Genomic DNA, 56,643 nt, shown 5'->3' on the forward strand with positions numbered 1-56,643 from the left:
GCGGTGCCATGGCAAAGTCTCTGCCATTCCAGGGTCCCTGACAGCGCTGGCTGTGCCAGGACCTCCTGGGGCTGTCATTGGACTTCTGTCACTGTCCTCTCAAGCAGCACATCCCTTGAGGGATTTTAACCTCAAAAAACAAAGCTTCTTCTTTCTCACAGACTTTATTTATCTTCTGTCACATGGGTCCATAACGGACAGAAGTTTTCTGCCAGGGTTTTAGAGAGCAAGCCATGTTTTGGAGGGAGGTGCCCCCTTCTTTATTCTAGAAATGGAGCTGCATGGCACTTTGGAGACAACTGCACCGCCGGGTCCTGTGGTGCCTACACCTCCAGAGAGGTGCACAAGTGAGGGATGCACAGGTGAGAGATGCGGAGGTGTTTTGCTCCAGACCCCAACCCAAAGGCACCAGGATGTATCCCTTGCTCAGGGGACACCGGGCATCACAGCACCACCAAGGGCCTGTCCCCAGCCCTGACTGAGGGATCCCCTCTGCCTCAGCCCTTGTCCTCCACCCTGCATCCCATTCAGCCCTGATCTCAGGACCAGTCCCAGCCCTGCCTGGGGTTTGACCCTGTCCAGTCCCCATTCTCAGCCCTGCCCGGGGCTCTGTGCCTGTCCCAGTCCCCCTGAGTCCCCCCCCAGTCCCCCTCAGTCCCCCTGTCCCACTCAGTCCCCTAAGTGCTCCTTAGTCCCCTCAGTGCCCCTCAGTACCCCCCAGACCCCTCAGTCCCTTCTGTCCCCCTCTGTCCCCCCCCAATCCCCTCAGTGCCCCCAGTCCCCTCAGTGCCCCCCAGTCCCCTCTGTCCCCTCAGTGCCCCCCAGTCCCCTCAGTGCCCCTCAGTCCCCTCAGTGCCCCTCAGTCCCCTCAGTCCCCGAGTCCCCTCAGTCCCCTCAGTGCCCCCCAGTCCCCTCTGTCCCCCTCTGTCTCCTCAGTTCCCCCCAGTCCCCTCAGTCCCCTCAGTCCCCGAGTCCCCCGAGTCTCCCCAGTCCCCCTCAGTCCCCAAGTCCCCCAAGTCCCCCCAGTCTCCCTCAGTCCCCTCTGCCCCCTCAGTCCCCTCAGTCCCCAGGCGGTGACACCCCCGCCGCTGGGGGGGCCCCGGTGGCCGCGGCGGTGAGGGGGAGCGCGGGGCCGGCCGCGCGCAGCCAATCGGCGTCCTCAGCGCCTGGTCCGATCTCCGCGGAGCTCTCCGATTGGCCGTCGCCCTCCCCTCTCCTCACGCCTCGGCCAATGGGGGCGGGGGGGCGTGGCCCTGGCGGCGAGCGCGCGAGCGGCGGGCGCGGCATGGCGGGGTCCCATAAGGGAGCGCGGCGGTGATGGAGCGCGAGCGGGCGGTGGGCGTCATGTCGGCGCTGTGGTCGGTGGGCGCGGGGCTGCTGCTCCTGCTGCTCTGGGTGCGGCACCGCGGGCTGGAGGCCGTGCTGGTGAACCACCGCTGGGTCTTCGTCTGCTTCTTCCTCATGCCGCTCTCCATCCTCTTCGACATCTACTACCATCTGCGCGCATGGGCCGTCTGGCGCTTTCACAGCGCCCCGCGGCAGCACGCCCAGCGCGTCCGGCACATCCAGGAGCAGGTGAGGCTTGGCGGCAGCCCGGGGGGGACCGCGGCTTTGCGAGGGGACAGCGTGTCCTTGTCCCGCTCTCTGTCATCCTCCCCACCCCGCCCCGCCATTCCGCACCCGGGGCAAAGTCCAGCCGGAGCGGGGAAAAGCGAGGGAAGAAACGCCGGCCGCCCTCAGGGTTCTTGTCCCGCTGGAACTCCTGTGGAACTCCCTCCTGCGGCCGCTGGCGCGGCGGTGTCCTCAGGGATGTGCTGTGAGCCAGGCTCGGGGACACGCGTGTGTGCAGCGTGGAAACATCAGTCTGAATCCGAAGCGTGTTGGGATTCCGCTCACATCCTGCTGCTCGGCACCGCCACTTCCAGGCGCTGCTTCACGGGCAGATTAAAGTTTTCCTCCGCCCAGAAATGCAGATGTCAGTAGTGGTTCTGTGCTCTCTGGTGTTTCTGTGGTAATTCTGTCACATCCGCTGCTGTTTCCTGCCTTATCTCTCACATCGCAGATACAGATGGATAGTCATGTGCATGGCGTTATTCTCGGAGGGGTTGGGATTGTTGATTTTTACCAGCTGTAGCAGCAACGCAGCTTCGAAGAAAATGCAGTTGTTTGTTCTCTGGGTGTTAACCACTGTGGCTTGGCAGAATTCGTGGCTCATATGTATGGCTTGCACATTTTCCTTCCCAACTTTTTGTAGAATCCTAGGAGGCTTTGGGTTGGAAAGGGCCTTAAAAATCATCTCATTCCAATCCCACCCTGCCATGGGCAGGAGCATCTTCCATTAGATCAGGTTGCTCAAGATTGCTTCCACTAGACCAGGTTTTCTCTCTTTGCCTGGTCATTCAGAGGCTCAGGCCACTTTTAGTGTGTTTTGGATTAGAACTAAGATTATAACAGCAACAATACCTCCCTTAGAAGAGATTTTTTAAAACTCTGTTAGTTTCTTCCTGAAAAAGAAAACCCTAGAGCTGATATTAGAAAAAAACCCTGATATTAGAAATATATCCTCTTCATAACTATACTGGTCATACTTTATTTAGAAGTTCAGAGGTCTGCAAAGAGGCTTCCAGAGCATGGAAATTGGCTGACAGTTGTTGGCTCTTGCAGGTCCGGGAATGGAAGGAAGAAGGCAGCAAGAGGTACATGTGCACGGGCCGGCCTGGCTGGCTGACAGTGTCACTCCGTGTTGGGAAGTACAAGAAGACTCACAAGAACATCATGATCAATTTAATGGATGTTCTGGAAGTAGACCCTGAAAGACAGGTAACAAATCCCACCACAAAGCATTCACTAGAATGGATTTTATGGTTTTTTTCATAATACTCAGAGCTGAAGGGATCAGATTCCACAAAGAGCAAAATTTTGGAGCAGACCTATCACATTTCAAGGGTTTGCAGTGTGGGCTTGGATCGTTCTAGCTGAAAAAACCCAGCATATGGAATTGCTTGGCTTTTATGTGCTGAAGTCTAAAAGACCAGACTGATTTATGGGTTTGGGCACTGAGCAACAAGATGTTGAGGCAGAGGAGGAATCACTAAACAGTTCCCACTATTTTTAGTAGTTCTCTTGGGAAAGTGAGTCTCTGAGTTCTGATAACAGATGGAAGTTTATCCGGTTAGCCATGTTTTGTCATCATTAATGCTGAACTTTTGTGTTTATTGAAAATTTGCGGGTGGGTTTGTTGGGGTTTTTTTTGCTTTTTAGGTTGTTCGTGTGGAGCCTTTGGTGACCATGGGCCAGCTGACTGCATACCTGAATCCCATGGGCTGGACTATTCCTGTGGTACCAGAGCTTGATGATCTCACAGTAGGTAAGGATGGCTGATGAGAGGAGTTTCACTGATTTTGCTGCACTTTCATTAGGGTTTTTAATGCAGTAAAACACTGCATTGTTTTAAAGATTGTAGAAATACTTTTTTGAGCCTTATGTTCTTTGAAGTATTTATGTTATAAGCACTCTTTTTTTGTAATAGTTGTAAAAGAGCTTATAAAGTGGAGGTTTGCTCTCACAAATCACCCACATTTGGAGTGTGTTTCATTTGATTTGTTGTGTGTTCTCTTGATAAGGTGGCCTGATCATGGGAACTGGCATTGAGTCTTCATCCCATATCTATGGACTTTTTCAGCACATCTGTGTGGCCTATGAACTTGTTCTTGCTGATGGAAGCCTTGTGAGATGTACACCAGTAAGACAAAATGTTACTTTGCTATCATTTACTATGTCATTGACAGTTATTGGTGTGGATATATGATTTAGTATGACATACATACTTTTTGCAGACTGAAAACTCAGACCTATTTTATGCAGTGCCTTGGTCTTGTGGTACTCTGGGTTTCCTGGTTGCAGCAGAAATAAAAATGATTCCTGCCAAGAAATATGTCAAAATACATTACAAGCCAGTAAGAGGACTGCAGAAGATTTGTGAGAAGTTCACTGAAGAGTCTAAGAAAAAGGAGAATAGTTTTGTGGAAGGACTTATGTATTCCTTGGATGAAGCAGTCATCATGACAGGAGTCTTGACTGATGAAGCTGAGCAAAGCAAGGTAACTAAAGGGAAGTTATTCACAATAGAAAAAAATACTCCCAAAGTCTAACTGAAGCTGTACTAGAATAAAACCATTATAGAATTGGAACAATCTCTTAACATAGGATTAAAATTTGGATCAGTCCATTAGAATATTTTAATTCCTACTATGACAGAATCTGTTCTCTAAATCTCTTTTATTGGTGAGAGATGACCCACTGACTTCATTCTCTTCCACCTCCTCAGAACAATGATCTTTTCTGCTGGACTGAACAATGCTGCTTTGAACAGCAGTTATTCAGAGTAACTCTCTTCCCAGCAAGTTTTTAATTCTGTTAGTATTAATAAAAACACATTAGGGGCATGCACAGTAAAGTCATGCTAAGTGTTCATGCAACCCTCCACCTGGATGTTTCCCTCTGCCATGTGAGGTTTTGGATTAATGGTGGGTTTAGAGATTGGCATTTTAGGAATTGAGTTCTGTCACATTTGTGGGTTCTTAAATAGCTTGTCAGTGGCAGGCCTTACTTAAACCTTAATGGCAAGAAAGCTAAGAAGGAGCCTTGCAAATGGAGTGAAGGCTCCCTAGATGTCTTGTGGCAGTCTTACCCAGAGGGTATAATACAGATTCCCCCAGAAAAGGAATTTGGGGACATACTCTGTTGTCTAGCAAGGTGTAACTTGCCTAATGAATTCATGTTTTCTTGTAGATAAACAGAATTGGCAACTACTACAAGCCATGGTTCTTTAAGCATGTGGAGACGTATTTGAAAGCTGACAGGACTGGAGTGGAATACATTCCTGCCCGACATTATTACCACAGACATACTCGCAGTATCTTCTGGGAGCTCCAAGTAAGACAGTTCCAAAATTCAGATGTATCTGCAGGAAGGTACTCTGCCATTTCACAGTGTATCATCTTCCCCTTGGCATTAACTTCTTTCTTTAATGGCAGAAAAAAATGGCAAAGTTTATGGCAAATTTACAAGTCCTGTATTTGGGTGCAGCAAATCCAAAGACACTTCTTGGCATATAAGGTGTTGTATCAGAAGCTCCTAATTTTTGGTTTAGTGCTTTTCTGAATTTAGACCTTCAAGTATGTGTTTCAGCATTAATTTTTTGTACCTACTGAGGGATTTCCAAATTCAGATAATGGAAAAAACATGAATGTGAAATTCTGGCTGAAAAACTGCCCCACCTAAATTAATTATGTAGTCAGGTGATTACATAAATGTGTTTATTGTTGTGTGTACTTACACAAAACTTGATTAGACATTCTGAAATATTCCTGTTACTACATTTTCAATCTCTGGAGTGAGGTGCCAGATCCTTTCAGCTCCTGCAGAAGGTAAAAACGGCAATTGGCTGTGTGGGTGGTAATTAAAATGGTACAGCTTTAAAATGCTATTGAGAAATTTGGTTATTCTTGCAAAACTTCTCCTAAAGTTACTCCTTGTGCACTCCTCCCTTGGATGTTGCAAGATGATATAACCTGATGCTCTCTGAACTTTATTTTCTGAAATTATTTGGGGCTATGTTGTGATTCATACAGCTGAAAATCAGTGGTACCCAGAGGAGGCTTGGGGTAAGGCTCTGTAGCCAAGTGCAGTCCAGGCCACTCTAGTTGGCTAATTTGTGTTTTAGTACTTCAGCAAAGTATCACCAATTAAATTAATTGAAAATCTGGCTTAATATTGCCCTGAGGGCTATGAAGTGTTCTTTTGGTCTGCTTGCACATTCTTGAGCAAAACTCTTTTCCTTTCCTCTTTGAAGGATATCATTCCTTTTGGCAATAACCCCGTGTTCCGTTACCTGTTTGGCTGGATGGTCCCCCCAAAAATCTCTCTGTTGAAGCTCACCCAAGGGGAAGCCATCCGGAAGCTGTACGAGCAGCACCACGTTGTGCAGGACATGCTGGTGCCAATAAAGAGCCTTGAAAAATCAATCCAGACCTTCCACGTTGACCTGAATGTAAGAACTCATCTCCCAACAAACCTTGGGTTGTTTGTGATAAGGATTGTGACCGTTGATGTTAAGACATAATACCCTGCTTGTGAAAAAGGTCATTATTGTGTCCTGGGGAGTGTTGTGCTTTGTGAGTCCATGGTGCAAGGCTGCAGCAGAAATAAACACAGATTTCTGAAAAAGGGAAGCATTAAATAAAAGATTGGAGCTTTGGTAGAAGCTGACACTTCTAAAAGATTTTATCACTTACTAAAATTTGAACTTCATCTAAAATGATTGGTGGTCTCACCAAAGACCAACTGTGGAGCTTCATTTCCCTTTCTTGCTTTTATTTCTGAATTTATTTTAGTTAGTGTAGAATTTCAATTTTGATCATTTCAGTTTTGAACTGACCTGGAAAAGAAAACGCTTCCTTCTCATTTTGCTTAGAATATTTATTTAGTTGTTGCTTCGAGATCAGGGGTGGTTTATTTGTGGGTGGTTTTGGGGCCTTTTTCCCTGTTAATTTCAAATGTTTAAAGGGAGGAGATGTAATTCTAGGAGGACATTTTCAATCTATTTGTGTTATGGCCATTAGAAAGTGCAGCTAAAAACAACACCAGGACAGCTGAGGAGGAAGAGCCGAAAGCAAAAGTTTCAGTCCAAGATTGGCAGAAATTCTCTTGACTCTTTATTTTGCTGCATTTATGAAAGAGCTTAAAGGATGATTGTGTTAAAAAATAAGTGATGAAGTATTTTCCTGCCCTGCAGGTGTACCCTATTTGGTTATGTCCTTTCATATTGCCCAACAATCCTGGTATGGTCCATCCCAAAGGAAATGAAACTGAACTCTACGTGGATATAGGAGCTTATGGAGAGCCCAAAAGCAAACAATTTGAAGCCAGGGCCTCAATGAGGCAAATGGAAAAGTTTGTAAGAAGTGTGCACGGGTAAGGACCCCACTCCTCAGAATAGTGATAATCTCATATAATTCACACCCATGTGGTTTAATCACAGTTATTTATCCTACAGAACTTTAATATTTAATATTGCATTAACAACCACAATAATTTAAAACCAATTTAAATTTCTAATTTTGGTGAGTATTAAATATGATTTCACTTCATTGTTTGATTGCAAAGCCTACCAACAAAAGGACACACTAGCTGAAGTTCTTGCAGTGTAGCTGGGAGCTGGGTGACATCAGGTTACCTTTTACCTCCAGGCTACACTGGGAGTAGAGTCTGCTGCTATAAAATGCATCTTTTGGGGTTCCTGAGTGGTGATCCTTGGAATCCAAAGTTTGGAGAGCTTCCCTGGCTGCCCTTGGGACTGTTCTCCCTGCAATCTTTGCAGCATCGTGGAGCGGCTCTGCCCCGTCCTTGCAGCAGGATGTCCTTGCCCAGGGGGCCAGCCTTGGCTGTCCCTGCAGTTAGTCCCTGTGTGCTGGTGGCATTCTTTTCTCCCTCAAAACTTGTGCTCCAGAGCTTCCTTTTCCCTGCCTGGGCTCCGATTACACAGGACCACAGTGGGCGTGAGGCATGTGCCCACCATCTGTCACGGACTCGAGCCAGCCTAATTTGCTGGAGCGGTGTCAGTGGAGGAGCAGCCACAGGCTGGTTTCTCAGGAACAAAAAGCAACTACATGGTATTTTTACACCATCAGTCTAATTTATCCCATTTCTATTTTGACCTACTTCTCAGTCTAACAGTGATCATGTCCCATGTGGCTGAGCAATAATGGCAAGGCTGCTTCGAGATGATTTGGGGACTGCAAATGACTTTGAGCTGCAAGAAGTGATTTGCCAGAGAACAAAGCAACCCAAAGTTAATTTTAAGCATTTTTTTTTTTCATTAACATGAAATTAAGATTTTAATTTAAAGCTCCTTACTGACAAAGTTTGGTCTGTTTTCTACCTGTCACTGGGAAATGAGCAATGGATAAATGCTTAATCTTCCAGTTTCATAATCAGACAAAACAATAGAGCTTCTATGTTAGGTTGTATTTTGCTGCTGTACTCTAGTGTTAGCTGCAGCTTAGAGAGCACACTGTGGAAGTGAGGAAGAGTCCACAGCTGAAGGAGGATTAATTTGTAAATGGACCTTTGTTACACCATGCTTTGTTTACCCTATGAATTTATCTTCTTGGCCTGGTCTCATTTTGCCTTCCTAGTTCTATTATTAATGTCCAGAGAAATGAAAGTCAGAGCATATATTGTTACAGCTGTCTTGAATGGATATTGTAATGCAGGCAAATATGAGATTCTGTGACCGGACCTACATGGATCCTAAGAAAATAGACAGAAAAAAATATGAAATCCACAAAACATAATTGGCTGAATGTCCCAGCATAATCCGTGTGAGCTATGTATTTGCTTGTTTTTAAAAAGCATTGTTGATGGTTTTAAGTATTTGCTATTCATAGCTTGCACTGAATCTCTTCTTTTTCCCTTCTCTCCAGTTTCCAGATGCTGTATGCAGATTGTTACATGACCCGTGAGGAGTTCTGGGATATGTTTGATGGCTCGTTGTACCACAAGCTGAGGGAGGAGATGAATTGCAAGGATGCCTTTCCAGAAGTGTATGACAAAATCTGCAAAGCTGCAAGGCACTGAGCCTGGCTGAGCTCACCAAGCAATCAGGGAAAGAGGAATTTACCTATAGCTAGTCAGTATGTCCTTTAAAGAAAAAAAGCTTTATTGCTCTCCAAATAAGCTCATTCTTATTGATGTTTAAAGGTATGAATTCCTGCTTTACACATTTATGTTTATATTTCTTTGTATGTTTTAAAACCAATTTTCCAAACTCAGAGTGATTGTTTTTAAGAAATCTGAAGTGCTAGCCTTTGTATCTAATGTAGTGACATAGGTGAGTTCACCTATTTCCAAGCAGAAAAAAATAACAGGAATGGATGAAGACACTGGAGTTACACCAGCCGTGTAGCACAGCTTTATTTAACATGACTTCTGAAAACAGGAAGGAGGGCTCAGAAATAGGTGCCAAAGCTGAACACATTGTCTAATTAATCATGTTTTTAAAAACATTTGCCTCCAGTCAGTGTCCTGGAGCAGCTCTGCAGTGGCTCATCCACACTCCATCCTCCTCCAGCTGTGTGATGGTGGTGCTGGGCTGCTCACGTTGTCCTGCAGGGCAGCTGAGCTCCCCAGGCATGGCTTCTGCTGGAAAACTGAGCACTGAGGTGTGAAGAAGATGCTTTTTACTTGTGCCTATCAGATTCATACTGATTTTGATTATGAAGTGCGAATGGATGTAGGTTTTTAGGTGTTTTGTAGTTGGCCAACAGTGCATTGGTTTTTTTGCCCCAAAGTATCAATGTTCTGGCTTTGTAGACCACTGAAAAAAAAATTGCTGCTATTTCATATAGCCAAATTTTACTTTCTTTGTGGGTCAGTTTGTTTGGGTTTATTTTGGGTTTGTTTTTTGGGGTTATTTGGTTGTGGCTTAATTTTAGTGCCTTATAAGTACTCAGTTGGAGGAAGATATGGCTCATCTCAGATTGTTCTGTCCTGGCCTATATGGGAGAAGGAAGTCAAGGCTGCATTCATCTGAGGTTTGTTAGAGCAAGTGGCTGTGGATAAGAACTGTTGATGTGAATCTTGATACAGGCTTTGGTTCTGACTTGAGTGACATTTTTGCTTTTCATTTTAGCTGGGTTAGGTTGATAGGCTTTGTAAAAGGACTGTTTCAGTCACCTAGAGAGGAAATAACAGCAAGTACTGTTAGTTCCCTCTTCTGCTGCTCACAGGTGAAAATGGCACAGTCGTGGACTTGATACACTTGAGTGTAGAAGTGTGGAGATGTTTTGACCCTATAGCTGGAATCAGGGTTCCAAACCAAGCCTGTGTCTTGTCCAAGCAGTACTGAAAATTGTTACTTGAAACTTACTGAGTCTGATGGAAAAGAAAGTAATTTTCTTGAGGCTTGTGTAGGGGGTAACATGGAGAACTTCTCAAACAGTTACCAGTAGGAGGTGTAATTTTATTATGCATGCTAAACCAATGATTTTATTTATTGATAGATGGATGTTCAAGGTCCAGATGAAACCAATGATAAAGCAGTAGCAGGAATAAACTTGGGCTGTAACTCAGTGATGCACACTGTGTGCAAGTAAGGTACCCCTTCAAATCCTGCACAGAGGCAGCAATCCATGGGGAGACACAGCCAGTGCAGAGTGTCCTCAGTGCTGCCCGAGCCCTGGAGCTGTGTCAGTGATCCAGGAGGGCCTGCCACGCCTCCTGGCTGCACCAGGGGTACACAGGAAGGCAAGTGTTGATTCTCAGGGTGTGACCTGCCTTCCTGCCCCCACGAGGGAATTATCCCTGGGGTGAAGCCACGATTAGCCCGGTGCTAGTATAGTCTGCACAGAGCAAGAATGGTTTGGTTAGCTTTGAAAGGGCAATGTTAAAACAGCTAGAGGATATGCAAATACTTCTACTTAGGCTGTGTTTCACTTATGTACTGATGATCTTTAGGTATGCACTGTGTTTGTTTTTTTCACTCCTTAATTTATTGGCAAGCTTTATATGCTGTGATTGGGTACTGCATTGTATCAGTCACACACATGCACACACATCATTGCTGTTGCTCTTGGTTTTTGGTTGTATGGGCTGTTGAAAATAAAGCTCTGGCCGGCGTACTGTTCCAAGGAGTGGCTTTTAATGAGTGCTTGCTTGCTTTTCAACAGCTGTTTATCATTTTCTTGTGCTTCTTGTGTCATTCCACATGGCCAGTGATGACTGAGAAAAGTCTGGGTAAGAGACCCAAGGCATTGTGAGGGAGGTGGTGAGAGGTGATGTCTGCAGGAATGTCTTTGAAGCCTGTGAACCTTCACTTATCTTTTCCCCAGACACACCTGCAATAAAAGAAACACCTCATAGCTGAGCCTTTAGCCCTTCACTCATGCTCCACACAGCTTCATGGTGCCAATTGTCCCGACTTTTTACACACACCACTTCCTTCTTTCCCTGTGACATTTTCTTCAAGGAGGACAAACTCCCATTTTGCATTTAGGTGCTACCCATTGACAGTGGGTAGTTACTTCATTCTTCTCATTTCATGCTAATAAATCTAATCCCTGCCTTGAAAGAGCAGCCAAAAATGAGAGGGAAGACTCGGTGCACTCTTCAGCCTGAGGAGTTTCACACCCACCTGTCTCCTAGATAAATGTCTTCGTGCAGCTCTGTGGGCTCAGTAGGAGGTGTTCTGCCCCTCCCTGCTCACAGCTGGTACACCTTCTCCCAGGGTGTGCGCTGCTCTTTTCCCAGGGAGAAGCCAGACTGCCAAGTGCCCCAGTCCTGCTGAAGCAGCAGTTCAGGTGCCAAAGCCCTTCCACGCTGGCCTTGGCTTAGGCTGCATTTCACAACCCTCCTTTGTTGCCCCAGCTGCATTTCTGTACCCTCCCTCACCCACATCACTGCTCAGGCATTTCCCTTCAGAGCCCTCCTCCTCCGGAACAATAGCCAGGATTTCCTTAAATTGCTGCAGTTTTACCTGTGTCCCATTATCTTCCCCCACCAAATGATAATTGCAGATTAATTAGTATACTTAATCAGCCACAACTAACATGTAATTACACCTAGATTTAATTAATCCTGTCTGGTCTAAACACTTGTACAAGACCTGATAAACTTAATTCTAGGAGAACCAACGCGCTCCCAGTACCTTTTTATGGCCAGCTTTTGTTGCTGCTGAGATTTTCTGCTCATCTTACTTTCTGCAGTGCCTCCAGGTTTTCATTCCCTGCTTGTCTTTGCTATGGGAGCTCTTTTTTAGACCCACTTCTCTGTGGAGTTGTGGTGGACCTGGGGCTACTCAGGTGTGGTAACACCACCCAGAACAGGTATGTGCAATTCCTCTAAGTAGCAGCAGAGTTTGAAAGGAGGTGTTTAACCCTGAGTGAGCTGTGTGTGCCATCACACCTTCCTTGGGAGGATGTGCGGGGTCTGGCATCCTCTTAGGTATGTAATTTCTCTAAAGTCCCACCTGAAAACAGTTAATTTCTGCTCAATTGCAGTGTCATTGCCCCCCTCCTTTAAGTCTCTGTGTTCAGCCAGGCAGAGGGAGGACAGGATATCCCCTCTGTCATGCTTTCTGTGGTCCCTATCTATCCCAGGGAAGGCATGGTACAATTCCAACACTTTGTCTCTCTTGTCCTTTGCTCCTGGGCCTCCCCAGCTCCCATCAGCCACTGCCCTGTGAATTGCAGGCTCCTGGCTGCTCCTGAGGTTCCCCCAGTTTGAGGAACCCTCTGAGGAGCAGGCTGGTTGTGCCAGCAGCAGAGCCACTCACCTCAGCAAGTGATACAACCACAGTGGCACATCTTAACCAAAGGGAGCCCACACTGCAGGGGAGGGAGGAGGACACAGCACCCAGTGAGCCCCACCACTCCTCCAGGAGCAGCTCTGGCCACAGCAGGCCATAAAGAGTTGATTATCCCTGCAGGCTTGAGCTCTCTCACCAGTCCCCTCCTGCCAGCTGCAGTGAAGGGCAGCAGTGTCACAACCTCCCCACTCAAGTGTAATCTGAAAGTTCCCCACCAATTATGAAGATGTCTTGACCTCTTTCAAGCTGCCTGTTCCTCACTCAGCTGGATAAAGGAGAGAAGCCATGTGGATTCCTGCTGATCATCCCTAGCCAAGGTGGACTGTTTCAGACAAAAGCTTTCCCTGTCTGCTTTGAGCCCTTTAGGCTTTGTTCTGGTTCTCTGTGGGGAAGCTGCCAAGATGAATACAGCTCCAGGAATGGGTACTGGGGGAAGGGCTCCTACCTGCACTGGCTCTGCAATGTGCTGCTGATGCTGCTAGAGGAAAAACTGGCTTTTAAGCAGCAGAGAATGACTTTTTGGAGGATACAAGGAGCTCCTGGCACCTAAAAGGACCCAGCTGCCCTCATCCATGAAGTGCCTCCGCTTGCTTGCAGGTGAAACAGAGCAAAACTAATGGGAAGGGTTGTCCAAGCATCCCTTGAAAAGGGCAAAGGCCTGAGGATGCAGGCAGAGGTAATGTGGGCACTGCTGAGCTCCTGCCAGGCTCACCTGCCTGTGGGCAGCGTGTTCTCCCTGCTGGTTGCTCAGCACATCCCGTGCTTCCACCCCAGGCTGCTCCCAGCTTGAGCTGCGTGTGCTGGACCATCCTGTGCAAACAGCCCCTGTGCAAGGAGCACAGGCAGCCTGGGAGGTGAGAAGAGTAAGTCCAGCTGCCTCCACACGTGCAGCTCTCACCTAGCTGCCCATGTCTCCAGGACTGCCTGCAGCCACCTGCTGACAGCTCTGGTCCCCAGGGACCACAGGGATGGTGGCAGCCCTTGCCATGGCAACCATCACCGTGGCACCCAGCATCTCCATTCCCCCAGGAATGTCCCCTCCCCTGTGCAGGCAGGGCTGGAAAGCAGCAGGGAAAAAACAAAGTGTTGTCTGCTCAAGAGGAGCTGTCTGGAAGCACCCCAGGGTTACCCCAGAGGGAGCACTGCACCTTGGGTAGCTGCCAGGGCACAGGGGGTGTGCAGTAATTTTATATTTCCCAGCTACTCCCCAAGGGGCAAATCAAAGGCAGGACCTGGAATCGCTACTCCAGTGGGCATAAAAACGTTGTCCAGCAGTTACAGTAATATCAGTGGAGGGGATCAAATCAGTGAGCCAAGGCTGTGGGCCAGCACCCTGGGGTCACAGGCCCTACAAGCTGTCCACAGGTGGATGGGATGTGCCACCACTCTGTGCCCACCCCAAGCCCAAACTGCAAATCCTCTGCAGGATGGAGAGAGGTTTGACCACTGAATGACTTGGCCTCTCCCCTGCCCTGACTTCTTTTCCCTAGCCCTGTCCTGGTGCTACCTGGGGATGCTGCTGGAAAGGGAAGAACCATTTTCCACCAGCTCAGTGGTTACTCCCACACTGACCCCTTGATCTCTTTGGTGCTGTACCAGGCACTGATTCAAGACAGCTGCTATTGCCTGCTTGGTCTTTCATTTATCTTTCCCCATCCTCAGCATTTTTCCTCCCGGAAATCTCTCGGGGCAAAGAGAGAGGCCCCAGACAGGAGCTGAGCCCCTCCTGTGCAGGGCATGCCCCTCTCAGGCCACTCTTTTGGCCCCAGTGCCATAAATCAGCCCCAGCAAAGCAGCAGGGGAGCAGTTTGGTGAAAGGCTGCAGGGGCAGCAGTACCTTTATTAGGTTCCCCCAGCACAGCTGGAAAAAATAAGGAGCCCAGACAGGCTTTCAGGCACATAACCCCTGAGCTGAGCCCTGCATTTGGTCCTGTCTGCTGATTTAATAACAGATCAGCTTTCCCCACAGACCACATCTCCTGTGTAGCCTTAAACCCTCCTGGTTAAAACACTGCCCCAGAGAATCAATCCAAGATGGTTTTGTCCCTTTGATCAGTACAGCAGGTAATAAGTCACTGACGGAAATGTGTTTCACTTCTCTGGCTCCAACAATAGAAATGGAGACAACCCTCTGTCCTGAACTGCCTGGTGAAAACCTCACAGTTCCTGGGCAAGTAGGAGGAGATGGACAAAAGGCTTTGTAGGGTGGCTGTGGAGGTCCCCAGGGACACACAGCAGCACCTGGCTGTCCAAGGTGTGAGCAAATTCCCTTCCCACAGGGATCCATCCCAATCTCCAGCCTCAGAGACAGCCACAGCATTTACAGTGCCTGTTTAATTGTGGTGACAAGCACAGATTGCCTGACAAAACCAGGTAAGGCTGGTCTGGGAGCTGCTGAGGGACTCCCACAGGTGCCTCTGGGCACACAGGTGGTTGAGTCACCTGGCAGAACTGGCTCAACTGTTTAATGACTTTAATGTTTCTAGATAGCCCAGAGCATCACATGTGCTCCTTAATTCCTCGCTTTTGCCCATATCCAGTCCTCTGTAAACAGGAGTGCACATTACATTATAAAAGAATTGTGAAGATTTCTTCAAATCCCATTTTTAAAATAAGGGTTTCTTCTTCTTTCCCTCTATTTAAAGAGGATTATTTAACTCTTCTTTGAAGTGCTGTCTCCTCCTCCAGTGGAGTGCTTTAGTGTGTGCTCCGGAGATGCTGAACTCCCTCTGAGCTGAGGGAGGAGGCTGGAAAGTGCAGTGTGGAGGTGGTCACTGGGTGTCAGGCAATGTGTGTCTGCCAGACTGGGTTGGAGAGAGCTGGAATGAGCTAAGAAGGTGGCTTTTGATCTCTCAGCCTTCCTTCAGGTACCCTCCAAGTGCTTCTGTCCCTGAACACTCAGTACATGCTGCCCCAAGACTGAGCCTGGAAAGGGAAGCAGATGGACTCATTACTTTCAAGGACCCTTTTTTTCCTGTCTTGGCTCTTTTTACTATTTTTCACTGTTACACGAGGGTGAAATCTGTGCAAGAACTGTTCCTGGTGGACAGAACTCCTGGGCCAAGCGGCGGAGTTTGACCTGGATGATGCCATTCCCAAACTGCAGCTCCTCAGGGACAAACAGAAAACATTTGGCATCGAGTGCTTCGAGCAGGTCATTGCCCTGGGGCAGTGTGGCTCCACCGAGACCTTGTGGTGCCTCCTGCAGACGCCGCTTTGGGCAGGTGAGGCTGGAGAAGCACCAAGGCATGGACGGAGCAGGGGGTTCAGAAAGACGAGGAGTTCCCAGGCGGTGCCTGCGGAGCTGAGGGCTGTGTGCCATAACCACGCTCTGGACACGACCCAGCTGTGCAAAGCCATGACCGGGGGGAGGATGGAGCTGCCAAAGTGCTCTTTGAGGTGAGGAACATCAGTTCTTCCAAGGCCAGGATGTACAAGTGGTCACTGTCCCTCTGAGCCGGTGGGACGGCAGCAAGCTCCACAGCAGCAGCCTCTCCCAAGAACCAGGAGCTTCTGGGTTTTCCAAGCCTTGGAAAGGCGTCCCAGTTAGGAAGGGATGCCCAAACCGTGGGGGTGCCATTGCTGGGATCGCTGTCCCCGTGTGATCGCTGTCCCCGTGGGATCGCTGTTCCCGTGGGATCGCTGTCCCTGTCCTGCCCTGTCCCCGTGGGATCGCTGTCCCCGTGTGATCGCTGTCCCTGTCCTGCCCTGTCCCCGTGGATCGCTGTCCCCGTGGGATCGCTGTTCCCGTGGGATCGCTGTCCCTGTCCTGCGTTGTCCCCGTGGGATCGCTGTCCCCGTGGGATCGCTGTCCCTGTCCTGCCCTGTCCCCGTGGGATCGCTGTCCCCGTGGGATCGCTGTTCCCGTCCCGCCGCCGCCCGCCGCCCCGGGCGCTGCGCACGGTCCTCCCGCCCGGCAGGGGGCGCCCGCCGCGCCCGGCGGAACCAGCGAGAGCGGCGCGCGCCGCCCCTCTGCCGCGTGGGTCCGCCCGCGTGACAGGGAGGGGCTCCCCATTGGCCGCGCCGGCGGGGCCGGGCGCGCGCCCCCGCGGCCGTAAGTTTGCGCGCGGGTGTGCGTGTGCGCGTGCACGTGTGTGTGTGCGCTGCGGTGTGTTTGTGCGCTCAGGCGTGAGTGTGCGCTCAGGTGTTCCCCCGTGGCATCCCCACGTATCCATGCACGTACCTGCACATCCCGGAAGGTGTTCCCGCGTGGGCAGCATCATCCCGCGTGTGTGCCGCTGTGCCCGTGCCGCGTTCGTGCGTGTCCGTGTGCGGGTACCGGGGTGTCCCGGGAAGCGCGCAGGGCTGTGTGAACGCCGTGCAGCATTCCCGTGTGATGGGGTACCTGTATGTGCACACCGGGTGTGCCCGTGCAGCATTCCCGTGTGACGGGATACCTGTATGTGCACACCGGGTGTGCCCGTGCAGCATTCCCGTGTGACGGGATACCTGTATGTGCACACCGGGTGTGCCCGTGCAGCATTCCCGTGTGACGGGATACCTGTATGTGAACACCCGGGTGTGCCCGTGCAGCATTCCCGTGTGATGGGGTACCTGTATGTGCACACCCGGGTGTGCCCGTGCAGCATTCCCGTGTGATGGGGTACCTGTATGTGCACACCCGGGTGTGCCCGTGCATCATTCCTGTGTCCGGGTACCTGTATGTGCACACCGGGTGTGCCCGTGCAGCATTCCCGTGTGATGGGGTACCTGTATGTGCACACCCGGTGCGTGTGGGTCCGTGTGAGCTCTGACACCGTGTGCGTGTCAGGGTGGCGCAGTCCCTGCGCTGTGTCAGCGCTGACCCCCGCTCTGTCCCCTCTCTCTCCGCAGCCCCTCTCCGTGCCCGCCATGGAGGCCTTGCTGAGGAGCTGCCGTCTCCCGGCGCTGGGCGCTCGGCAGTGCGGGATCAGGGCCCGGCACGGCGGCGCCCCGGGCAGGGCCAGGCGCCTGCGGCTCTCGCAGCTCTTCCAGCCGCTGGCCCTGCCCGTGGGCAGCCAGGTGGGCTCCGAGGGCCGGCCCGGGGAGCCCACCTGCCGCAGCCAGCGGCTGATGCTGCAGGCGGGGCTCATCCATCCTACCAGCCCCGGCTGCTACTGCTACCTGCCGCCCACCGTCCGCGCCATGGAGAAGCTGATCCAGGTGATGGACGAGGAGATGCAGGCCGTGGGTGGGCAGAAGCTGAACCTGCCCAGCCTGTGCTCGGCGGAGCTGTGGCGCGCCAGCGGCCGCTGGGACCAGATGGGGCCGGAGCTCTTCCGGCTGGTGGATCGGCACGACCACGACTACTGCCTGGGCCCCACGCACGAGGAGGTGGTGACAGCGCTGGTGGCCTCGCAGACCGGCCTGTCCTACAAGCAGCTCCCGCTGCGCCTCTACCAGGTCACCAGGAAGTTCCGGGACGAGCCCAAGCCCCGCTTTGGCTTGCTGCGCAGCCGGGAGTTCTACATGAAGGACATGTACACCTTCGACAGCTCCGAGGAGGCGGCTCGGCGCACCTACGAGCAGGTGTGTGCTGCCTACTGCAGCCTCTTTGCCCGCCTGGGCCTGCCCTTCGTCAAGGTGCAGGCGGCCACGGGCAGCATCGGTGGCAGCACGTCCCACGAGTTCCAGCTGCCGGCAGACATCGGCGAGGACAGGCTGCTGCTGTGCCCTCAGGGGCATTTCGCAGCCAACGTGGAGACGCTAAACGGGGAGCAAACCTCGTGCCCCACGTGCGGGGAGAAACTCACCGAGACCAAAGGCATCGAGGTGGGGCACACGTTTTACCTGGGCACCAAGTACTCCTCCGTCGCCAACGCCGTCTTCTCCTCCGCCGAGAACAAACCCCAGCTGGCAGAAATGGGCTGCTACGGCCTGGGCGTCACTCGCATCCTGGCGGCCTCCATCGAGGTGCTCTCCACCGAGGACAGCATCCGCTGGCCCAGCCTCATCGCGCCCTACCAGCTCTGCTTCATCCCCCCCAAGAGGGGCAGCAAGGAGGAGGAGGAGGGAGCGGCGCTGCTGGAGCGGGTGTACGATGAGCTGGCCGAAGCGCTGCCCCAGCTCGCCGCCGACTCAGTGCTGGACGACCGGAGCCAGCTGACCATCGGCAAGAGGCTGAAGGATGCCAAAAGGCTGGGCTATCCCTACGTGGTGGTGGCTGGGAAGAGGGTCTGCGAGGACCCCCCGGTCTTTGAGGTTTGGAATCAGAATGCCAGCGAGGTTTTGTTCCTCACCAAAGAAGGCGTCATAGAGCTGCTGAGTAAAGTGCAAGTCCCTTAAGTGCCTCCTCTCTGAATCCGTCATCTCTGCTGCAGTGAGTTCATCTGGGCAGCCCTGGCGATGGCTCTGGGTGAGCAGAGGCAAATCCAGCTCACATCAGAGCCATTTGCAGCATCCTGCAGGTGTGCCAGGTGCTGAGGTTGAGCTGGAATCAGCCCACATTCCCCCACATGGTTGGGGACATTCCTCCCTCTGGGTACAGCTGCCTGGAAGTTGCTTTTTCCAGCACTTGTAGCCTCGTGTGGCTGTGGGAGCACTGGCAGGGCCAACCCCTCACTGCCTGGCAGGGATGGACTGGCCAAGGTCTCTGTCAGAGAACAGCAAAACTGCCCAGGGCGACAGGAGGGTTCCCCTCACTGCCTCAAAGGATTCTAAGAGAGACAAAGAAAGGTGACTTCCCTGTGTTTGCATTTTCCTTCAGGAACACCCACGTCCCATGAAGGTGGAAGCTTGCCATGGCAGGCCCAGGGCTCCTGTGAGGAGCTGCTTGGTGCCATCCCAGCAGCACTGACGGGACAGGGAGCTGCGTGGAGGGGTCACCTCACCCTGTGCCGCAGCTCCTCGGTCTGGGATCTAGAAATCATGAGCTACACTGTAATAAAATCACAGAATCGTTAGGTTGGAAAAGGCCTTTAAAATCATTGAGTCCAGCCATTAACCTGAGCTGCCAAGGCCACCTGTAACCCGTGTCCCCAGGTGCCCGTTAAATCTCTCCAGGGATGGTGACTCCATCACTTCCCTGAGCAGGCTGTTCCAATGCCTGACAACCCTTCTGAGAAAGAACTTTTTTCCTAATATCCCTGCTGGGGCGGGGGGTGGGGGCTGATGAGGGTGCCGGTGGGATGCGGATGCCGGTGGGATGCCGGGGCCGGGATTGAGGCGGCAGAGGGTGGGATGCTGGTGCCAGTGGGATGCCGGGGTGGATGTCGGGACTGAGCGGATGCCGGTGCCAGTGGGATGTCAGGGTGGATGTCAGGACTGGGCAGATGCCGGTGCCGGTACCGGTGGGATGCCGGGGTGGATGTTGGGACTGGGTGGATGCCGGTGCCAATACCGGTGGGATGCCGGGGCGGGTCGGATGTCGGGACTGGTGGGACGCCGGTGCCAGTACCGGTGCCAGTGGGATGTCGGGGTGGATGTTGGGACTGGGCGGATGCCGGTACCGGTGCCGGTGGGATGCCGGGGTGGATGTCGGGACTGGGCGGATGCCGGGGCCGGTGCCGATACCGGTGGGATGCCGGGACGGTGTCGGGACTGGTGGGATGCCGGTACCGGTGGGATGCTGGAGTGGATGTCGGGACTGGGTGGATGCCGGGGCCGGTGCCGGTGGGATGCCGGGGCGGGTCGGATGTCGGGACTGGTGGGATGTCGGGGTGGATGTTTGGACTGGGCGGGTGCCGTGCCGGTACCGGTGGGATGCTGGAGTGGATGTCGGGACTGGGCGGATGCCGGTACCGGTGCCGGGGCTCGTCGGAAGCAGCGGGGCCGGGCCTGAGGCGGCGGGGGCGGTCTCAGGCGGGGCCGGGCGGCGGCAGGAGGAGCAGCGGGAGCATGGCGGAGGCGGAGGCGGAGCGGGACGGCGTGTCCGGAGCCCCGGCGGCGCCGCGGTACCGGGGCGCGCTGAGCCCCGACACGTGGGAGCAGGTGAGGCGGCGGGGCCGGGCGCGGGGCCGGGCGGGCCGAGCCCGGGGCGCTGTGTGCGTGTCCGTCTGTCCGTCCCCAGGAGCTGGAGGCCATCCCCATGTTCATGAAGCGCTGCCCGGCCGAGATCGACGCGGCGCGGCAGCCCGAGCTCGCCTGCCTGCAGTCGCTGCTGTTCGACGAGGAGCGGAGCCCCGCAGGTGCGCCCGGTCCTGCCCTGCCCTGCCCGGTCCTGCCCTGCCTGTCCCTGCCCTGCCCTTCCCTGCCTGTCCCGGCCCTGCCCTGCCTGTCCCTGCCCTGCCTGTCCCTGCCCTGCCCTTCCCAGCCTGTCCCTGCCCTGCCCTGCCCTGCCCTGCCTGTCCCTGCCCTGCCCTGCCTGTCCCTGCCCTGCCTGTCCCTGCCTATCCGTGCCCAGCCTGTCCCTGCCCTGCCCATCCCTGCTCTGCCTGTCCCTGCCCTGCCCAGCCTGTCCCTGCCCTGCCCATCCCTGCCCTGCCTGTCCCTGCCCTGCCCTGCCCTGCCCTTCCCTGCCCTGCCTGTCCCTGCCCTGCCCTGCCTGTCCCTGCCCTGCCTGACCCCGCTGCATCCCCGCAGAGCTGGCCAGGATGTACAAGAACGAAGGGAACGAGTACTTCAAGGAGAAGGACTACGGCAGAGCGGCGGCCGCCTACTCGGAGGGGCTGCGGAGGCGCTGCGGGGACGCCGAGCTGGACGCGGTGCTGCTCACCAACCGGGCGGCCGCACATTTCCACTTGGGTAAGGGGCTCCGCGACCCACAGCTGCTTTGCCTCCCCGTTTGGGGTTTCCTTTTTGTTTGTTTTGGGTTTTGTGATGGCTTAGCTGTGAGCAGGAGGTGCCTTGAACCCTGAAGACCTGGCTCGCTTCAGGACATGGCTGCGTGCAGGGTTTGTTCTCTGCTCCTTCCAGCTGTTACCTGCTGCTCGAGCCTTGGCAAAACCAGGGGGTTTTAGAATCATAGACTAGTTTGGGTTGGAGGGGACCTTTAAAGGCCATCTGGTCCAACCCCTCTGCAAGGACCAGTGACATCTTCAACTAAACAAGTTTGTTCGGCCTGGCCTTGAATGTTTGCAGGGATGGGGCTCCTGCCATCTCTCTGGGCCACTTCTGCCACTCTGCCACTTCTGCCTCACCACTCTCATTGTAAAAAATTTCTTCCTTCTGTCTACTGCAAGTCTACCCTCATTTAGTTTAAAACCATTACTTGATGATCTTGGATGTATTTACCAGCCTTAATTATTCTGTGACTCTCTTACAGCTACCACCATCCTACCAACAGGAAAGGTGTTCTGGGCCTTTTAACGCTGCTGTGTGTTGCAGCAGGGAGGTGACCTGCTCACACCGTGTTATTTACCTCTCACCTGTGTGATTGACCCCTGCCCTTTCTCTTCTTGTTTTTAGTTTGCTCTTTTTTTATCCTCCTCTCACCTCGCTGTGATTGTAGGAACAGTGAGTTACAGGGTCTCTGCATAAACCCTTTTGTCACCTTGGTGTCTGGTTGGATTTTAAATACAAGTGAAGGGTTCTGAGCACTTTTACTTGCTTTGCAGGTAACTACCGCTCTGCTCTAAATGATGCCATCCAAGCCAAAAAGCTGAAGCCCACCCATCTCAAAGCCATCATAAGAGGTGAGAGTTAAAGCTGGTGTTGCTGCATGGAGCAGGAGTCCTTTTCAAACACTTGGCTGATGTTAACTTTACTGATTGTGCTGTTATTGTTACCAGCACTAAAACAGGCTGTTGTTACTTGTTGTCTTGTTTCCTTGCAAGTTTCTGGTGTGTAATAATTGTGTTTTTAAAGCTTAATTTACTGTGAGTGGGCATCATACTCTGTTTCTGGAGAGAATTAATTTCAGAATGGGAAAGCAGTTACTGAAAGAGATTTCTTCACTTGTTGTTGCTGTTTCTCCCCAAAAGAGAGCTCTGCCTTTTGCTTTGTATTTTCAATCAAAATACTCGTTCTTCATCTCCTATATCTATCAGAGGCACTGGACCCATTTCTATTGAGTACAGGATAACTTCTCCTGTTTTCCCCAATACTAGTTTTGAGATCTGTTCTTTTTTTCCCCACTGCATAGAAATCCCCCTTTTATTTTTCCTACCAAGACAAATACTGGAATGTTAATTACAATGATAAAATTTTGTTTGTAACAGACACTTTTAGCATAATTCTGCTGATTTCTGTGTCTAAGTGATGTAAGAACTGATGAAATACTTTAAATTTTCTTCTCAACTGACCTGCTGGAAGTTTCTGGTTGAATATGATCACAAAATAAAAAAAAGTTTAGTGCAGAAGCACCTAATGCTGTCTTTATAATCATCACTTTTATAGTTGTTGTACACTGACCCCAACACTGGAAAGTTACAATATTAAACTGACAATATTGATCCTTCCAGGAGCTCTCTGTCACATGGAGCTAAAGAATTTCATGGAAGCAATAGCATGGTGTGAGGAAGGCTTGCAGATAGACTCAGAAGAGAAAAAGCTTGTGGAAATGAGGGCTAAAGCTGACAAATTAAAGGTGAGGATGAAGGCAGACCTGCAGTGATTGTTTTTTTGGGGTCCTTGGAGGGAGGGTCTCCAAGGTCTCTGTGCAGTGTGGTGTCCCCAGGCATGTGCTGTGTGTTGGGATGTGCAGGGGAAGGAGCTGGAGGGGACCTTCCTGGGGACCCAAACTGATTTCTCCACCAGGGAAATTTCTCAATCAGGGAAGAGCAGTGATGGACACTGACCTGCTCTGTGTGACCTCGGTGCATCCTTTTCTTACCTGTAGCGAGTTCAGGAGAGGGATGCCAGGAAAGCAAAGGTGATGGAGAGCAAGGAGCAATGTCAGAAGGAAATTTTGCTTGCAGCAATAAAGGTGAGTCACTGAGAGGGGCTGGTTGTATGTGGTTTGGGGTTTTTTAAGGGCTCTCTCGTTTCTCTCTAGAAGTTGGTTCTCATACATCGGCTTTTGAGGAGCAAAAAAAAAATTGAGTTAAAACCATGATTCTCCAGGTCTGCATGGCTCTAGCCCCACCTCCCAGCTATCTGTATTTCAGGTACCAACTAATGCAAAATACAGACCCAGTGTTAGGAGATGGGCTGAGCTTTGTGAGTGCTCTGGCTGCTGGGCTGCAGCATCACATCAGCCCAGTGAACCTGGCTTTGTGTGCTGCCCACAGGCATTAATTCTGTGGAAGAATAGAAGATAACTGTTCAATAGGGTAGAGGAGGGAATCAGTCCTGGATCTTCTCCTTCCTCAGTGAAGGTTTATACTACATTAAAGTATTTGGGGCTCTTACATACAGTCAGATCTCTTCTGCTGTTTTCCTTTTTCCAAGGAAAAGAGTGAACTTTCTTCAGTTTCCTGAAAGAGCAGATGTTCTCAGGATCTGGTGTGTGTAGTTGCACCCTGTAGTGATGCCTGGCAGGCCACAGAGAAAAGGATTTTAGGTGCATCCCTTTCCACCTGTTTTTTCAGGCCCTTCTCTCCACCTGTGGGTTCCTCTGGATTCCCACCTCTCCTCATTTGTTTATGAGGAGTCTGGATATCTGGCTGAGCTTCTGAATTCTACTGGGAAGCCCAATGACCTGAGTCTGATACTGTGGGAAAGCTTTGGATGTCATGTTTAGGAGCTGACTCATTAACAAGAACAACATCATTTTGCCTTTTACTGGCTGCTAATTTTTTGTTCTTATTCTCCCCACCATAACTGTTGGGGATTTTTAGTTGGCTTTTTGGTCTTTTCCCTCCATCCCCTCCAGGAAAGAAATATCAAGCTGGTTCTTGAGCCTTCAGATGAAGAGGAGGAAGTGTCAGATGGCCTGGCTGAGCTATCCTTGGATGGGTTCCACTCTGGCAGTGCCACGGGGGCAAAGGTGCACTTAGATGCTGATGGCAACCTGAGCTGGCCTGTCCTCTTCCTGTACCCTGAGCACGAGCAGACAGATTTCACTGTGGCTTTCCATGAGAACTCCAGGTAAATGCACTGCCAGCAGCATTCTTGCATTGAGGAGGTGTTTGAGCAAATAGAACAGTGAAACACTGCCGTGCTGGTGGAGCAGTCCCAGATCTCTAATCACACAGCTGACCCTTCTTTTGAGCAGGAGGCTGCACTAGATGACCTCCTGAGGTCCTCTCCAACCTGAAATATTCTGTGATTTACCTAAATTTATGCTGCAGACAAAACACATTTAGCCAGGGTGACTGATGGGGCTTGCAGTGCGATTACTCAGACCAGTAATTAATTAGTGTGACCCATCCACACATGTGGATTTTAGAGATTCATTTAAGGTGCCTTTCTAGAGCCCTCCAAAAAAAGTTCAGAGCCCAGGAAAAAAAAAGTTACACGTAAAAATTGTGAAAAGCTTCTAAAGGGGACCTCTCATAACCAGCAGTGACCCCAAAGTTCTCAGGGCCTTCAGCAGGTCTGACTGAAGTGCTGCAGACCTGTCAGACTGGCAGTGACTGGCAAGCTCAGAATTTCACTCTCCTTGATGTTAACTTCAATTCCTTATCTTGTAGTGTTAAACAGACTTGTAACTTTTGTTTTTTGTAATTTGTAACTTTTTGTTTTGTTGGAAGACATATTCCTCAGATCCGTCAATAAGTTTAGGACTTAAAATTACAGTGCAGACAGGTTGGTAAATTTGAAGTACCTTCATGGTAGTGTTCAGTGTGCCTTTTTGTGAATAAAGGAAGTGGAAATGGATTTTTAGAGCAAACTAGCCTCCCAACACTCTCCAAGTACCAAAATTAAGAAGGCTTTGACACACAGACATATTCTCACCACTCTGATCTGGTGAAGCATGGGACTGTGTCAAAGGAAAATCCATTTTAGACAAAATGCAGGGTGTTTATTTAATATATTTTTCAGTGTGAAAATAGGAAATTAAAAATAATTTGTTGCATTGCTCATATTTGTGGCTAATAACCTGAGTTACAGGACCTTGGATTCATTGGGAAAATTATTTTTTTGAAGGGGAGGAACTGTTGGTGATCTAAACTTCCTTTCAAATCTGTTGTTTAATTTGCTAGTATCTTTTTGCCATCATTCAAATGCAAGTATACAAGTTACTGAAGCTGAGCTCTTTGTTTAAGCTGACCAAGTGTATTTTGTCTTTTAGGTTTATTGATCATTTAATGGTGATGTTTGCTGAGTTACCTCCTTGGGATTTAGAAAAAAAATACCTTCCCAACAATCTTGAGGTGAGAAGTTTGACTTTTCTTTAATTTCAGGGTTATTGTGTTGTGGTTTTTTTTTTATTTCTGGACTGAGAACATGCACAGCTCTGAGGGTATGAAAGTGTAGGCATCTGTTTAGTGTGCAGAGATGTGAAACAAGAAACCTCGCTTATGAACTCAAACACTGCCCACATGTGCTGACAGAAATCACTGACAAAAATGGGAGTTGTCTTCCACTTATATTGTATTTGACAGAAGGTATTTATAGATACTGCTTAGATTCCATCTTTGTAACAAAAATTAAGATTTAAATCATCGAACTGATAGGTGGCCTGGTTTTTTAATTGGATCGTGGAGTTGCTCAATACAAATAAGTGTTATTTTAAAAATACTTTATTTTCAGAACTAAGTGGAGTTACTTGAGCACATAATCAGATGAGTATGATATAGAGATGATGTATCTCTATTAACACTTTAGCAAAGGAGGGCTGTGAGGTGGTGCAGCAGGTTTTGAGAATTTTTCTGAAGTTGTACGCAGAAGGATAGGAATGTTTATTTTTAATTTTCCACTTCAGTGTCATCTGTGCCAGGCAGCAGCAGCAGCACAACCCTGTGTACAGTGAGCAGACAGGTGCAGAAGGACAGTGGCTGTGTACTTTTCTAGGTTAAATCCTATGTGTATTTACAGTCTAAGGCACCATTGGTCTAAGGACTTTAATCTCATAAATCAACTCTGTTTTGTTCAAATACCTCTAAACCCACTCAGTTTATCTCATAACATTGCTGCATTTCACCTGTTGAAATGCAGCCCTTAGATTTGGATTGATTGCTTGTAAAACATGAGAGCAACCTGTGTATTTTGCCTTCCTACTGGGAGAGCCTAAGCTGGTTTATACAGGGAAAACTTGGAATTCACACAAACCAATTTCTGCCTTGCTGAATTTTGCATCCAACAGTCGGGTCAAGCTACAGAGGTTTGATAAACCCCCAGCTGATAATGGTGTGCTGTTACTGGGCTTTCAGCAGCTTCGTGCTTTCCTTCATGTATCTTAGGCATTTAATAACCCCCTCATTTTTTTTTCCAGCTCTATTTTGAAGATGAAGAAAGAGAAGAAATGTATGAGGTGAACCCAGAACACACATTGCTACAAGTGCTGCAGCACAAAAGGTGAGGCTGTACCTGTCCATGTCCAGGGGAAAAAAAGTATGGGCTTTAAGTCCAGTTTGTTCTTAAATAACTCTTCTCTAACTTAATAGTCCTGCCTCTTGAAGGTATAAAGCTGCATGGATTTTGTGCCCAGTTTTAGTGACTTACATGTGTTTTCCTCCAAAAAATTAACAACTCTTTCCAGGACTGGATGGAGATGGGTAAGGGAGTTGGGCACAGCTGAGCAGCACAGAAGAGTTATTCCAGATCCCATCTACACAATACTAGTTTAAAAAAAAAAAAAAAAAAAAAAAAAAAAGAAGAAGAAAACCATGCAGCAGCCTCTAAAGAGATGTTGAAGGTTAACAATGCTCTCGCTGTTCATGCTGCTGCGTGAGCGGCCCTTGGCGCAGTGTGCAGCTCTGTTCTGCTCTGAAACTGCCTTTAAAGAGTTGTGCTGTTATTGAGAGAGAGGAATTTGCTGTTTGTGAAGCCAGAAAGTTCCTGTGCAGCCTGTGCTGTGGAGTTGCAGCGTTCTCGTAGCCGGCTGGAGCTGCTGCACGGCGCGGGGGGCTCGGTCTGTGCAGTGGGAGCGGGATCTCCGTCACTCCATAAAACTCAGCAGTGCCCATAGGCCCTCAGATTTCAGGCTGTAAGGGCAGCTGCAAAAGAACCCTCCTTCCAGAGGGAGAATAACAGCTGCCTTAATTAAAAGAAGCTGTTGGGAGAGGAGTTGATTCATAAAACACTCCTCCTCGGATGTGCTTAACCCTGGCTCCAAGAGGCTCTGCTAATCAGCACAAAATCTCATCACCAGCCTTTGGGAGGTCAGTCTTTATGGAGCTGGGCAGGAGTCACTTGCTTTGTAGGACACTGGGCCAGCTACAAGGAAGCCAAGGAGTCCTTTTAATCTTTGCAGGTATTTTGTAAAGGCCGGGACCCCAACAGTTTTGGTATTTGCCAAGCGTTCTCCTTTCTCTAAGAAATACTTCTCTGGCAAGAAAGTGCATCGACTGTAATGAGCAAGAAAGAAACAAGGAACCCTGTGCAAGAGGCTGCTGTTTGTTAGCCCAGCTCCAGGCTGCAGACTTCTGCTTGAACAAAAATACTTTGCACTCTTCAGGGGAGGAAAATAATCTTGGCACACAGGGAAACTTCCAGGGGAGCAGCACAGGAGAAGGAAGGGCTAACATGAGGGGATTATTTGTTTAAAAGGGAACCCAGCTGGCTTGCAGAAGGTCTCCTCTATGATAGGCTGCATGTGGTTTTGAAATAAACCTGAAGCAGTGCCAAACGCTGGCTGTGGTTGCAGTAACAGCAGCTGGGAATGTTCTGCCTTACCTGAGAAAATCACAGATTTGCTCGGAGGTGGGCTGTGGCTGCTGGGGTTCAGCAGCAGTGGCCTGGGGAGTACCTGCCTGTTGCTGCAGGGTGGATGCAGTCAGGTTCCTGCCTGGCACTCAGCAAGTGCTGTTCTGTCACTGCTTGGCTGTGCTGCTGGCCAGGCTACAGCAGAGCTCTTTGTTTGGAGCAGTGTTTGACTGACCCTTTTGATATCTCACTGAATGTCCTACAGAACCTGGAATAAACATGGCTATTTTAAGTAGACTGACTTCTGCCTAATGAATGAGACAACATTTTGTCTCACCTTGTGAAATACCAGAGAATGACAGACACTGATTGTAAACCCCAACGTAACACCCTTGTCCATTACATTAACTGGTACAGCCAACACGCAGGGTCTTCTGTATTAGTGTTTGGCTTTTAATTAGAAGTAATTCTCAATCTCTCATTTCTTTCTCTTCTGCAGGAATACACTGCAGCTTTAGACACAGCCAATGCACGGGGCATTAGAAACCTGTTCAGCCATAAAACACTCCTGCTTCCATCACAGAGCCTGGCTGCAGGCAGCTCTAGAGAAAACATTTCCATTTCACTGTTCCTAAATTTCTGCACCGTGCACAAACACAGCAAGAGTTATCTCCAGCCGAGGATGCTGCAGTTTAATGTCCAAAGCTGGGGCTTGCTTTACAGCGAGGCAGCAGGGGGTGGGCACTGTCCAGCTATCCCTGGCAGTGCCCTCAGAGGGCAGAGAGCTGGGCAGTGCCCTCAGAGGGCAGAGAGCTGGGCAGCCAGGTGCTGCAGGCTCAGCCCGTTGCACACGATGCACAGGAGGTTGCAGAGGGAGGACAGAGCGTGGTGGAGGGCGAAGCTCCGGGCCAGCTGCCTGTAGCTGGGGCTGGAGGCACGGAGCTGCCTGCGGGGCTCGCTGGCTGCCAGCCCCACCTCCTGCCCCAGCCCGTGGCTGCTCTCCACCAGCTGCAGCTCGGCCACCGTGTCGGAGGCGACCTGCCCGAACCACTGCGTGTTCAGCACGGAGGCGGCGATGCAGACGAGGAAGATGATGGTCTGCAGGGAGTGAAGCCCGCCGTGAGCGCCTCACTGCTGTGGTGGGTTACGTTTCTCCCCCAGGCCCCCTGGCTCACTGCAGTTTGGGTGCTTGTGGGTTTCTTTTAACCGTGCGTGGATCTCCATGGTCTGCAAGGCAGCCAGAGGAGCAGAGGAAGGGGTTTGGGCTTTGGCCAGCCCGTGTGAGGAAGGGGGAGGCTACCTGGGTCATGTTCTCCTTGCAGAGCCGCTCGCTGGGGTGGGACATGGCAAACAGGGTCAGGTTGAGGAAGGCGCAGGTGGAGCTGATGTGGAAGTAGTAGGGGAAGAGCTCCCGCTGGATGGAGCCGAAGGTGTGGCGAGGGAGGTGCCTGCTCATCACAAACCCTGCCAGGGGGAGAGCTAGTCAGTCCTGGGGCAAAGCCCCCTCCCCTGTGCCACCCCCCTGGGCAGAGAGCACAGCACAGCCCAACCTACCGGCCACGAAGGTCACCCAGACCTGCATCCCCCAGGAGGTGGAGAGGAAAAGCAGGTGCAGCAGTTTGATGGTGTTGGAGGGCCCCGTGTCACTTGCCACGGCGTCCTGGATGGGGACAGGTCCCTTCATGTCAGCCAGGTCACCCCGAATTCGGCGCTGAGCGGTGGCTGCTGCTGTCACCTTGCTGCTCGCAGGGCAAATGCTGTTCAGGTTCACAAAGCTGCTTACTCAGGAAAAGCTCTGGAGCTGGCACAGCCCCGTTCAGCCTCACTACCACACACCCGACCGGGCTGCAAACCCACTGTTCAATCCCCTCTATCTCAGGGCAGGGCTCTGCGTCAGCACCTGGGAACCAGATGGTTGGGGTGGACTTTTGGCAAAGTCCAGCCAACGCCCCACTGACCCCTGGCAGCAGGAACAAGCAGAAAGTCAATAAAAAGGGGAAGAGAAAAGCTGTGACACATTCACCTGCCCACGCTGTGGCCATCAAAGAGGCCTCTTGGCCAGGGGGAAGCCCTCTTGATTAAAAACAGCATCAGCTTCTGCACTTTAACCAAAAGCCTGGAGCCTCAAAGGAGCAGGGGGGCTCCCGGGCTCTGCTGCCCCAGACCCTGCACAAGAGCTTGGGCAGTGGGTGGAAGGAGGTTTGGAAGGAGTTGCCTGATCCACTGCAAGGAGCCCTCTGAAAATTAATTAAAACAAAGCTTCTGGGAGTAGCCCATCAATACTGCTGCCTGCAGAATTCCTCCTCCTCCTCCTCCTCCCCTCGGCTGGTTGCCTCGGGGCATGAATTACAGCAGGGCTGGCCTTGAGAGACACTGCTGTCTAATTCTATCCTGCTCTGGCAAAGCAGATAAATATGCCCTGTATTGTGATATATTAGCTCCATGTATTTATTTAGGCATCCATAAAAGCAGGTCCTTAAACCTTCTCATGATGGCAGCACACCAGAGAAGGTGCCCACATCCAACCTGGAGTGCTGGCCTGTAAATCCCCAGCTGTATTCATGGCCTTTCCCAAAAGCTTCTTGGTGGTTTTGGGATTTTTCCATCCTCCAGCAGCCCTGGATGGCAGAGGCCCAGGGAAGACAGCCGTGGTTCTTAGGTGGGGCCTTGTTCCCTGCATCATCCTGGGCAGGAAGGCAGTGGGGGCTCTGCCAGCAGCCAGCACAGAGCCCTGCTGCTCCCAAGGTCCCAGATCTGCCTCTCCAAATGCTTTGCCTCCATGCAGGAATCAGCAGCCGAGAGCTCCAAGGTGTTTTCTTGCAAAGCTGCAGGCTGGAAGGTTGCTCAGAGCAGGGGGTAACTCCCTTCTTTTTTTAAGGAGATTAAGAAAAATGGTAATTGATTGCTGAATTGGTCCTTTAGTGGTGCATTTGATGGGGAGGGCAAAGAAAGGGCTCTGGGAAAGGCTGGTAGGGACCAGCAGGTCCCTCCTTCTCTGTGGGATGAGGCAGTGGAGCTCCAGGTTTGCTCCAAGCTGCCCAGTCCTGCTGCCCATGCCCCCGAGGGCCAGCAGCTGCTGTAGGGCTGCAGTTTTCTTCCAGAAGCACAAAGCACACGGGGCTCTGCCGTGCCCCCAGGTCACTCCTGCTCCATCACCCTGCATCCCTGGGGACCCAGCCAGGCTGGAGCCAGGGCTGGCCCGGGCCTCCCAGCAGGAAAAAGCACAATACTTGAGGAGGAGAGGTCAGTTAAAGTTTAATGTTCAGGCAAATACATCATCCCCTCCACTTAATCAAGCAGCAGCAATTCCTAAGGTAAGTAGAAAGGATGGCTCCAAAAGATGGCTCTCATCCCAGTGATAAAAAGGCAGGATTGCTCTGAGTTTTGGGAGATAAAAGGGCTCTATAAAAATTGAGTGTTTGGACTATGTTCAGCATAAGATGGCTTTATCTTTTGGAGGTCAGGGCCCAGCCATGCCAGGTCTTGAGATGTTTATGATGGGAGATAGAGCAGAGATTAGGGGTTGATGGCCACAGCCAGCCCAGGGGTGGGAGCCACTGGCTGGTGGCCACAGGGGAGGGGCAGGAGCTCCTTCTGCTTATAAATTGGGTGGGGAATTTGGGTGGCAAAGGGACTGGGTACTGCAGAGGGACACCTGGGGTCCTGGAAAAGATTCTGTGGTCATTTCTGGAACCCCATGGCCTCACCTCACCCCAAGGATGGCATTACCATCCCTTGCTCATGGTTAAGCTCTACAAAACCCATCCTTGGGGTTAAGCACAGGGCTCTGCAGACAGAGGCAAAGGCACAGCTGGCACTTGTAAAAGCTGCTGTGCCCAAAGCTCTGCGTGCCTGAGGGCTTCCAGAAACCTCAATGCCATCAGAAAACCTCTGGCTGTGTGACCCAGGAAAGCCAAGGAGGGGGCTCTCCACAGGCCTGTGGCTGAGGGCAGATGTCCCCTGGGCTGTGCCTGATGAGTACCACTTCCACTGTGACCCCTGCTTCATTCTGGTGCCTTTCCCAGAGCATCGCAGACTTAGGGGAGCAAGGTTTGGCTCTCAAGGTGTTGGTGCATCCAGCAGAGGAGGACAAGGAGGGCAGTCCCAGACATGAGAGCAACACCTCCAGACAGTCCCCAGAAGCCACTTGCATGGAACACCACCCCTTTCCTGCAGCACATTCCTGCCTCAAAGGACCCCACCTCCACCTGAGCCCCAGGTGACCTGGGGGTTCAGGATCCTTCTCCAAGCTCACCACACAGCAAGCCCCTGGAGCAGACACGCACCCAGAGCAGATATGGATGTTTGTCCTTTCAAAACACTTTTATTCCTGCTCCTTCCACAGCCCCATGGGGTGGGATTTCAGCCCAGGAGGAGCAGGGGCTGTTTGCCAGCCCTGCACAGGAAAAGGAGCAGCACTGGGGAGAGGGGGATGTTCCACCAGCCACCCCTACACCAGGGAGGGGTACAGCACCCACCCTACATCACTGCCCCCTTTCTCCCTTTGCTGCCTCAAAAGGAACCAGTGAGATGCCCAACTGAGAACTAGTGAAAAAAATAATCTGGATTGGGAATATTTTGGATCATACAAAGATTCAAGTAGCATTAAGTGAACTAGAAAACCAAGTCCTGTACATCATCTTATAAAATGTCTAAATAAAATTTAAAAAAAGAAAGAAGAAAAGGTATGACACATCAGTGCAAGGGATGAGGTGGTAATGCCCCTCCACCCCAACCCCTGTGACCAAAGCCCTCAGGGAGGCAGGGTCTGGGTGCCACCATGCCACATTCCCTTCCACCACAGAAGCGTCCCCTCATCTGTCTGTCCATCTGTCAGCAGGGGACCGTGGCTCTAGAAGTCCTGCAGCCGTGAGATCAGGTCCTCCTTATTCTTCAGCAGGAACTTCTCACAGGCTTCGAAGGTGGAGCAGATGTCGGAGGACAGCCCCGCCACGTTGGTGGTGACGTAGGTGAGGTACCCCGGCATGGCCTGGTTGTAATAAGCCACCTGCGAGGCACAGGACAAGGTCAGCAGGGGCACAGGGGAGGGAGGAGCCTCCCCCACGGGCTGTGGGATCACAGCCACAGCATCCCACCTTGCTCATCTCCTCTGACTCTGGCCAAATGCAGAACCCGGAGCAGAGCGTCTCCCCGCGCGTGAACTGCTCTCTGGCAGGGTGGGTGGGCAGCGTCACCGACCGAAAGGCCACCACGTAGGGGTCCCTGGGGACGGGAGAGCCCGGTGAGCTGGCACAGGGAGCAGGGATCAGCGATGGCAGGGAGCAGGGGTCGGGCTGGACACTCACCCCTTGCTGCAGGGCTTCCGCCGGGACGCCAGGATAACGAAGTCCTGCGGTTTGTTCTCGTTCCGGAGCTTCTGGCTCACCACGTGGTAGATCATGTCGTCGTCATCGACCTTCTGCACGAGCTCAGCACTCCTGTAAGGGAAGGGGACCGGTCACAGGAACCCTGCTGTGCCCCTGAATCTGGGCCTTAGACATTTACACCCCACCACCAGACCCAAAATATTTGGGGGGACCTTAAATAGATGTTTGCTCCAGCAAAGCGCAGCCATCAGCCCAGATGGAGCCAGGACAGGGCCACACAGTGAGGGGTCTCTGGGAGCAAGCAAGGCGACACACTGGCTCCCAAGGATGCTGAACCACAAGGCTTAAACATGGGGGTGTGATTTTTGGGGAGGCCTGCAGCACTCACACGTAGTGGCTGTCCCACTCGTGCCGGCGCCGCAGGTTGGAGAGCAGGGAGAAGGCTCGGCTGGCCGGGATGCAGACGGACATCTCGATGCGGAAGGACAGGAACTTGTCCTCCTCCAGCGTGTACATCCTCACCTGGGGCAGCACAGGGCACAGCTGGGACCTGTTCCCACTGGGATTGCCCACGTTTGGGGCTGAGGGAGCAGGGACAGGGTTTAGTACCTTTTCCTTTTCTCTGGCGAGTGCCCAGTTCGCTTTGGCCACGAGCATCTTCAGTGCAGAGACGTTGTTGTAGCTCAGATAAACCTGGGGCAGGGGCAGCACGTCAGGGGGAGCAGGAGGAGGAGCAGGAGGCAGCAGCTCCCACGGGGGATGATCCTACCTTGTTGCTTTGGTCCCAGGGCACGGAGAGCGGCACCTCAGTCTGTTTGCAGGAGACGACGTATTTTCTGCAGCCAAGGAACAGCTTCCCTTATGAGGGGACACAAACCACCCCCAGACTGTTCCCCGCCCTTTCCTCCTGCCTCCATCCCCACATCCCACTCGTTTTGCTGCTTACCGGTCCAGACGAATTTTTTTCCTAGCACTGGCTTCTCTGTACCTCCTTTCTCCATCCTGATAAATGGGAAAAGGCAACTCAGTTAACAGGAAAATGAGAATGGAAAAAAAAAAAAACACTCGTTTTTGGGAGCAGGAGCAACATTCAGCAGGGAAGGGCTGGAAGGTGAAGCCCCCTTGCTTGTCAGCTGCCATCCTGGCCACACTGTAGTGATGGTCAGTGATTAACTGTGAGTTATTTCAGCACTGCCACCATGCTCTGATCAAGTGATGGGCACTGGCACATTAGGGAAAACCCTTGTTGTGGCTGCAAACCTGAACAAAGCCCCTGAAACAAAAATGGTGAACCCTAGCACCTGCAAATGTCCTCTCCTGGGAAAATAAAAGAAAAAAAAGCAGCTTATTTTGAAGAAAGTGCTAGTGTGGTGTTTTAAGTGGGTGAGAGGAGGTTTCAGGGGGCCTGACTTTGGCCATGAGATGATCTCCATCAGAGTGGGAGATCCTAGTTTTAAGGCATCAAAAAAAATCAGGGAGCTGGACAAGGATCAGCCCAGGAGAAGCTGAGACACATGAGTGTTTGCCTTGCTACTGTGCTCATGCGACAGACATTCCTAAATATTTGGATCCCAGCAAATTATGGATTAGGATGCTTTGAAAGGTACAAAACAACCTCAACATTCCTTCCCCTAAATTCTAGAAAAGATGAGCTGGAATTTGCAGGCAATACTCTGCTAAGCCTTGCATGGCTAACACGTCTCCATATCTGTGCAGGCGAGTGGTTTATTTTATCAGTTATCCCGAGCAACCCATTTCATTCACTTGCTATTGAGCAATTGCATTTCCATCATCACAAAACTGCCTTTGTTTTGCTGCGAATCCAAGAGCTGGGGGCCGAGTGGGATTGCTGGGGGTCCCGTGCCACCAGGCTGGGCAGAAACCAGTCCTTACCCCTGGCTCGGGTGCCAGCATGGGCAGCGTGCGGGGATGCCCCTCCTGGTCCAGCACCACGAAGGTCATGAAGGCGCTGTTGATGTGCCTGCGGCTGACGGACATCTCCTGGCCATAGGCCTCGGCGCTGACCCCCACCTCCATGCTGCCAGAAAGAAGGGATGAGGGAGCAGAGGGCGGCGGGGAGGGCGGGAAGGGCACCCCCACCCTGGCACCCACCTGTTTTTGAAGGCGTTGTTGACGATGGCTTTGAGCACCAGGCGGTCCCCAACTTGCGACGGTCCCCGAAAGTGGAACATCTCGATGGCCCTCAGCGTGGGGTGGGCGTGGCACAGCCGGCTGTGGGGACACGTGTTACCCCCACATCGTGGCAGCCCCGGGTACCCACCCCGACCCAGCCAGAGACAAGGAGACCCCGAAAAACATCACCCCTAAATCCCAATGGCCAAAGCCAGCCGTAGTAAGGAGCAATGAGCCAATTGCAGTGAGTGTGAACCCCCTGTGCAGTGTCACCCAAGAGTGACACGCTGGACACCATCCCTTTGGAGGGTCCCTGCAGTCCAGCTGTGGCCAGACCCAGCCACACGTGTCCCCTCCAGGCATGTCACTCCCTGACCCCAACTCCCTTGTCGGGTCACCTGGCTGCGATGGTGGCCACGTTCTCCATCCACGCCATGATCTGCCCACCAAAGGTGTTGCCCTGGTGGTTGGCGTGTGGAGGCAGCACCAGCTCCACACTTTCCACCCGCGTCCGTTCCGCCGGCACCGCCCCGCTGCCATCCCGCGTCTCCAGCTCTGCCACAGGGGATAACAGGGTTCAGTGAGTTGGACGGCCAGTAGGACCCCTCACCCAACACCCCACCAGCTCCTGTTCCTCTCCCCACAGCCCTTTGGGCACCAACAGCCCAAACCTCCAGGGAGTCTGGGATGGTGGGGCTGATCCCTACCCCGCCGTGGCCAGGGCATTCCCAAACCTCCATGTGGTGATCACCACCAGCATCCTGCTGAGGAAATGGGATGTCCCCAGCTATGTCAGGGCTATTTGGAAGCCCGGGCAGGGGGGCACGGTACCGGTTTCCTGGGGGCTGCTGGTGAGAAGGTCCTTGAGGGTGTCCTTGTGGACCAGGCGCATGCGGCGGCGCTCGGCGGCGATGCTGTACTCGATCTTCTCCTCCTCTGTCTGCGGGCTCAGCGGCTTCAGCCGCACCTGCAGAGGGATGGGGCAGGGTGCAGACCCGCTGGGGACGAGCAGCAGCAGTGAGCAGCTGCCCCCCATGCCCAGCATGGGGCCAGGAGCCACCCACCATGCATCCCCCAAGCACGGGACAGGGGATCACCCGTGAAAAGCAGCAGTTGTGCGATGGAAAGCTGAGCCCAGCCCAGCCTCACAGAGGCCATTTCCTTACTGCCTCTGTGTAGAGTCCCCCCGGCCACCAGCCACTGCTCACCTTGCTGCCCAAGGGGCCCTGTGCCACGAAGGTGGCGTACGCCTTGCAGATGCTGCAGTGCTTCCCGCTGCACAGGTCCTCGTAGCTCACCTGGATGCCCACCTGGGAGAGGGCACAGCACCCCTGAGAGCTCTGCTCCCCAGGAACCCACATCCCACCACACACCCCTGGCCAGAGCCAGCCAAAAGGGATTAAAGCTGGGAATTGTGGGAGGATCTGGGGATTTGGCCATGTGGCTGTGAGGACAGGGGCAGGGGCACACACCAACCTCCATGCTGGAGTTAAAGGCTCGGTTCACTTTGGCTTTGATGTTGACAACTTGCCCGACACTGAAAAACAGGAAGAGGAGAAAGGAAAGGTTACTGGGGGACAACAGCAACCGAGCTGCTCCCTCTGAGGTGCCACGGCATTCCAGCTCACTGCCCGCTGTGGTGAGGCTTCCTGGGACTGTGGGACATGCCAGATGGCCAGCAGGACACGGGGACAGCCACCCCCGAGACATGAGAGCAGTGAGATGTCACCCCTGAGCAGCTGTGTGCCAGTGGGTCCCCAGGTCTGGGGTGCTGCCAGGACACCCGAGGGGGGCAGAGGTGCCCCAGGCTTGCTTGGCACCCCTGCCCATGTAGGCATGCACGTTCCTGCCAGAGCAAACGGCTCCTCCAGCCTTGCATCCACTGTCCTGCACAACTGGACCAGCCACGGGGCCTCCCCACAAGCAATGGGTACCTTGGGGTGCTGGGAGATGGCAGGAGGCAGTGCCCAGCCAGGGGCATTTTGCACCATCTCTTAAATTAAAGATCTGCTGGCAGCAAACTGCTGCTCTCCTCTGTGCCTTCAGCAGGCTTCAGACTACACACACAGGCAACTCTGCAGCCTGAGCCACTACAGACTGGTACCCATGGAATGTGCAAATTAAAATTTTTAGTTCCACCAGCAGCAGTCTTTACCAAATACATTTTTAAATCATGAATGCTCCTCATTCCCCAAAAGAGGCCAGTGCTAGAAAGCTCAGTGGAAAAATAAACCCTGTAACCAGCACTTCTCAAAACCAGAAGAGAGAGAGTGTGCTTTGACACCAGATTTTTCCCCCGTGCCCTCACACGTGACTTCAGGCTCCAAAGGAGCTCTGTAAATGGCACTCTGCACGTTGGCTCTGGCTGCAGCAGGAGTGGCAGGACCTGGTGCCTCTGGCCGTCCCCCAGCACGGACCCCGGGCTGGTGACGTGCCAAAAACGTTAGCAGGGTTACGTGAGCAGCTCTGTTCACATGCCATGCCTCGTCAGTGGGGTTAAGGCTCCCAACTCACGGCAGCACTGGGCTAGGCTGGCTGCTCTAGGGCCAAACACGTCCGTACCCGACACCGCTCCTCCCGTCCCGCTGCCCAGCAGGGCTTACAGGCGGCTGGCTGGGGCAAAAAGAGAAAGCAAATGTGGGGAGAGGGTTAGAGGCAATGGAAGCAGCCAGATGGATGCTCTGGATGGGCTGGTGGCGAGGGGCATGCAAGGGCAAGGGGCCAGGCAGGCAGACTGGCAGCCCCACGTGTCTATATATAGCCCCAAAAACATTTTATCTTCTCTGTCGTTATCAAACAGTAGAAGCCAGTGCCATAAATGCCACACAAAGCCCCACTCAAGGGTACGTGTGATCCTCCCTGAGGCTGCACTTCCACACTGCAGGGCGGAGGGGTGGGGACAATCTGCTGCCCAGACAGTGAGTTTTAAGCCAGTGAAAATTTGGGGTCTCCCCCACGCCCTCAAGCACCCACAGCTCCTCCCTGCCTCTCCCCGGCAGAGCAAGGGTGGCAGAAGGCACAAACAGCCAGGCAAGGAGATCTGACACAAAACTCCTCCACCTTCCAACAGCTCTGCAGGAAATCCCTGCCAGGCCCCTTGCTCGGAGCCTTAAGCTGGACCACAGCAAGTGGGATCTGAGCCAGGAGCAGCACAAATGCCCTGCCCCCTTGGAGCAGTGCCCAGCTCAACTCCGAGGAGGCACAAATGTTTTCCAGGGCTTGATGTGATGCTGTGGAGTGGGCTTGGGGCTGTTCTTCCCTGCTCCTGAAAGCCACGGGGAAAAGCTGGCTCAGGAGCAGAGTATGAACCCCAGTGATGCCATCTCTGCCAGCAGGAGGTGGCACCATGGCTGCACCACATCCCCACACTGTGGATTTCTCGCGGAGATGGGCACCTCATATGGGAGGGCAAAAGTGTGAGTTCAGCATTTCCTGGGAATGACAGTAAAACCCAAAAGTGAGTCAGACTTTTCTGTGCCAAACAAATCAGCTGATAGCCAGGGACCCCAGTGCCAACCCTGGGTACCCACAGTGGTGCCTGCTCCAGCAGGCAGACTTGCACAGCAGGGAGTGGCTGGACAGTATGGATCCTATACTGCATGGATCCTATACTGTGTGGATCCTATATGGCAAGGCAGGAACTGCTGGGCAGCATGGATCCTATATTGCAAAGATCCTATACGGAATGGCAAACCCTCAGGGAGCCCCCTGGCATGGTATCCAGGTGGGAACAGACAGGCACAGGGGGTCTGGGGGCTCTCAGAGATGAGTAAAGGTGGGTGGCAGTACCTGGGCTTACTGGGGGTACAAAAGGAGGAGACTACTTCAAGAATGTTGGGTGGGAATGCTCTTAGTACTGGGAGCCTGTGGAGGATGAGGGCAGAACCCTGGGAGGGTTTTTGTCCCCTCAGGTCAGGAGAAACATTGTCCCCTGAAACATGACATCCCAATGGCTGCATGAATCAGAGGGGGCAGCTCTGTGGGGCAGCACCCAGGGGATGCCAGGACCAGCCTGGGATGGAATTTTGAATTTTGGCAGGGCAATGCCCAGCCTGATGCATCTCACAAAGCCGGGAGCGCCCGCTGGGTGGGTGAGCCCCACCGCGCCTCTGCCACCCACACGGCCGCTCCAGAGGCACGATCTGCAAGATTCCAGCTTTCCAGAGCACTAAATCAGAGCTGCCTCCTGAACAAAGCCAGGGAGGAGCTGGCGTTGGGGGAAATACCGGGAAGCCAAGGCAGCAGGAGCTCCCCGGGTGACCAGACAGCAGATAGAGCAGTCTGCCCGCAGCCCTGCGGGGAGACCGAGCCTCAGTCCCTGGCTGCCCTGTGAGCCTGGCACTGCCACCACACCTCCTCCTCTCCCAGGCAGAGCGAGCTGCTCCCTGCTCCAGCCCCAGCCCACACTGCAGCCGGCAGATGGGAAAAACCCCCGAGTATTTACCTAATGGTGTGCTCAAAATAGATGTCATCCATGGAAGCTGTGACGCACGGGCAGCCAGCATGTCTCTCGGCTGGAAAGGAAAAACAAACTGCATCAGCAACTTCAGCAACGTGCTGAGGGTGCGAGGGCCACGAGGGCTCCTCTGCCCCAGGCTGGTGACACCAGTGACACCCAGCCAGGGTCCCTTTCCCTGCTGATGCCCATTGCTGCGCTTGCAGCGAACCAGAGTGAGATCTGGGGCTTCTCCACCCACGGCAGCACAGGTTTGCAGATGTTTAAAGGTTTGGAGGGTGTGCTGGTATTTGCCTTCCTTCCATGAGTTTGTAGCTGTGGAGATGCACCAGCAGCTGATTCCATCTCCCCATACACAGCGACTATTTCAAAGCCACTCTGCCGGCACCGCTTTCCCTTGGGACTCCAGGAACCTCAGACTGAAAAACTGCTCTGGGAACCTCATCCAACTGCAGAATTGCACCCATTTCTCTGTCAAAACCTCCCCATGCTTGGTTAAGCTGGCGAGCTCCATTGCTTCCTGCTGAGTGGAGGAGCTCAGCCCACTCTGGATGCTGCTGGTATGCCAGGGATGCCACCAGCCTGCTCTTCCCGTGCCCTGCACACCAGGCAAGGAAAAGGGCAGCATTAAAGAGGAAGCAGGCACGGATTTTGATCTGTCCCCAAGCCAGCATGAATGCTGCAGTGCACGTCTCCTCCCCTTCTTGTCCTGCTCCTGTTTGCTCTTTAATTACTCAGCAAAATGGCATGACGTGGGTCCCCAGCTGGCGTCACTCCGAGGTACGCACGGCGCTGGACTGCCAGGGATGCTGCTGATGAGCTGGCTCCTGTGGATCCTGCCTGGTGCCTTCCCTGGCAGCCCGGCAGGACCAGGGCTCCAGAGGGAGAGGATGGCTTACCCGAGAGGCAGGCGGCCGTGTCCATCCACTTGAGCAGCTGGCCGGTGCTGAGCTCGCCGCGGTGGTTGGTGTGGCAGGGCAGCACCAGCTGGCTCATCTGCACCTCGGTGGGGTTGCGGGCAGCCGAGGGGCTCGCCATGGCCCCCCCAGCCTCCTCCTGCTCCCCTGGCTCCCGGGCACGGGGTGGAGAGGTCGAGCCCTGTGGGACACAAAAAGCACCGTTTCACCCGAATGGGAAGCAAATCTCCTGAGAGAACAGGGACCCCACACAGAGCTGGGAGAACTCCGGCCCTGCACACCCCTGGACACCACCAAACCCATCCAGCCCTTGCCAAAGATAAGGTGCCCGCAGCCAAAAGGGAAAAGATCCCTCTAAAAAATGCTCCATAGGGGTTTACTCCAGGTTTTCAGGCCATTTATCACCTAATCCTACTGCTCCCTCCCAAAAACCACAAAAATTCCTCCCAAAGTTAATCACTCTTCTGAGAAGTAATTTTTCTCCTTGACAGCTTAATTTTTAGGGTGCTGCAGCACAGGGTGGGTTTGCTGTCTGGGGCTGGACAGTGCTCCACACCTTCCACCAACACCCCCCCCTTCACCAAAGGAAGCACTGGAAGATATGTTGTACAAGCAGCAGAGGAGGAGCATCCTCAGTTTGGGGTTGTTTGGGCAGTAAAATATGTTTCCTTGCTGGCTTGTCCATTTGCTGGGCACAGAGCAGCTCCCCTGGCACCCCAGGGGGAAGCAGGGTGGGAGAGAGAGGAGGCTGAGGTGGTGCTGGCAGGGAAAAATAGCTGATGAGAGATGTCAAGTGAGTCGTGTTACACAAAGGGTGAACTCAGTTAGCCTGGTGAGTAACTGAGGAGACACGAGGATCTGTCGGGGCTTTGTCAGAGCCCTTCCTTCCGCTTTCTGCTCCCACTGCAGCTCCTGCTCTCAGCACTTGTTGCAGGAGTCCCACTGCAGCAGCTTCCCTGCCCTTTGCTTTGCCTGCATTCTTTAAAGATGGGGTTATGCTGAAAATGAAGCTTTCCCGACTACCCTGAGCTCACTGCCTCTCAGAATAGCATTTTTCTCCAGCGGGTCTAACCTCTGTTTCCATAGCTACTGGTACACGACATCCCGGGAACGGCACAAACGTCGCCTCAGCAGAGACGGCAGCGGGAGCACCGATGGCAAAGCTCCCCCATCCCACAGTGGCACCGACCCCCGGCCACCAGAGCCCCTCCAGAAGCCTCCAAACCCCCGTGTGAACCTCCCGGGCTGCTTCCCAGCACGCAGAAGCGCCTCCACAAGTAGCACAGAGCTATTTTGGGAAGCCAGCAGGCTCTGGGGTATGAGCCAGCAATGCAAAGAGCTCCAAAGCCGCGAGCAGACAGCCTGGCCCGGGATGCCGCCGGTCATTTTCCCCACGTCCGACAGTTCTGAGCTTTGGGGGAGAAGCTGCTGGCCGTGCTGACCCTGGGTACCCTGCGGTGGCCAGCATGAGGCCGGGGAGGTGATGGGGAGGGAATGTGTTGGGAGAAGATGCAGCCAGGTTTGGTGCAGCTCCTGGCACAGGGTGGCATCAGCACAGCCTGGGTTAGTAGCTGGCGGCACAACGGGAGCCATGGGTTAGTTGCACGGCACGAAGGGTACCTGGAGGCCATTGCAACAGAAGCTCAAGATGTCTTCAGAGACTATAATATTCCCCTTGACCATTTTTAAGAGACACCTGGAAAGGAGCAGAGTGGCTCTGGTTACGGCAGAACCAGCAGAGACGGGGGTGGCTGCTTCCCAGCAGGAACAAGGCAGTGAATGTGGCGTGTTGTCACACCCTGTCCCCACATCCCATGCTGACATCCCTCCCACACCACTGACCCCTCACCAACACCTATCAGGGGGCTGTCAGAGCTGAAAGGGAGAAGGGCAGACCTGGGGCAGGTGCGTGCCATTCCGTGGGGGTCAGGTCCCACGCTCACCAGCCCGGATGAAAGAGTCCCAGCTATTCTGGGGAGCTGGACCAAGGGCACGTTGCAGGGCCATGGCTAACTCCTCAGTCAGTGATGCCGTGCCAGTGTTGCTACATGTGACAGAGGACTGTGCCTTGAAGCTCCCCTGGCCGGAGCTGTGACACCGCTGCAGTCACAAGACAGCCGGGAGCGTATTTTTGGCAGCAGGCAGGGCTGAGGCTGCCGTGGGTGGTACTGGGGGCAGCAAATGGGAAGCACCCGACTCCAGCAGTGCTGCTGTGCCCTGCTCCAGTCCCTCTGCCTGCGAAGCCCTGGCATTCCACAAGGGCATTGTGTGTCCTTGGGTGCCTGCAGGCCCCCAGGCCATGTGCACGGTGACTGTGTCCAAGCTGGACATTGTGGTGACATTGCAAGGAAAGGCAGTGTGGGAGCTGCAGCAAAAAAAAAAACGTGGAAGAGGCTTCATATTTGCTTTTAAACACAACACTGCCAGGCCCTTGGCATACCCCCAGCTTCCCAGCACACATCCCTCTCCCATGCAGCTAAAACCAGGCTGCTGGAGGCAGCAGCTCTTTTCCCAGTATATGGGATTGACTGATTTTGGCAAGAGGTTAAAAAAGTGGAAGCTGTAGATTTGCTTCCTGCACCATCAGGAGCTGGGCTGTCACACGGAGTGCACCCAATGTGGTCAGTACAAAACAAGACACAAACAGGAGCCTCTCACAGCCTCCCACCCCTGCCCCAGCAGCACCAGGTTTTGCTTTCCACAGCCCCACGACCTTTTCCCTAGCCCCATGACCTCTCCAGGTGTGTTATTGAGGTTTGAGAGCTTCCTGATGGCTCAGCTGCCCTCGCAAGAGCCGGTGCAAGAGTTACTGTCCTGTTCAGCAAGATGGGTTTGATGCCCAATTGCAGGCACAAGGCGGTGGTGGCAGCTGGGGGTGGTCCTGTGACACCCCACAGCCCCAGCCAACAGCTCCAGAGGGACATTCCTTGGAAACCCAAACCTGCTGCTGGCTCGGCAATCGTGTCACCTTGTACCCTGGGTTGCATTAGCAGGAGGGGGAAAAATACCCAGAGGTGTCTGCTTTGCATCATCCCTCTGCTATTTCCCTGGCAGCCCCAGCCCACGCTCCCAGCCTGGGGAAGGGGAGCGCCCCGAGACCCAGAACCATCCAGCCAGTGGGCATTTATGGAGTATTTGTTATCGAAACCAAGCCAGCAAGTGTCTGTCCTCATTAAAATCTTCAGCCTCACTCAGCTGTCACATTTTTAAAGCTGTTGACTGAGGCAGCCTTTGGGTCACCATGGCAACGGGATGCAGTACCCAGGCGATGATGCTCTTACTCTGTCACCCCTCGAGTGACCCACTTCTACCCAAAAAAAAAGAAAAAAAGTTTGCATTAGAAAAAAAAATCCCTTCCAGCAGAATATTTTTCTTGCCTCCTGCCACGTTCACTTCCTGTGCTGCCGAAGGCATGAGGAGCCCACAGGACAATCCAGGGAAGACACAGAGAGGAAAACCCACCAACAACCCCGCAAATATTGGGGAGAGGGATCCCACAGTTCTCCAATACCCTGGCAGAGGGGTGTCCAACAGCAGCAAAACACCCACATGATGCTCCAGGGAATGCTTCTGCTGTGAAATTCAGCACAACCTCTTCAGAAATCACCAGGGGACCACCGCTGTGCACAAGACCCCATTGCAAGCCCCGTGGGTGCCACAGCTCCCCAGGATGATGCTGGGCAGAGATGCAGGAGAACAGTTGTTCCCCCAAATCCTTGAGCCCACTGACAGCAGGGTGTTTGCTTCTGCCACCCCCAAGACACTGGATAAAAGGGAGAGACAAGGGTGAAACTGGGGTGGAGGTCCCAAGTGCTGGGCTTTGGGGAGGGTCTGGGCAGAGCAGGGCAGCCTCACACCTTGAGCTAGCCCCTCAGAGCTCTCTCACCACCCCACTGCCACCTCTCAAATACCTAATCCCCATTTTCCCTCACCTGGCTGTCTCCTACACCCACCCCAGCCCCTCGGTGTAACCTGACCCCTCCCTGGAAATATTTCTAGAAAAAAGGGGGGAGATGGTGGGGAAGAAAGCAGCAACAATGAAGTTCTCATGGCAGATTATTGGTGTATAATTGAGCAATATCCATGGTAACAAGCAAATCTGTATGCGTTAAAAAATTACCCTGACCTACTTTGGGAAATTCTGCCATCTCGACGGGGCAGTGAGGGCTGTCCATCCCCCGAGACCCAGCCTGCCAGTCCCACTGCCAGCAGTGACAAAGCCCTGGTGCAAGCAGCATTGGAGATGCCCAGCACAGCTCAGCCCCATCACCCCGTGCCCATCGGGATGGAGCAGGGTCCCCAGCATGAGAGCTGCTGCTCAGGATGTGACCCCGCTGGGACAAGAGGAACTGAATTGCCAGGTCACAGCACGGTGAGGAAACACAGCTCCCTGCAGTGGGTCTCAGTGAGACCTCAGGAGGGTGGCCAGCCCAGAAGAAAGGCCAGGACACACTGCGATGGGTATTTTTGGGACCACACACCATGTTCCCTTAGAGTTCGTGGAGCAAAGCAAGGCATGGGGCCAGGAAAGTGCAAACCAAGGGTCAAAGGCAAGAGTGGGACACAGGAGGACTCCTCCTACAAGGGGCTGATGGTTTTCCAGCCATCAGCCTCGGGAAAGCATCACTCAGTATGAGCACAGTGGGAACACCTCCAGCACCCTCACACCCCTCTCCACCACAGGGTGAAGCATCCCCAGCCCCACCATGCCCACAGCCCCATCCATACCCCTGCCCGAGTGCTCTTTGCAGCTCCCATGAGGCTCCCAGGAAGGCTGGTGCTGATCTGCCAGTACAGGAGCGAAGTCCCCCAGGGAGTGTCCCAGGGGACAAAGGTCTGGGTCCAGGGCAGGGGGAGAACAGAGCCATGTATCACCCCAGTATAGCTGTAAACACCACCAGGCCCAAAATTCACACTCGTGGGGACACCCAACAGCACCGCCCAGCCCAGGCACGTTTGCTCTGCCACCCAAGGCGTTCCCAGGGAGGAGACTGCCATAACATCAACACCACCACGTTTCAGACCACCACAGCCAAGCCCACCAAGCTGGAAACCACCATAGTGGCAACCAAGCTGGTGCAAAGGTCTACACCCTGGTGGTCTTAACTGTGTGGTGGCCACAATGGGGGTCACCACGGCTGAGACCACTGAGTAGGAAACACCCAGGTGAACACCATGGTGATGTGGTGGTCCCCACCGTGGTAGTCACCATGGCCAAGACCACCTCATTTAGGGCTACTGGGGTGGAGACCACCAGAGAATCGTGCCACCCACACTGCCCCCACCAGCTCCAGCACATCATCATCCCTCTGCCCTCCCCATGCTGCCACCATTCCAGGCAGCCCTGTGCCCATGCTTCCCAAATATCCGCCCCTACTTTTAAGTGAAAAGAAGCTCAAGCCAAAGCCCCCAGCACTCCTCCTGTCACACTCAGAAAGACCTGGGGGGGTTTGGCGTCCCCAGCTCCCGCCCGCTGTCCCCGCTGCAGCCGGAGGATGCCACGTCCCCACGGACAAGTCCGACCACGATGGAGCGGCAGCACAGCTCGCTGCAAACCCCAAAGGCAAGAAAGCATCCCCCGGGTGAGCAGGGGGGTCACACGGGGCTTTCACCCCACATCTTCCGCCTGGAAGAGCCGCCCAGCGCCCATGCATGCCAGGACGAGCCGGGAGTGGAAATCTCGCAGCAGCTCCCGCTCACCCAGCCCTGGGGTTCCCCCCGCGATCCCCAGCTCCCCTCAGCCCTCACCTCAGCCAGAAGAAGCTGAGCATTTGCGGGAGGTGTTGAGGCGACGGCTGGCTCGGAGGAGAAGCGCACGGACACCTGCGGGCGTCGAGGCCGGGCTGGCGCGGAGCCGCGGGACGGGGCAGCGCACACCCCCTCCCGCTTCCTCTAACGTGCTCATGCACAACTTTTCTTAAGGTAGCGCCTGGCAGATCTGCGCCAGCCTGGGAAACGCTCGGGAGCTTGGCTCTGGGTGCGGCGGGGAATGTGCCGGGCTGGCTGCGGAGCCGGGGAGAGCGGCGGGGGCGCCGAGCGCTGCCAGCAGCTCTGCGAGCGGGGAGATGCTGCTCCCTCCATCCCTCCCCAGGGAGCGGCTCCTGGGGCGAGCTCCCCTCCCCAGCCCCCTCTTCATCCTCTTCTGCCCCCACCACCTCAGTTAAACTTACCTGAAAATATCAGTATTTTCCCCAGAGCCGCAGGTACCGTCACCAAGCTCACTGTCCGGAAAAGCTCGGCAAACTTCTCCAAAGCCAATCCAATCCACACAGATACTCCCTGGCCCTGCTGCCTTTGAAGTACCTCTGAGAGGGTTTGTCACAAACCCCCTTTTTTCCCCTCTCTCTCTTTTTCTTTGTCTTCTTTTTCTTTTTTTTTTTTTTAACAAGGAAATAAAATGCAAATTGCCATGTCACCGCATTAATGACAGTTTGGTTTAGTGGAGATGTTGTTCTATTTGTATTTGATTTACACACTTTTACAAGTCGCTCTTGGTTATCAACCTACATGAGCTTGATCAAAGCTCTTGGCAGGCACTGGCAGCACAAGTATTGCCACTGGAAAGCCAACAGAGAAATAATTAAGCAGTTTCAACAGGAAATAAAGCCCCACTCTTTTTTTTTTTTTTTTTTTTTTTTTTTTTTTGTAAATAATAACAAAGCACTGAAATAGGGCAAAAGCCCCTGCCTCAGCCACCTAAATTTTAGGCTGGTTGTGGAAAACGTTCATTAAAATCCTAGATGCAGGCAGAGGAGAGGTGGGACACCGGGATACCTCTGGAAAGGCTGGGCCGGGCAGGGGTGGAGATGGGGCCCAGCTGGGGGTGATGGCCCCTGAGGGGTTTGGAGTCTTTGGGGGATGGAGGAAGGCTGCATTGCACCAGGTGATTGATCTGATTATGGGGATGGGGATTCTCTCTGGAAGAAGATTGTTGCCTGAGGACTTTAACCCCGCTGAGCATTCACTGCTCAGCTACTTGGATAAAATCTGCATTCTTCATTCCAAGAGCAGGAACAGAGAGGCCCTTCCACCCTGCATAGCCCCTTCCACGTCTTGCAGGTGGCTTTGCACGCCCAGATGCGATTAAATTCCATCATTACAGAAAACAACATTTCCTTTGGAACAGCAAACAAGACATTTCTCACCAGGATGATTTCCTACCCACTTGCAGCAGCCCGGGTGCCCTGCAAACCAGATCGCAGCGAGCATCCTCCAGAACATCTCCCCACCTTTAGCACGGAGGCCCCTGGCCAGGAAGATCTTCTGGGATCTCTCCCTTCCTCCTTAGGGCTGTTTGTTTCTGCAGCCGGAGATTAGGATCAAAAGGTTGGTGAAAACGAGTCAGAGGGAGCAGCACAATTAGAAACACTTCAGATGCTTGACCCACGCTCGAGCCTCCAAACAAAAGTGGCAAGGAGAGGTTGATGTTTTCCAGGCCCAATTAGCACAATGCTGTAATTCCCGAGCTCTCGGGCTGCCTGCATCCCTTCGCCCCGGCCGCCCAGCGAGCGCACGCCGGCTCCAGCTCCCTCCTGCTCCATCACCATATGCCCGTCTTTTACAGTTCTTTGGTGCGTGATGCTCAGAGAGTGGATAATTAGCTAAATGAATTAATTGACATTCATACTTGTAATTAGCAACCGGTTACAAGCAGCTATTCTCCTTGGGACAGCTAAAATTTCTCAGGGACTGGTGTTAAAACACTGGAAAATCGTTCGGGGTAAATAACGAGGGCCGTGAGTGCTGGTGGCGCCCGGGTTCTGCTGGGCTGGAAGAGCCGCATCGCGGTAAACAAGCCCGTGCAAAAGCAGAGCAGGCTGTGGAACGTGTTGGATACGCTGCTCGGGAGGAGGAGAACTTCCCAGCCTCGGAAGAAATCCGGGCCAGATGGGCGGCCTCCAGCCGGCGGCTCCCACCGGCTCCCGGCTAACCCTTTCCACCCCCACTTACCCCGGCAGCGGAGGCTGCTCAGGCAAAGCAATGGAAATTGGATGTCGCGAGTGTTAATTAAACCATTAATTACTGCTGAGAGGTGGGGGGAGAAAAATGACCTATTGGTTTTATCGCTTCTTGGAGTAGTTGGGAGGATGAAGTGCTGCTCAAGGGCTCGGTAATAGGAGAAAGGGGCTGCGGCATGAGGTCGATCTTTGCTGAAATGTAGGTTTTGTCAGATTTTTAGGGGATGCTGGCGGTGGTGCTGATGCACCCACAGCTAATCCCAGCACCCTGTGAGGCCAGGAGTGGGACCTGCAGTAGTGACAGGGTGAGTGGAGGCTGAGCAGCTCTCCCGTACTGCTGGGAGAGACCACAGGGGCTTGGACAGGCTTTTAGGGTGTCCCAAACTGCAGGGATCCCACTCCCAGCCATGGGGAGCAGTCATCACCCACAATCCCCGACAAATCTGCACCCACAGCCTCTGGAGTCACAGCCCCTGAGAGGAGATGTGCATGGACCCCACGCCCCCAAAATGTAGCAGGGGTGGGTGAGCTGAAGGTCTCTTCTCCCTGGAAAAGGCCCCCCAAAACCTGGACACCGATGGTAAGAAGGGAGGGCAGCACACAGGCACCGTCATACAAATGGCTCGTTATGGAAAAGAGGAGAAAAAGTGACACTAATGCACTTCATAAATCAAACTCTCACGTCTTGCTGCACCAGGAGCTCTGCAGCACCAGGGAGGAGAGCCTGGGCTGGGGCTACAAAGGACACCAGGGAGGATGAGCCCTCCAACCACTCAGGGACCAGCACTGGGGTGCCCTGCCCTGTGCCACCCTCTCACCCACGGTGGCTGCAGCAGCTCTGGCTGGCACAGAGGCAGTGGCAGAGGGTGATAGGACAGGGTGCTAAACTGGCACCCCACGAGCCTGGGTCTCCCTCGGAGAAGGGCTCTCCCACGGCTCCTGGCACAGGCTCAGGGCTGCATCACTCTGCCAGGAGTCCTGTTCTTGGCTCCTCCAAACTATCAAAGCTTTAGATTTCTCTGGCAGCGCCTGGAGTTTAACTGCCGGGGAGAGGGACAAAAAAAAGTCAGTCTCAGAAGAGAGTGGGAAAGGCTGGGCCAAGGAGCTGTCATGCCACCCCTTCAGCTACTACACACCCCAGTACATTCTCAAACACACTGCACAAGATAGCAGGGAGGCTAATTTTTCTTTAGCTGCAGGCAAAAAAAAAAAAAAAAAAAAAAAAAAAAAAATCAATTACAAGGTAACCTATTTTTCAACTCCTCCATTGGTATTTACTTAATTTCAAGGCCAGCTTGCCCACCCTGCCAGGGAGAGGATGAGGGCAGCTGTGTGCCACGGGGCTGAGTTCGCTGTGAGGTTTAGTTTGGGTTTTATCGAGACACCAAAGCTCAGAGCAATGAGGGTTTGTTTGAACAGGACGGCATGTGACACGGGCAGCCAGGCAGAGTCCAGCCCTGACGGGGATGGGGAGCACCAGGACTTCCCTGCTACTTGCAGGGCAGCAGGAAGAGCCCAGGGAGAAGCACGACTTTCTGGAGGTGCTGGTGGCCCGTGTGGACAGGGACTGCAAGGAGGGTCCACAGGGACAGGAATAGCTCCAGGTGTCCACAAGAGCTGGCAGAGTCCCAGGGAATCCGTGGGGACAGGAGCACTCAGGGGGTACATGAGGACAGGGCCACCCCAGGACAGTCCATGAACACTTGGACATCCGGAGGGGTTACATGGACACAGAACACCCGTGGGCACATGAGGACAGGACACTGGGGGTACACAGGGACAGAGACACTCATGGGGAGGGGGGCACAGGATACTCCTGGACACAGGGACATAGGATCCCGTGGATACACAGGGACAGGGACCCCCCGGGGGACACACGGACATAGGAGGGACACAGTCGCCCCCGGGAGACACTCGGACACGGGACACGGGGGGACACAGGACACATGAGGACACACGGACACGGAGAGACACACGGACACGGGGGGACACAGGACACGGGGGGACACACGGACACGGGGGGACACACGGACATGGAGGGACACACGGCCACGAGGGTACACACGGACATAGGGGGACACACAGATACGAGACACAGGGGGCACACACGGCAACGGGGGGACACACGGACACATGGGGACACACGGCCACGGGACACGGGGGGACACACGGCCACGGAGGGACACATGGCCACGGGACACGGAGGGACACACGGACACGGGGGGACACACGGACACGGGACACGGGGGGACACACGGACACGGAGGGACACATGGCCACGGGACACGGAGGGACACAGGACACGGGGGGACACATGGCCACGGGACACGGAGGGACACACGGACACGGGGGGACACACGGCCACGGGACACGGGGGGACACAGGACACGGGGGGACACACGGACACGTGGGGACACAGGACACGGGGGGACACAGGACACGGGGGGACACACGGACACGGGGGGACACAGGACACGTGGGGACACACGGATACGGGGGGACACAGGACACGGGGGGACACAGGACACGGGGGGACACACGGGCACGGGGGGACACACGGGCACGGGACACGGGGGGACACAGGACACGTGGGGACACAGGACACGTGGGGACACAGGACACGTGGGGACACACGGACACGGGGGGACACAGGACACGGGACACGGGGGGACACAGGACACGTGGGGACACAGGACACGTGGGGACACACGGACACGTGGGGACACAGGACACGGGGGAACACAGGACACGGGGGGACACACGGCCACGGGGGGACACACGGACACGGGACGCCCGCGGGTCCGCGCGGTACCGGCGCCGCCGCGCGCCGCCAGGGGGCGCCGTTGCTCCGAGCGGCGGCGCGCACCCCCCGCCGCCCCCCCCCCCCCCCCCCACCGCGGCCGCCCCGGCCCGGCCCGGAGCCGCGACCCGGCCCGCCCGTCCCCGCGGCCGGGGGCGGGCACCGCGGGGGCACGGCGCCCTCCGGTGCCCCCCGGCGCCCTCCGGTGCCCCCCGGGGCCCCTGGGAGCGGGGAGGGCGGCGGGGAAGGAAGGGGGGCTGTGAGGCGGAGGGGGCGGGGCGGAGCGGGGCTCCGCCAATCAGCGCGCGGCGGTTTCAAGAAGCCCCTTCCGCGCCCCGCCCCGCCCGCGCGGCGCCGCGCGGCCCCGGGGGGGACCCGGCCTGAGGGGGGAGGGACCGGGCCGGGGCGGGAACCGGGACAGGAACCGGGACCGGAACCGGGACCGGAACCGGGACCGCGACGCGGCCCCGCCGCCCTCCTGCCCGCCCTCCTCCGGCCTTCCTGCTGCCCTGCGGGAGCGGGCGAGCGGGAGGGCATCGCACCCACGCTGGGTGCTGCCGGCGCGGGGATTCGCCTCCGCGTCCTGGGCTGCCGGGCCAGGGTGGCACTCGCCCCCGGGTTGTGGCGGGGACGCCCCCCAGGCCTTTATGAATAATGCAGTGATATTAATTATGCAATTTAATTAATTATGCGCATGCAGCCTCTACCAGCGGATCGCTGCTGCTGCCTACATTAAAAGGCGTTTGCTGGTTGGGTTCCGCACGCAGCCCTTGGACCCCGGAGCCGCTTAGGGCACCGGCGGTGCTTTGGCACCGGGGATGTTTTAGCACCGGGGATGTTTTAGCACCGGGGATGCTTTGGCACCGGGGATGTTTTAGCACCGGGGATGTTTTAGCACCGGGGATGCTCTGGCACCGGGGATATTTTAGCACCGGGGATGTTTTAGCACCGGGGATGCTCTGGCACCGGGGATGCTCTGGCTCCGGGGATGCTTTGGCTCCGGCGATGTTCTGGCCGACGCCGACCTCCCTCCAACCGCTGGCACAGCTGCGCGGGTAAACAGGAAACCCCAACACCGCAGCTCCCGCCAGAGCCAGAAACCCCAGCCCCACGGCAGGCAAATGCTCCTTCCCAAAAACATCGGCGGCTCCCGCGGGCGTGGGGCCGGCCGGCAGCGGGGATGGGCGGCAGCCCCCCGGTACCGCTGCCCGCCCGCCTGCGCCGGCTTCATTTGAATGCGAGCCATGCAGAGCGCTCGCCACCGCCACTGAGGTGTGGAAATCTCGCCCAGACGAGGAGGGGGTTCTTCCTGCTCACAGGTTTAGAGGGGGAAAAGCCGTATTAGAAGACGGGGGATTTTAGACGCCGAATGGTCTCAATGGGTGCGTGGCACTCCAGGGAGGCTGTGAAATGAAGGGGGTAGTTTTGGAGGGGTGCAGGGAGTGTGTTGGATGGAAGCCCCTCTCCCATCCTCCCCATTAGCATCTCCAGCAGTCATCATGGAGTTTTGGTTTTCCCATGGGAAAAAAGGAATACCAGGCTGGCAGCAACATGAAAATAAAACGACCTATATAGCTTGGTCAAATTTAAAGTTCAAAATCCAAACTGCCAGCAGCGGTGCCTGGTGGGAGGACAGTCCTGCAACAGGCTGGGATGCAGTGTGTCAGGCAGGAATGCAGCCTGTACAGCTCTGTGTACAGCCAGGATGGCAGTGGTGTCCATCTGCAAGAGCACACTGCCCACACACCCACCATGGATAAGGGCCATGTCACTATGGGGGCTCACAGAGGCTTTAGAGGGTAAGTGCAGGGCACAATTAAGGATGCAAATTTTTTTTAAGTGTCTATTTTCACAGGTGATGTTCCAGCAGAATATTCACAGTGAACTGACAAGCACAGGCTTTTCCCAGCAGTGTGCACCCTAAAGAGCTCTGTGTACAAGCTCCAGGCAGTGATGGACCAGCAGTTCAAGAAAGGGGCCAGGAGAAGGGAAGCTGCTCTGGGACGTGAGGAAAGGCCAACTAACCACCAAAAGTTGGGAGCATTTTGATATCCTGACAAGCCCTGGCAGCAGGGGTTTGAGGGCTCCTTTCTGCTCTCAGGAAATCAGGGATGGGTGCAGGGATGTTGCCAGCCCAGGCCAGAAGCAATAAAGCGCCTGGAGTGATGCAGCAAAACAGGATGGAGTCGTGTGTCGAAATAAATCATCCAAGGAGGCAAGGCAGGGAGGAGGAGGAGGAGGTTTGCTGCTCTCAAGCCTCCCTATGTCTAACAAAGCCTCAGAAACCCCAGGTGGGCAGCAGGAGCTGGGGCGGGATCCAGCCAGCCATGCCCCCAGCTGTCCCAGAGCGGAGCTGGTCCTGTCCAGGCATCCCAGCTCCAGCTCTCCCAGGAGCTGGTTTTCCCATCCCTTCCCAGCTCCCGCGGCTTCACCTTGTGGCAGGCAATGCACAGAGCTGCCAGGAGTGATAAAATGGCTGTCCCCCAAATTTATGGAGTTTATCTGTGAATAACTCTTGGAGGTGAAGCGGCCGTTGAGCCAGAGAGGAGGAAGGTTTTACTTTGGGAAAAACTCTCCCAGGGGCCATGCAGGGCAGGCAGGAGCCCAGACCCAGTTCAAGGGACCAGTGGGGACGTGCCCCGTGCCCCCCAGCTTGTAGGGCTGGGGCATCGCCAGGGTGAGCTCGCCACTCGCCCACGCTGGGGGAAGCCGAAGGCTTGTTTCCCATCTGCAGCGTGTTTATTAGGAGCTAAGTCATGAAGAGGCTTTGGCACATCTCCGTCGCTCCCGCCGAGCCAGTTTAGCACAGCAGAGATCGCTGCTTCTTCCAGCAGCACGTGCATGCCCGGGTTTTCCATGCTGGCCAGGCATTGTGCCCCATGCTCTCTTTCCATGCCAATCTTTTCTTCTTCCCCTAGAAAAAAGGTTGTATCAATGAGCTATGGAGCAGCATCCTGATTCCTGGGGAAGCACAGCTGAGGCTGAGCAGGCTGGAGCTTCCCCCTCATACCCCCTCCCCACTCTGCTGCAGTAACATCCATCCTAAGTTTCTGAGCCTCTTCTAATTTTGGAGGCCGTTAGCAAAGCAGGCACTGTTGCAGCCAAACGAGGCTGCCAATGTTTCCTTTAAAAGCTGCTTTCACTCCGAAGGACTCTTCTAGATGGTTTGCTTTTAATAGCAGGCTGCAGGGTGCAACGCCCAGCTCGTGGCCGGGGCTCTCTTTGGAGCAGGAAGGGACTGCATGGCACTGGGAGCAGGACTGGGGATGTGCAGGGAGCCACACACATCCATTGTGAGCCGTGGCAGCGCACTCGTGCATCCCTTTCCTGGTTGAGACCAGCAAAGATCCTCACTGCCTTGCAGAGCTGATCCCACTGCAGCCCATTTCCTCTTTTCCCTCGCCAGCTTGTGGGGAAATCTTTCTAGCAGAGAGGGACAGATACAGCTCCTAACCATGGTGATATCTCAGAGGAGAAGGAAAGGCCACAGGAGCCAGGGAGAAGCAGGAGGCAGTGAGGTCAGTGCACTGGTAGGTGTGAGTGCTTTGCAAAACCCAATTGCTGCTTCAGTATAACCAGATTCAGGAAAATGAAGCTGAAGTGTGAAAAATGAAAGTGAAAAGATAGGAACCAACCCACGGCTATTTATTCTAAAAATACTGACCTAAATACTTAAGCACACATATAAAAGTAGTTGTCTTTGCTGATTTCCTTTATGAGAGTCTCCTGGTTTGGTTTTTATTTCACTCAGAAACCAGAAGATGAGGATTTTTGGAGACATGGAGATGGTGTTCTAGCCTGGTGCTCCAGAAGTCTTTTGCCCAAAGCTGTAAGCCCAAATGTCATCTGAAAGCCCATCTTTGAAATTCATTCATTAAGCTAACGAGGCCCTGTGGTGAGCAGCCCACACCTCTGCTGATCAGAATAGGAAAGGCTTTGGCCGGGTCTCATGCAATGGCTCTGGTGTTTCTCTGTGAGTGGGATGATGGCAGTGGCCATGGCCATACTGTGGGCATGGCAAATCCCCCAGAAGAAATTTGGGAGCAGAGGGAGGCACTGGAGCAGTGGTGTTGGCACAAAGCATCCCTCAGCTTGTGGCATTGGCAGAGCCAGGCTGCAGTTCCCATCTGGGCTGTTGTACACATCTGGGCTGGGGTTCACATCTGGACTGGGGTTCACATCTGGGCTGTTGTTCCCCTGGGCTGTTGTTGCAGGCAGTCACCAGCCTCTGCCCCCTCCCCACTCATCTGGCAGTAACCAGGGCCAGGATGTGGGGAGGCTGTGGGCAGTACTGAGCCTGGCTTAGTGCAAAACACCCAGGACTGACTAGTGACACGACACAGCCGGCACAGCGGGGCCGGCACAGAGGAGCACCTATCCTGCAGGCAGCCCTCTAACTAGGTATTTTGGGATTTCCAAAAATACATCCCTGGAGGTGTCTGGGCCAAGCAGTGGGGTGGATGGTGAGGGAAGCCCAGGGAGTGCACGGGGATGGACCCCTGCACGGTCACAGCCCCTGATGTGGCTCCGTGACCTGCTCTGCACGACCTTCCTGGGGAAGATTATGAAAGTGCATTACGTGTGGAGGCAAAACGGATGGAGGAGCGGGCAGGAGTGCTGGGTCAGCAAGTCGTGCAGGCTGGATGAGCAGTGAGTGCTCAGAGGGAGAAGGAAGACACCGCGCTGAAAACAGTAAAGGTAAAATCTGGGTGGGGGGGAAGTGGCTCCCTGCCTGAAGGTCCCAGGGGGAGAGCCAGTCACAGCATTTCCATATGACAAAGTGAAGGTGCAAGCCAGGATAGTGTGAGCTTAATAAAATGGGTTGGTTTGGGGTTTTTTTAGTTAGAAAAATGGGTGCTCAGTGCCATGTGGGAGCAAGAAAGGGCTCCTTTTGGAGTGTGATCTATGGCATGGGGATAAGTCTGTTCCATACAGCATTCTGCAGACCAGGGGATGGATGAGCACCAGCCAGGTCTCCTCACTGTCTGCTGGGAAGCAAGGTGGCCATGCATGAGCAGAGCCAGAGCAAGCCTTCCAAGCAGCAAGAGCTGGGTTTGAAACCTTGGAGGATGTTGCAGAGGCAAGTGTCCCTGAGGACACTGGCTCCAATGGCAGGCTGCTAACTGGAAAGCCTTT

At 53.9% G+C, this 56,643-nt stretch overlaps 5 protein-coding genes across 10 annotated transcripts; 3 read left to right on the forward strand and 2 right to left on the reverse strand.

Annotated features, from left to right (window-relative positions):
* Positions 1–1,261: 1,261 nt before the first annotated feature.
* DHCR24 (24-dehydrocholesterol reductase) lies at positions 1,262–10,691 on the forward strand. The gene is made up of 9 exons (XM_021542065.3): positions 1,262–1,575; positions 2,665–2,820; positions 3,262–3,367; positions 3,624–3,742; positions 3,837–4,100; positions 4,792–4,935; positions 5,855–6,052; positions 6,797–6,975; positions 8,487–10,691. Exons 1-9 carry the CDS (start codon positions 1,318–1,320, stop codon positions 8,638–8,640), a joined length of 1,578 nt encoding a protein of 525 aa, XP_021397740.1. The 5' UTR covers positions 1,262–1,317; the 3' UTR covers positions 8,641–10,691.
* Positions 10,692–16,365: 5,674 nt separating this feature from the next.
* Positions 16,366–19,261, forward strand: PARS2 (prolyl-tRNA synthetase 2, mitochondrial). The gene is made up of 2 exons (XM_021542946.4): positions 16,366–16,421; positions 17,201–19,261. The coding sequence occupies exon 2, from the start codon at positions 17,219–17,221 to the stop codon at positions 18,629–18,631; it is 1,413 nt and encodes a 470-aa protein (XP_021398621.3). The 5' UTR covers positions 16,366–16,421; positions 17,201–17,218; the 3' UTR covers positions 18,632–19,261.
* Positions 19,262–20,158: 897 nt separating this feature from the next.
* TTC4 (tetratricopeptide repeat domain 4) lies at positions 20,159–28,213 on the forward strand. The gene is made up of 10 exons (XM_021542044.4): positions 20,159–20,275; positions 20,355–20,472; positions 20,867–21,028; positions 21,841–21,918; positions 22,687–22,811; positions 23,064–23,150; positions 24,039–24,253; positions 25,401–25,482; positions 26,544–26,626; positions 27,525–28,213. The coding sequence occupies exons 1-10, from the start codon at positions 20,183–20,185 to the stop codon at positions 27,622–27,624; spliced, it is 1,143 nt and encodes a 380-aa protein (XP_021397719.4). The 5' UTR covers positions 20,159–20,182; the 3' UTR covers positions 27,625–28,213.
* Positions 28,214–28,348: 135 nt separating this feature from the next.
* On the reverse strand, positions 28,349–29,793 carry TMEM205 (transmembrane protein 205). The gene is made up of 3 exons (XM_021542055.4): positions 29,471–29,793; positions 29,217–29,380; positions 28,349–29,014 (listed from the first exon to the last, which is right to left on the reverse strand). Exons 1-3 carry the CDS (start codon positions 29,598–29,600, stop codon positions 28,715–28,717), a joined length of 594 nt encoding a protein of 197 aa, XP_021397730.3. The 5' UTR covers positions 29,601–29,793; the 3' UTR covers positions 28,349–28,714.
* Positions 29,794–31,154: 1,361 nt separating this feature from the next.
* ACOT11 (acyl-CoA thioesterase 11) lies at positions 31,155–47,055 on the reverse strand. 6 transcript variants are annotated; one of them, XM_021541999.4, is made up of 18 exons: positions 46,498–46,574; positions 42,370–42,445; positions 40,732–40,930; positions 39,821–39,890; positions 37,939–37,989; positions 36,853–36,913; positions 36,585–36,686; positions 36,208–36,343; positions 35,775–35,931; positions 35,356–35,475; positions 35,137–35,281; positions 34,190–34,245; positions 34,013–34,079; positions 33,853–33,936; positions 33,632–33,765; positions 33,223–33,354; positions 33,013–33,139; positions 31,155–32,924 (listed from the first exon to the last, which is right to left on the reverse strand). In XM_021541999.4, the coding sequence occupies exons 1-18, from the start codon at positions 46,518–46,520 to the stop codon at positions 32,769–32,771; spliced, it is 1,896 nt and encodes a 631-aa protein (XP_021397674.4). In that variant the 5' UTR covers positions 46,521–46,574; the 3' UTR covers positions 31,155–32,768. The 6 variants fall into 6 exon arrangements, with proteins under 6 accessions (XP_021397674.4, XP_085442339.1, XP_085442340.1 ...); XM_085586213.1 differs by lacking the exon at positions 46,498–46,574 and adding an exon at positions 42,646–42,791; XM_085586214.1 differs by lacking the exons at positions 42,370–42,445; positions 46,498–46,574 and adding an exon at positions 46,920–46,976.
* Between the last annotated feature and the right edge of the window lie 9,588 nt (positions 47,056–56,643).

The sequence above is a fragment of the Lonchura striata genome, chromosome 8, assembly GCF_050655825.1.
Source record: "Lonchura striata isolate lonStrDom1 chromosome 8, ASM5065582v1, whole genome shotgun sequence".
Lineage (NCBI taxonomy): Eukaryota > Metazoa > Chordata > Aves > Passeriformes > Estrildidae > Lonchura > Lonchura striata.

What these genes read in the sequence shown, in the direction of transcription:
- DHCR24 (XM_021542065.3), top strand. Translation starts at nt 1,318, where the DNA reads ATGGAGCGCGAGCGGGCGGTGGGCGTCATGTCGGCGCTGTGGTCGGTG. An exon ending in GCTTGATGATCTCACAGTAG is followed by an intron (nt 3,368 to 3,623) that starts GTAAGGATGGCT and finishes TCTCTTGATAAG; the next exon opens with GTGGCCTGATCATGGGAACT. An exon ending in ATGAAGCTGAGCAAAGCAAG is followed by an intron (nt 4,101 to 4,791) that starts GTAACTAAAGGG and finishes GTTTTCTTGTAG; the next exon opens with ATAAACAGAATTGGCAACTA.
- PARS2 (XM_021542946.4), top strand. Translation starts at nt 17,219, where the DNA reads ATGGAGGCCTTGCTGAGGAGCTGCCGTCTCCCGGCGCTGGGCGCTCGG.
- TTC4 (XM_021542044.4), top strand. Translation starts at nt 20,183, where the DNA reads ATGGCGGAGGCGGAGGCGGAGCGGGACGGCGTGTCCGGAGCCCCGGCG. An exon ending in CGAGGAGCGGAGCCCCGCAG is followed by an intron (nt 20,473 to 20,866) that starts GTGCGCCCGGTC and finishes GCATCCCCGCAG; the next exon opens with AGCTGGCCAGGATGTACAAG. An exon ending in GCTTTCCATGAGAACTCCAG is followed by an intron (nt 24,254 to 25,400) that starts GTAAATGCACTG and finishes TTTGTCTTTTAG; the next exon opens with GTTTATTGATCATTTAATGG.
- TMEM205 (XM_021542055.4), bottom strand. Translation starts at nt 29,600, where the DNA reads ATGAAGGGACCTGTCCCCATCCAGGACGCCGTGGCAAGTGACACGGGG. An exon ending in CTGGGTGACCTTCGTGGCCG is followed by an intron (nt 29,381 to 29,470) that starts GTAGGTTGGGCT and finishes TCCCCCTGGCAG; the next exon opens with GGTTTGTGATGAGCAGGCAC. An exon ending in GCAAGGAGAACATGACCCAG is followed by an intron (nt 29,015 to 29,216) that starts GTAGCCTCCCCC and finishes CACTCCCTGCAG; the next exon opens with ACCATCATCTTCCTCGTCTG.
- ACOT11 (XM_021541999.4), bottom strand. Translation starts at nt 46,520, where the DNA reads ATGCTCAGCTTCTTCTGGCTGAG. An exon ending in GACGGGAGGAGCGGTGTCGG is followed by an intron (nt 36,914 to 37,938) that starts GTACGGACGTGT and finishes CCTGTTTTTCAG; the next exon opens with TGTCGGGCAAGTTGTCAACA. An exon ending in GTGGCCACCATCGCAGCCAG is followed by an intron (nt 35,476 to 35,774) that starts GTGACCCGACAA and finishes GTGTCCCCACAG; the next exon opens with CCGGCTGTGCCACGCCCACC.